Genomic DNA, 72,089 nt, shown 5'->3' with positions numbered 1-72,089 from the left:
TGGCAATATTCTTTCTTGGGCACATGACTATTTTTCTGACTTAGACTAACTAGACATTGATATCTCTATGTGGTAGACATCCAGGGGTGGCTGGCTCTTCCAAGAGGTGGATGCAAAGTCTCTCTGAATTTGTTAGATTCTCTGGAAGGCCTTGTAGGATCCCCTCTGCACACTTCTTTCCATGGGAGGTCCGGCTGTATCTCTCTATCTCTTCTCAGTTCCCACCACTGGATGGCCTCATGCATTAGGCAAGCTTCTTGAGCAAATCAATACTAGCTAGAGTCTCTGGTGCCCATGTCACCCACTAGAAACTTGTGCATCCTTGGGGATACCAGCTGGGGTGGGGGGTGGTACAGGCTGCTTCTCTCACCTCATTGTGACTGTCTGGTAGGCATGGGAGCAGATCAGAAAGCCTGTCTGCTCCCCAGAGTTCCAGGCAGGGAAGTAAATCCAAGTCTGCCTATCTGTTAGCACCTACAGTCTCAACGGGTGATTCTCTATCCAGGTTGAGTAGAATCATGGGATTCATCTGCCCACGGGAGAGAGGGAGTAACCTCTGATGAGTAACACTGTCCCTGACCACTCCCAACTTTGCTTCCCGTTCCTTCCTGCTCCCTTCCTGTCCTCTGCTTATATAAGGGTGATGTGGGGCTGGGGTCTGATTGCTCTTTCACTTGTTAACACCTATGGTTTTTTGCTGGGGGCCTGGTGCTGATTCCAGGGCAAAAGTCGAAGCCTGTCTCCACATCCTGGTATGCTAATTTTTATTTGTACTTCTTTGCTTAGCAGTGAGATTGGACATTGTTCATGTGTTTCTTAATAATCTTATTTCTCTTTTTATGAATTGCCTGTTTGTGGCTTGCTTTTTATTCTCCTGCTTCTTCTCTTTATCTGTCAAAGCTTTCTCCTTGGGAAGTAGTCTGACCTGAGTTCTCTAAGCTGCATCACATTACAGCCCCACTGGTTCTGAATTTAACACAACTGCTTTCCAGTTGTAGTTTCTGCCTTTAGGGTGTCACTATTAATATTCAAGATACAACGAGCTAAGAAACAGGACACACAGATCCACTATTTGATATTCATCAACTGGTTTATAAATTTATGTTAAATATGAACAAACTGCGACATACATATTTGCATGTATGCATGAATACCTATTATATAAAGTTATGACATGATGTTCAAAATCCGTTTTTGCCTCCCATTTAATTTTCCTATAACCTCTCAGTCATTCATTCAACCTAATAACAGCAACCTTAACCAGAGAATCAACTTATAACCCTACCAGGTGGCAAAAGGCTTCTCCAAGTGACCTCTTGGGGATCACTTCTGGCTATCTTCTGGAAAATAGGAGATTAAAAACATGTGTGTTCCCACAACGCTGCATTCTGAAGATGTTTCAAATCCTAGTCCTGCCCCCCGTGTAAGTTATGTAAGACGATTGAAATCAACAAAGAACAATTCATGCCTTGACTGGGATTATTGTTGTTGTTTTTAAGGACGGACCTAAAATTGGAAAAGCAACTGAAATGCAAGCAGTTCCTACATACTGTCAAGCTCAGAGAAAATTCACTTCTGACTTTTCTGCAGGGGATATAAGTGGATAAGAATTCTTGGCATTTTGTGAGTCTATTCACTCTTTAGGATGGAAATAAAATGCACTTAATTTAATATCCTAAAATCTCAAGCCCTCAGAGCTGAAGCCTGGGAAGCTATACCTGAAACGTGGGTCGAGCTAGGAGAATGCCTCCAGAGGGCTGGAAGGATGAGTGTGCCTGGCATCTTGATGTTACTATGGGGATTGCTATAGTAACAATTCTGCTCGCCCTTCATTTATTAAGTTATTTTGTTGTGGAACCAAAAGGTAAACCAAACATTCAAAGAAACAATGCTCTTAAAGAGATTTTTGCTGTTCCTGCAGCCCAGGCCAAATGCTTCAATGAAAGGAAAGGACAACACTGGCAGATAATTTAATACAATGGAAGGAATGAGATTCCTCCAGGTTTCCTCTGAGACTGGAAAAATAACAGCTGATCTGTGTCATAACGCAGCATTGAATTTGTGAATTTACCAGTCCTGATACGAAACCCTCTGAGGAACAATGGCGTTGCCCCTCACAACCCCACACCTAGCCTCTCTCTCTTTTACTTTCACTCCGCCAGAAAATGGCTTGGCTTTTTTTTTTTTTTTTTTTTCCATAAAGAGAATGGGGAAAATGAAGCTGACCAGAAAAAGAGCCTTCATCTTGAAGGGCTTAAAGGTTTTAAATGCAGCATCCCACCCGCGGGGGTCTTAGCAGGTCCACAGTCCTCACTGGAAACAATAAAACAGAACTGGGAGGGGGAGAGGGGGAGGAGGAAGGCTGGGGAGGGATCTGGAAGTAGAATTTTCTGTCCTTTCTCCTCTCCTCAGATCCTTTCTTCTTGGTCCCATGGGGGTCTCTGCCGGGGTGGGAGAATGATCCTGGAAAATGTGCACAGACACTCTTGAAAGCCACAATGGGGGACTGAGAGAAAGCATGTGTTCTGGGGTCTGTCCTACTCTAATGGGAGTTTGTAGTAAAACTCCTCATGGGGTGAGACTATATAAAAGAGAGAAAATGAAAACAGAGGAGTGAGGAAAGGCAACTTCGGAAAAACCAACCCGCATTCATATGAGAGAATGAATCATGAGAAAAAATTCAAGCAAGTAACTGCTTAGCTTGACTCCACTTCCCCTCATCCTAAGGGGAAGGTTCCACTGCGTTTATGCTTGTCATCACTATGATTCAATCAACCAGTTGACTGTTTTGGTGTAATGAAGTCAAGGCTTGGGAATAGAGGCAGTCACCAAAACACAATAAAAATGGAGCCCAAGTTGGTCTAAAAAAGGATTTCAGGAGACAACAGGAGCAAGTGCTGCCCTGAGCCTTTCACCCGTGTTAATTCAGCTAATTCACACACCAGCCCTCGGAGGTAGTTCTTATCAGTATCCTCAATTTTCACGTGGGAAAACTAAGAGAAGATAAGTGATTTGCCTGCAATAAAACACCGTAAAGAGAAGAACCCGGTTTCAAACCTAAGCAGCTGATTCCAGGGTCTGTGTTCTGATCCATGACCCTGTACTCTTCCTCCAAGCCAGCTCGTGAAAAACAGAGGAGACAAATCCCAAGGCTGCCTTCTAATAACTTGAAGGGAGAGCAGCAAGAAAGAGAACAGAGACTTGGATAGTGACTGTGTGGACGGACAGAAGCAGAGAGTCTCCGAGGGGATGGAAAGCTAGAACGCACTTAGCCTCAGATAAGGAAAAGCAGGCACAAGACGGCACCCTTAGGAAGCTCTAAAATACGATGGGGTCCAAGCCTTTCTCCTATCACCAAACTAAATCCTCTGGGTTCCCCTTGTAAACCTTGTGTGTAGGAACAGAACAAGACATTATTCTCTTTCTTTCCTCCTTCACAAACTGGAAAAGTCAAGTTCTATAGAAGGAAAGCATCAAGCATTTGGATTTTAAGTTGCCACCATCGGAACGAGCAGGAACAGTCTAGAAATCTCCTCCTGCAAGTCAGTAATAGAAGCACATTTAAAATCTCGTGTGCAAATTCCTGGCACCTTCAAAGAGAAACAGAAAAACATTTAAGACTCTCAGCCTCTATTATACTTCAGTAGAAGATTGAAACAGTTCCTGGCCTCATGTTTAGCAAGCTCCCTGTTATTTTATTAGGATCATTTGGTTGTATTTGGTCTTTCAAAGTTTCAGGGCTTTCTCCACCAATGACTTAAAAAGTGAAAGCGAGGCCGAAATAGGCTTGTTTGGGAGATGGAAAGGCTAGGCTTTACAGTTACCATGGTTAGGGGTCCTCTAGGTGGCGGGGGTGGGAGGAACTTCCAGAAAGAATTAAAGTAAAGGCGGTGTGTGTGTGTGCACGTGGGTGTACAAGTGTGTGTACGCACGTGGGCAGTGGCAGCTGCTGCCGAGGAAGGAATAGCCTCCCTTGACTATAATTAAGCATCCTCCAGGCTGGGGTGTTTGCTCACAAGGCACGTCTCCCGGGGCTCTCAGAGCTCTAGTAATCATGCACAGTCCTGTGTGCCTCAGGGACCCCAGCTCTCCTTCGCATATGGCCGAAGCCTGGGAAGCCCCACATCATACTAAGTGACTGATCTCCAAGGATGCGTTCACATGGAAAAGAAAATGACAGCACTTGGGAAGTCTCTAGAAGTCACATATCCAAATGCCTGGGGGTGGAGCATCATCAGGAAAAGGGAAAGGCCAGGAGGAGGAGGAGGAAGACAACAGAGAATTAAACTTGCTCCATAGCCTTACGTTTTATAAGGTGCAAACAAGATGCTAGCTATACTTTGCCACCTCATAGTAAATACAAGATGACTAGGCAATTATATTTAAACATTACAGAGCCTCCGAAAAGAATGGCCATGTTCAGGGCAGTTGTTCAATCCCTTGATAACAGTATAGTTTAATGGATAGAAACAACTCTATCATTTATTCCTCTTACATAAAACGCTCCCAACCATGTAAGTACATGATCAATAGCAGGGGTTTCCAGTGGGCAGGCGTGCAGTTGTCCCCAGAACAGCAGCTTCATGAGAAGTAATAAGAGGTAAAATGAGAATCAAAAAAATAATAAGAAGAAAACGAAGTTCTTCAACAGAACGAAGATCTCAAAGGCTTCTCACCATTTATTTTTATGGTGTACAAGCACAATGGCAGAGCTAAATCTGGCACTTTTAAGGGATGTGTAAACCCGCTGTAGAATGTTATCCTGGATTGGATTTTTCCATTCGGATCTGTTGGTAACGGGGATTGGAGCTGCAGGAGGGGTTTGGGTGCGGATGGAGAGATCGAGCACACTGCAGATGAGAACGTTTGTCTTTTGACTTCTCATTTTTCTTGAATCTGAATATTATTGCAGGCAGGTCTGGACCCTTTGCAAGTATTAATTTTACTGAAAAAACTATTCCCAGGGCAGCCATTGTGTACCTTGAGCAGCATATCTCAAATTGATTCAATCATTGATTGCTCTTCTGAAAAAAAAGACTGCAAAGCTACTAAGAGGTGGTATGAAGGTGGGGGGCTTTGGAACTGGCTAAGAAAGCAGAGGGGAGAAAGGTGACCTGCTCCCTGATGTGAATCATTTCTTCCTAGAGAGGCACACAACCCCTTGGGGACCATCAGACTGCACTCGTGCCCTATTTCATGAGCAGATAGCTTTTCCCTCCTTCATAATTGCTAACCGTCATGGAGGGCTTCCTATGTTCCAGGCACGGTGCTAGCCATTTTATTTGTCAAATCTTCCCAACCATCCCATGAAGTATGTAATATCATTATTCCAGATTATGACAGAGAGGGATTTGATGTTTTGTGAAGTTACGTTACGTGGTCAAGGTGACACAATGCTTTAGTGGTAGGGCTGGGATCCGCCCTGTCAATTCACAGCTTTCACTCTTAACCACTACTGCTTCCCCTCCTATCCAATCCAATGATCGATTCCATTTAGGTCAAAGGAGGGCGAGAGGGACCATAACATACATTGATCCACCTGGGACTATCCTAGTGCAGGGTTTGCTATCTTACATTTGTGAGCTTATTTAATCGTTTGAAAGAGCTTAGGTAAAATGCATTTTCCCTACTGTGTAGAAAAGGAAACTAAAGCTCAGAGAGGTTAAGTCTCACATCTAGGAGATGGTTCTAAGCCTGCTCAGCTTGATTTCCAACCTCTCCTATTTCTGCTGTAACAGGCTTCCTCTTACAAGCTAAAGAAGCCAGCTCAGCTAACCATCCAGGACCAATTTGCCTGAGTTCAGATTTGCAAAAAGGAAGATGAGAACCTGACTTTTTGACTTGTATTTTGGGATGTCAGTGAGACACCAGACATTGCAGAATGCTTAATGGAGAAGGTTGATGTGCCTCTCAGCTCTGCGTCTGTCTCTCTGGTTAGGATCATGTCCTCATTGGTACTCATAAAGAGCTTCTTTGCTCGTAATATCCATTCTGTTTTCCCAAAGGTCCAAACTCTATTCATATGTCAAGGCTCAGATCAAGTTTGCCTTGTTCCATGAAGCTATCCAAGATTGCTCTTCCCATGTTCCCCATATAAATCCCATTACTCCCTTGATCTCCTGAGGCACCCAGTACCTTTATGAGCAGCATATTGTCTGTTATAATGACTCCTGACTCCTCAAAGGCTCCAGGAACTATTCCATATACTTAAAAAAATATATCCTGTGTAATTCCTATGATGAAATTGAGTTCACACACGAATACTTGTTGAACTGGGATTGAATTAAGTTGGCCTCGTCAGTGCCCTGAACATAGAGGGTATGGAAAAAAATAAGAAGAAAAACATGAAATTGGGTAATAGAGTAAGTTGAGAAGAGACTAATGGAGTTGCAAAGAACAAGATAGAGGTTTGGTGGAGGAAAGTAAGTCAGAGAGGGGGCCTGGGAGACTTCCTCAACATCTGGACACAGAATCAATCTGTATTTCCCTAGCTCACTAGTTCTCAATCTGAGTGTGCATCAGAATCACCTGCAAGGCTTCTTGAAACATACCACTGCCCTTTCCCCCCCTCCACCAGCGATTCTGATTCAGGAGGTCTGAGAAATTGCATTTCTGAGTTACCAGGAGACGCTGATGCTGCTGATCCAAAGACTACTATTTGAGACCCACAGTGATTCTCCACCCGGAATGCACATTAGCAGTACCTGGGGCGGGGCTTAGATATCAGTGGCCTTCCCCACACCAGACCTGTGAAATCGGAATCTCTGGGGAGCGAGCTGCTCTAGCCAGCCTTTCACAGAAAAAAATCACACTGTTCTGGAACTGTCTCTTTGCTCCACTGCCTCGTCTCTTACAACTGAGATCCTTGAGATATCCATGGTCTTGTTCTTTTTCTAGGAATGCATTTGGCAAATAGAAGGAGTTCAATAACTCTTTATTGAAAAAAATATATTGTGGGTTGGGGTGAGGGGCAGGATAACTCTGCAGAAATATGGCAACCAGGGGCCCATCCCTGCCTGAGATTGAGGCAAGAGATTACCTGAAAGGCAAGGCAGACTTCATAGGTGTTAATTTTGTTTTCTTTGAAAATATCATTGTGGTCTCAACATCTAGGGCTGTGATCATACAGGCAAACCTAATACACATTCTATCCATGCTTCCCAAACCAAGGATCATACAATCAAATCAAATGCATACAGAGCTGTGCAGGTCATATGAATGAGCAGAGTTGGACTGACCCAAGATTCATGGAAGACTGCAACCAAATGGTCACGTCCTGTCTAGAGTTGGACTAAATCATTGTTAAGTGTTGAGTCAGAGTCCCTTAGTGTGTTATTTATACACCTTCCAGGGAAAACAAGAAAGTCAAAGTCATTGATTTCTCAAATATTTATTGAGCACCTTTAAATGCTTTTTTGAGTATTTATTCTTATTGAGCACCTATAAACACATGCACCAAGCATAGCACCAGGCTATGTACCAGGCTAAGTTCTATCGTTCTTTGCAAATCAATATGGTGGCCATCCCTCCGCAGTGCTCACATGACACTAAGTCCACACCTTAACGCATGTCAGTTCTCTTGTTGAAAGGGCATCTCCTAACCTTCCCACCAATCAGGCCGAGGCGGCATCATTTAGAATCTGAATCAAAATGAATCTTCTCCAGAAATCTTTTCTTCCTGATTAGCCTGGTCCTTATCTGATTGCTTTTGTTCAGCATTTCCCTCAGTAATTAGTACTGGGCCCGTGATTACTGCTTTGACTTATTGATGATTAGCCCCAAGATCCCCTCCTATTTATATGTATCCAATTTATCAGACCTTCCATATTTCTCCAGTAGTACCTAGTACAGTACATTGTTGTTGCTCAATAAATGTTTGTTAATGGAGCGAACTGCAAGCTTGTTGGGTGTCCAGTCACTTTTCTTACTTGAATCATCAGGAATGAGTCAGTCAGAGAATACTTTTCTGCTCTGGAAAGTGTTTGGAGTAGCTTTCTCTGGAAGCTCAATGAAGACAGGTCTTTGAAGTCTGGAAATCTTTCTGCTCCATTGGGATATGGTCTCTTCAACCATGACTATTCCTTTTTTCAGGATTACTTCCCCAATGCCTTCCATTTATGAGTGTGTTTGTTTGTTTATTTATTTATTTATTTTTAATGCGTGTGTTCATTTTTCTCAAATCCTTAGGATATTTTTCATAACAATCTGCATCTTCAAAAGTGAACATTGTCTTTGACACAGACAGTGAATAATTTCTACCTAATTGATATTCCTGGTTGGATATTTAACTTAAAATTACTTCCATAAAATCTGCAACGTATTTCTTCTGTTGGGTTCTGTCTATACTGACTGCTTTTGGCTAGATCCACACCCTAAAATTCCAATGGGTGTGAGCCAAAGTTGCATAGTTTTGTGGCTAATAATAACAATAATAATGAGCACATTTCAAAAGTGCTAATTACAAATGCAACTGAATTGTGTTCTCATTATAAACGCTACAGGTTTTCTGCCAGGTTGGTACTTCATGACAGTATGTTTTCAAACACCTGCTTACCTTTACTATCACTAGATATATTAAAAAGGGAAACTTTTCAAAGTTGAGATGCATATTAAATTTCATGTGTCTTTGTAAAATTTGGTATCTTTTACCCAGAGTCCTTTACAGCACAAATGGAAGCACAATGAGTAATTATCTATACCTTATGTAGACAAAGAGCGCGGAAATTTCAAGAATTCTTTGTTTATCCAATAGAATCCAACAAGATTTTTCTTTTTCAGGAGGTGGAGGGATGTGAGGAAGAAAAAATAGAATTATCCTGGTAATTATCTTGCAACAAACCAAATTTTACTAAACGTAAATCTCTGCTCCGTGGGTGGGAAAGTAAGACTACAAAGGTGATAAGACACAACCCCTGCATACAATTTATTGAAGGAGATTTCAGTGGACACAAGTATCATAAGGGGGTAAAGTCCTTGGAGAATGAAGGTGAAACCAAGAAGGAAAGACTGAATGTGGACTTGAAAATACCAAACAGAGGCATTCGGGTTAGGATAGGATGGTATTTTGCTTCTTAATTCAGATCTAGTAATGTGGTAAGTGACAGAATCTTCCTTGGATTAGGAGGCATGAAAACATATTGTTTATGGGCAGCCTTTCAACCTAGCTCCACATGTGGTCAATGTCAGAGATGCTTGCAGAAGGCAGAAGACCAGGGCTTGTTTTTTAAAAACCCCATCTCAGAAGTATGGTGGATCCATTAGACAGTGGTTCTCATTCCTGATTATACATTAGAATCACCTGGGGAGTTTTTAAGGCATACCAATGCCCCACCCCAGGGAAGGGAATCCTCACGTCTGGGGGTGAAGACCAGGCGGAGTGTTTTTTAAAAGCTGCCCAGGTGATTCTGCTGTGAGTAAAGGTTGAGAGTTACTGTGTCAAGGAATGGGAAGATGTTATTAGATTTAGTAAGCATCTTCATAGTTCTTTATTTTTGCCAGTGCTTTGACAATAATTTTTTTGAGTGTCTGTGTGACTCATACAAAGGAGACCAGGATGGAGGTCAGTGTTTCATCACCAGAGTACCTTATCTTTACTCAGTTTCTGGTTATCTGGTTTTTAAAAAGCAGATCAAGCTTATAGGAGCTCCAAGGACTTAAAGATGGGACAATTTGAGGATCATAAGTCATAATGACTACAATGAGTTGAAACTTATCAGACAAATGAAAACTTATGAGTTCATAATGATACTTCAAAAATAAACAACAAAAAAATCATTGATGACCATGGAGGTTGCTAGGGTACCAACTCATTTTTCTGAAAATGTATAAATTAAGCAAAAATCTCGAGCCTCTCTTCTGTCTTTCCCTACTTGAAAGAGAACTTGGGCTAATCAAATAGTTGGTGAGGAAAACAGTTCTTCTCTGTATAAAAAAATCATGTGGACTAAATGGAGGAAAAAATGACAGAATTAGAAAATCACCATTTTCCACTCCATAATGAAATACGGATCTAGGCAACAGTAATCAATGGCAGCTAAAATTATTATTGGAAAGTTGAGGGGGAGCTTTACAATGGATGGATTAAGCAGATTACATGTGTATTAGTTTCCTGTGGCTGCTGTGATAAATTATCACAAACGCAGGGGCTTAAAACAACAGTAACTTATTCTCTCATTGCTATGGTGGCCAGAAGTCCAAAGTCAGTTTCATTGGCTGGAGACAAGGTGTGACAGGGCTGCACTCCCTCTGGAGGCTTTAGGGGGAGAATCTGTTCCTTGCCTCTTCTGTTTTCTGGTGGTTCCCGGTATCCCTTGGTTTGTGGCCGCATCACTCTAACCTCTGCCTCCTTAGTCACACTGCTTCCTCCTCTTCTGTGTATGAAAGCTCACCTCTGCTTCCCTCTTACAAAGGCACATGTGATTGCATTTGTATCTCAGCAAGAAAATCCACGATCCTTATCTAAAGATCCTTAACTGAGTCACATCTACAGAGAACTGCCCCCCTTTTTTTTGGTGCCACATAAGATAACATTCATAGGTTCCAGGGATTGAGACAGAGATATCTTTTAGGGGACTCTTTTTCAGCCTATCACAACACTGAACCATCAATCAATCTTAATATTAAGCAAAATGGGATAAATACATTATTCTTACCCTACTCCTCCCACACCTCCAAATGACTCAACTTAATCAAGAATCTATCTCTAACTATTGATTTATAGGGGATGGGGGAACATATTATATGACACCAAAAGGATATAATCAGTCAAATCCAGCAATTCTTCAAGACAAAAGACTCAATTCTCAATTTCTATAATAAGCATGCCAAACAAAGGAGGGAAATAATTACACATCAAAAGAGATGTAAGAGCATATTAACCATATGTAATCTCCACCGAATCTTGTTTGGATTCTGAATTGAGCAAAACGACAAAAAAAAGGCAGATTTGAGACAATCAGGAAAAACTGAACACAAATTGATGATATGGAGGAATTGTGAGGGTTTTTTTTGGGGGGAATCTGATAATAATATTGTGGTTGTGTTAAAAGAGAAAAGTTAGATACGCCTACTAAAATAAGTGAAGTGATATGTCTAGAATTAGCTTTAAAATACTGCAGGAACAAATAAAGAAACAACAAATTAAAAACAAATAATTTAAAAAAGAAATGGGATATAGAGTGAAGTAAGTCAGAAAGAGAAAAAAAATACCATATGCTAGCACATATATATGGAATCTAAAAACAAAAATGGTCATGAAGAACCTAGGGGCAAGACAGGAATAAAGATGCAGACCTAATAGAGAATGGACTTGAGGACACAGGGAGGGGGAAGGCTAAGCTGGGACGAAGTGAGAGAGTGGCATGGACATACATACACCACCAAATGTGAAATAGATAGCTAGTGGGAAGCAGCCGCATAGCACAGGGAGATCAGCTCAATGCTTTGTGACCTCCTAGAGGGGTGGGATAGGGAGGGTGGGAGGGAGGCTCAAGAGGGAAGAGATATGGGGATATATGTATACATATAGCTGATTCACTTTGTTATAAAGCAGAAACTAACACACCATTGTAAAGCAATTATACTCCAATAAAAATGTTAAAAAAAAAGGAATGGGAGGGGAATAGATAAAATAAGAACAGCAGATGTTAATTGTTGAACCATTAAAGCAGCCTTTCTATTTTTATGCATATTTGAAAATTTCCAGAATAATAAGTTTACATTATATGTGTGTGTGTGTGTGAGAGAGAGAGAGAGAGAGATACATATGACAGTGCAGCATGTCCCCAGTAAGACCAGGTTTAACTGACCATCCTCATGTCTGGCCTCACTGCCTGGAGGAAAGTTCTATGGAGTGGTAACATCCACTTCACCTCTTAGGGCTGTTGTGAAGTAGCAGAGAACTAGATAAGAACAAAGGGCACACAGAAGCCATTCCTGAACCTTCAGTCTGTAGCTTGGCTTTTATAGAAAGATATCTGCCTGGGAACTCATTGATAAGCACTAAAATTTCTGTAAGAGCTTGTGGTCTGTTCACAGATAGCATTCATCACCTCCCCGAATCCTCCAGGATTTGTGTCATTGAGGTAACTCCAAATTAGAATGGGAAAGAGTAGAGTGTGTAAACACAGAAGGCACATAACAGCCAAAAGGAAGAAGCAACCCAAATGTCCATCAAGAAATGAATGGCTAAAACCAAACAACCATGAACTATCACCACCAGCATCACAACAATAAAAGTTAAGGTCAAATATTTAGAAAATATAAAGAGGTTTAGTTATTATAAAAGAGATGAATGGCTAAACAAATTGTGATATATTCACACAATAGACTATTATTCAGTCACATAAGGAATGGAGTGCTGATATATACTATGATATGGACAAACCGTGGAAACATGATGCTAAGTGAAAGAAGCCAGACACAAAGAGTCTCACATTGCATGACTCTATTTGTATAAAATATCCAGAATAGGTAAATCTACAGTGAGAGAGAGCAGATTAGTGATCTTTAGGAGCTGAGTGGAGTGACTGCTTAATGTGTAAGGGGTTTCCTTTTAGGATAATGAAAGTGCTTTGGAGCTGGAAGGAGGTGATGGTCACAAAACAATGTGAGTGTGCTGAATGTCACTGAACTGTTCACTTTGAAATGGTTTGTTTTATGTTAGTCCAATAAGATGTTATTTTCAAATAATTTAAGCAGAAAAATAACATGATTAGGTTTGTTCTTAAAAAGAGTAACCCTAGGAGCTATGTAAGAACAGATTAAAGATGGACAAGATTAAAGCAGAGGGAATACAGAAAAACATGAGTGTTGGGCAAGATGGATTCAACTGCTTCTCTCCCTTAAAACTTACATCCTGAAGCAAGCCCAAAGAAGCCACCCTTAGTGTCTCAACTCTGAAACCCATCTCGTCCCTTTTTGGAATTCTAATGCTTCCGAGAATCACATAGGCTCCCAAGCTTCTAGAAGAGTTCCAGGAGTTGACGTGTTAATATCCAACATATAGCATATTTTCAGCAAGCATGAAAGATATGACCTTAATATCTTCCTGTTTCCCAATCCTTTGAGAGCCTTATCCAGGAAGAAGGAGAGAGTGTCTACAAAGTAGAGAGACAGTGTTTGGGCTTCTGGGTCCCTTGGACCTGAATTTGAATCTGAGCATTGTGTGATGTTCTCCTATAAAACAGGTGGTGTGAGGATTACATGAAAGGACAAGTGCCCAGAATAGAGTGGGCACACATAAATGTTTTTCATTAGCGTACTGAAGTTTTCACTTGAACCTAAACTGGGATTCAGACATGATTGTACATATAGAGTGGAATGTTGAGTAAGATTATCCTCAGGGGAGACGGAAGGTCTCTAGGAAAATCATGTGTTCTAAGGTAAGAATGAGGTCAGAACAATGCATTAGATTCCAGTAAAAATAAATAAATAAAGCAAAAAGTTTCATATTGCAGGAAGAAATGATTTTAAGTCACTCAAATCTATTTTAAAATCAAGCTCATGAGCTCACTCCTTGGTTATGGGTGAGGGGAGGCCATAAACAAAACAGAAATAGCTGCTTTGCTAAAAATCAAAAACAAGCGAACGATAGTACTGTGTTGATACCCTGAAAGCCAGGGGATGACTTTCAAAGCATTTATAATATCAAGCAAGGGTATCACCCAGTCAGAACAGATGCCAGCCATGAACAGCCATGAATTGTGAGGAGCTCAAGGTCATTACCACCAAAAGATACCGCAAGGAGCTCAAGGTCATTACCACCAAAAGATACCGCAAGGAGCTCAAGGTCATTACCACCAAAAGATACCGCGAAAGGTGAAGAAAAGGCATCCCCTCCATTTGCTGACAATCACAGGGACCCAGAGCACAGCAGATGCTCACGTCCGTGTGGTTCCCTGTGCAGCCCCGGTGAGAGGCAGCGTCGGAGTTGTGTTGGGTGGTGCCATGGCATGCCTCCACTGCTGGCTGCCACTCCTCTTGGAGCAACTTGGGAGACACGCCTTACAAACTAGTTCATACCATTTGCTCCAAATGAAGACCAAGATTTGGGGTTTAGGATTAAGGATTTTTAAATTGTTAAATGGCACGGAAGGGTTTTTTCTTCTCTTAAAACTAAATGATTTAAATTGAATGCATGGGATAGTTGCATTCTCAGACGGTGTCATTAGTTAAGATGCATAACTCTGCAACAGTAGAGCTGCTTTTAAAGGTAAACTCAGACATGAATACTGAATTTAAAAATCCAACTGTTTGCTTTCACTTACAATTTTAAATTAGGATAGGATCTTCCATCCTTCAGTCAAAGGCAATCCTAAGAGAAGGCAGACAAAAGACCTTATACTCCGGTATAATCCCTTTTCTAACCCAGCATCCTAAGACACTCATACGGGTTGGCACTGAATTTAAGCTCCAAATCACTCAAATCAAAAAGAGCTATTCTCAGTCTGTCGTCAGGAAGCAAGCTCTCCAAGGTGTATTTTTATCCCAGCCTCATCTAAGTTATGACAACTCACCTGGTTGGTTTCTGCCATTTGAGTAGAGAGAGGCATCAAAGTGACAGGACTTCACTCTCTGTGTTCCGTGTGAGGTGTGAGGGAGAAGAAAAACAAACCTGGGGGAACAGATGTCAAGGTATTTCCAAGACATCTCCAGATTGGAGAGGTACAGGGCACTATTTAGGCTTTTTCTTACCTAGGGCTCTTCTGAAGTTGAAACTCCTGCCTCTTCTATAGGCACTTACTTATTTATTTGCCTGATGGTTTATTTATTAACTTGACCGCTTTGATCCTGCTTCATCTCTCTATCCTTACGGTTCCTGAAACGTGCAGCCCTAAAATGCTGTGCTCCTGGTCATTGTCTCGAACCCTGGATTTCTGCACTGAGCACACTCTTCCCATTGCTGAATCAGATTAATACTGGGCTAACATGCCTTTCTGGAGACCGAGATCCTTAGGCCACACTGATTTTCCACATTGGAAAATGGTGGATTCTAGTGCTTGCTTAATTGAGATAGATTAGATAGATACAGATAGATACAGGTACAGATATGAATATATAATATATAGTCATGAAATATACTAGCTATACCTATATATGTATATGTTATATCTATATAATATCTATATCTCTATGTATATTATATATCGAGAGAGATGTTACAGCTATCAGGGACCTTCTAATCTACACATTCGATGACTGTCAAATCTAGCCATCCACCTAATTTCCAGATGAAGTATATTTTTGCTGTCACTGCTGGGATTATTTTCATGAGTTTAGATTTCCTGTAATTGCACATGCGTTTCAACTTTTTCCATTTTATTTTCTGCTTTCTTACCATACTTTTTCTAGGATCCTTTTTTACTCCTTTTCTAACTTCTTTTGGAGTGGTGGAGTTTCCTTTATTCTCATGTTTTCCTCTACTGGTTTGGAAGATAGATGTTTCTATTATTTTCGTTATTATTCTTAAATTTTTAACATGAGTCCTGACCTAATAGGGTCTAAGGTTAGTCAATGTTTCTGTTCTGCTCTCCTATGGCATGAGCCTTAGAATATTGTACTTTAGCTCTGATCATCCCCTTCCCCTTTCCACTGTACATGCTACTTTGTCCAGTATTCAGTTCTACCTTATTTTCAGATCCTACCAAATTATTCATCTTTATTATCATTGCTGTTTTACATAATCATTTGTTGCTTATATAAACTCACTTATTTACCTGTTTCTTTGCTCAGCATCTTGCATCTCCTTCATCTGGAGTTTAGATCCCTATTTCCTGAGTCACATCTTTATTCTGTGCGTCCAGCATGGGTCTGATAGTGGCAAGCACTCAGTTTTTACCTGATAATCTGTTTCACTCTTATTCATGAGTGATAGTGTAGCTGGATACAAAATCTACAGGTTTGCAGTGATTCCCCTCGGTGCTTTGAAGCCATTGTCTTCCTCATTCTCCTGTTAATGAGAAGGTTACAGTCAGTGTGATTGTCCTGTTAGAGGTGATTTGTCTTTTCTCTCGTTACTCTTAAGATTTTCCGTTGGTTTTTGGCATTTTTATAAGCTGTGTCCAGGTATTGCCTAATCCCACTTGGGCCTCCTAAACCTGAGGTTTCATATCTTTCATCAGATCTGCAAGATTCTAAGCCTCATCTCCTCACATGCTTCCTCTGCCCCATTTTATCCTCTCTTTCTGGCACTCTCCTTAGAGCTCTCTTTCTCTCCTTTTAAAAATATTTTTCTTGTCCTAATCTCTCCAAGCTACAGTTTGGGAACATCTTTACTGAACTGTTAGGATCCCTTGGTTAAACTATCTGCTGTGCTTTTCACATCAATATGTATATGTTTCCATTTTAAGAATTCAATTCCTTTTCAAAGCTTCCCATTCTTTATTCATACTGTTTTATGCTATTCTGATTTATTTCTTTCCTTAATCACTTTAAACATATTTTAGAATCTCCCTCTAACAGTCTATTACTTGAAGTTCTTTGGGTTCTAATCCTTTGATTTGGCATGTGTGCTATCATCCATTGTGGATTATTTCCTCCCGTGTTTCATAACTGTGGGTTGGGCATGCATCTTCGGCTCCCCTGCAACCCACCCCACCCCAGGATAACAGTGATGTCATGCTCAGGTCTTTAGTACTTCTTGTTTGGGCTGAAGATTCTCTCACTCTCCTTACTCTCTAAAACCTCAGCTGTGTATTTAGAAACATGTTTTTCAATTTTTTGTCCACCTTTCTGGGGTATTTTTTCCCATTTCTTTTTGTATTTTATTTTACTTCTTTTAACATCTTTATTGGAGTACAGTTGCTTTACAATGTTGTGTTGGTTTCTGCTGTATAACAAAGTGAATCAGCTATACATGTACATATATCCCCATATCCCCTCCCTCTTACATCTCTTTGTAGTGAGGTGGATGGGGTCTTTTTTTAGCAAGAACTCCTTCAGGTCATCTAATCCAACTGTTGCCAGAAGCAGATGTCACGTTCCCAAGAATTAAAATGACAAGGACAGGAAGACATGATCTAGAATGAAATTAACTAACTAACTAGAATACACACATTGTTGGCCCTTCCCAGAACTCTTTGTCTGGCTTACTTGTATTCATTCTTCAAGCCTCCACCTAAACAGTAAGAAAACCAGTCAGTTCTTGTTTCTATTCCCACTACTCTGTCTACTTCTCCTGTCATAACTCTCACCATGCTTTACCGGAATCATTTGCCTCCTGTCTTTCCAGGGAGGAAGGGAGACCGAAAAGGAACAAACATAAAAATGTTTTTGTGAATAACACACACAAGTGATGATAAACACTATGGGGAAAAATAAAGCCTGGTGAGAAGATGGAGAGTGATGGAATGACACGAGCTCTGGCAACTTGACCAGAGACCTGAGCGAGATGAGGGAGCAAAGCAGGGGGGTATCTGGGCAGGGGTTAGGGGAGCAAAGCCCCCTTCAGTGATGCAGGCACTGTGTTTGGGGAGAAGTCAGTGAGGGGGAGGGGTGGGCAACAGGGACGAGGAGAAGCCAGGAAGGACAACACAGGAAGGACTTGGAGTTCTCTTATGAGTGGGGTTTGATGCCCCGGAAGGTTCTGAATGATCTGGCTTACATTTCAGAAGACTACCACTGATGAATCATGAGTAACAGGGGTGGAAACGGGGAGACCCAGTTAGGAAACTGATGCAATTGTTTAGGCAAATAAAGGATGGTGGCTTGAGTAGAACAATAACTTCAGGAGTGGTGAGAAGTGATTGGATTCTGGATTAACTTTAAGCGCAGAGTCGAGTGGATTTGCTGACTGCATCACTCTAGCTTTGTGTTTGTAGATTGAGTGAATGAAGTTGTGAATAAGTGAATGAATGCATTATGTCCAGGTCCTCTTTGACACCACTTACATTGTGGAAATGGAAATCGTATGTTTTGCTGGTGCAGTTAAAGTGGGCCTAAGTTAAATATTGTTACCCATGCTTTATAAGTACTAGATCTCCTGCTTTCTGGCCCAGTACTTTTATTTGTTTGTTTGTTTGTTTGTTTATTATTTTACAGGTTTTAGATCTATTGTCCATCCTCTGCTAGAATTTGGAATTGCTCTATGTCAGCTCTCTGACTGACACTCAAGTAGGCCATTGGTAAATTTGCCTCAGTCATACATTTGTTCTGAAACCCTTATTTATGTTTTCAAGAAAAATGTATTTGGCCAAATAAACATTTTGGATTCAGAGTGAACACTGCACAGTTCTCATTTTATTGTCAATTTGTTTCGGGACGATGTTCAACAGGGTTGACTGGTAAAGTTCACTGCTCAATAAAAGACAACAAGACACATCTTCCAAATGACTGGCCTTTCAAAACAATACAGTGACTAAATGTTACTGTGGACATACCTACTATAGCTTTTAACAGATTTCAATGAAATTTAAAAGTGACAGAGATAAATGTCTTAAATGAATCTGTAAATTCATTGATAATTTTCTAATCAATCCTACTTGTATTAAATTATCTTTTGAAACCTTAATTAAAATTTTAATTAATGCCATTTATGAACCACAATAATGTCTTCTAATTATGGGATTATACCAAGTGAAGTCTGCTGTTCACAGAACTACTGGTTAAGAGGCCCAAAATCACCAAGGATACATTATCTTTTCTCTATAACGTACATAACATAGAAAAGTGCCCTTGTGATTAGTGCTCTTTATGCTTCATATAGTACATTAGCAGAATCTCAAGTGCTGACACTATAATAAGTGTACGGCTCTATAAGTCATGCCAAGCAAATCAATGCCAAATGTGCCTGGCTTTCATGGTGGCAACTTCACAGAAGACACAAGTTAGTTAAAGGATGCTATTCAGAGGAAAACTTCAGGGCTTCCCTGGTGGTGCAGTGGTTGAGAGTCCGCCTGCCGATGCAGGGGACACGGGTTCGTGCCCCGGTCCGGGAAGATCCCACATGCCGCGGAGCGGCTAGGCCTGTGAGCCATGGTCGCTGAGCCTGCGCGTCCAGAGCCTGTGCTTCACAACAGGAGAGGCCACAACAGTGAGAGGCCCGTGTAAGGCAAAAAAAAAGAAAGAAAGAAAAAAAAAAACAGAGGAAAACTTCAAAAATCACAACATCTTGGGTTGGAAGGAACTTGAAAGACTGTTTCCAGCCCTCCATCCATCTTAGACTTGACTTGATTTGCAACGGCAAGTCCTTTTGCTACCCCAATCTTAATAACACATTGATTCCCACAGTCTGCTGGACTCTGCACTGGGGTGAATCTGGAGACAGTTAAGCAGAATCTACCCGTCTCTAAGTTTTCCACAGGTTGCCTGCACTTGGCCCTTGGCTCCCCCAACAAAGCCAAACAAGACCTCTAAGACTTCATCTCACTTAAGAAGAGCATTAAGGATAGGGTGCAGGTTTTGTGCTGCACTCAGTCTAGGTTGGAGAGGTAGGACAGGGAGGGCGAGACCGTCTCTAGCATACATTAACAGACCCCTTCTTCCAGGATCGCGCCCCGTGAAAGCAAATGAGTCTTCTGGTCTGTCCTCGAGAGAAATGGAGTGGCCTCGGCCACAGCACCTTTTCTTCCCTGTGCAAAACATTCTAGCACTCCGGTACTCTGAACGGAGCTCTGAAGCTTGTTTTCTCCCTCCCTCCTTCTATCCACCCTGCATTACAACGATGCTGCTCACCACTTCACAGCAGTTAACTTTCCATCCCGAGAAAGCCTGCCCTAAACCAGGCTGTCATTCGTAACAATGATCACTGTGTCAGCCTTTGGTGAATGATCCTAGTAGCTAACTTTCATTCCATGCTCATCAGAGCATGATATGACATCACTGAATTTCACGGTACCCCATGAGGTAGGTGGCACTGATATCCCCTTTCTACAGATGAAGGCGTGGAGATTCAGAGAGGCTGAGACTCGTGCAAGTTCCTACCACCAGTCAGCTCTGGAGCCAGAATTCAAATCAGGTGTCTGATTCCTACTCCAGTTATTTAACCCCAAATGAAGCCACGTTTGATTGCCCCGGGACAACGGGGATGGTTACACTGAGAGCACACGCACCTGCCCACACACCTGGCGCAAGTTCTTGGAATTCCAGACGCCCCTTAAAGCACAGGCCTATGTCAACAAGGGTGTTCTAGCGGAGCTGAGGTTATCTGGGAATCTGGCTGCCAGTGTTTGTGCTCTGATCTGCCCCGCTCCGTGCAACAACATAGACCCGACTTTCTTGAAGCCGCCAGCAGCGCAGGGCAGCCAAGACTAACAAGTGTAGGCACTGTGCAGGGTACGGGGGTGCATGAATAGCACCATTCTTTGCTGGCCAACACTGGCCCCATTGTTTCAGGCAATGAATAGAGCTGTGTGGAAAAAAAAAATTCACACACGAAGCAAAAAGCAGCAAAATTTGTCTCTTTGTGATGGTTTCAAGACTGGGTGAAAAAGTCATTCTTCACCTGGTGCTCTTTTACATATTCTTTCACAAACAGAAAGTCCTTTCTGGCAAGGGGAGAGGCTTTCTCTAAAAAAATTAAAAAGTTACAGGTCACAGTGCAGGTGAGAGCATCAGGAATCGACCTCGAAGCTGAACTGCGTTCATTCATTACAACGTGAGGGGGAGGGAGAGGGAGGGAGCCACATCTGGACTCAGTGTAGTTGAGCTGCTTTCCCACAATCATCTTGATCTATTCAAGACGGGCAGGTTTTGCCTGCATTTTCCTCGATTACAGAGGGAAAGTGAAGCACAGGGCATTAACTACTGTATATGATCAGGCTCTCATTTCAAGGTAAATAATTGCCAGACTTCTAGTTTCCTTCCAGGGTTAGGCTCAATGAGTCCCAGAACCATTTCTGGGGTTGCCTTGCTGGGCTGCAGTAATGACAACCAAGGGATCTATTCCTATCTCTGTCCCGTGAGCATGGTTAGATGAAATCAGAGTCCCACAAACCACTACATTAATTTAACTTCTACATGTGGAAAATTGATTCCTCTCTTAAGATCAGGCACTAACATAGCTCTCTACAGGCTGGTGTCTTCTCTGAGAATCGCCTTCTCATCCTCAAACTACCTGTCAAATCACCATTGCAAATAGATATCCTGTGATACAAATAAACCTTAATAGAGTGCTGAATAAATGATTATTTTTTCTACCCTGGCGTCAAACAGTTTGTGAATTCAGTTGCCCCAAAATTGATATCCCTATTTTTGTAAAACTTTCAGAAGCAGCCTAGTACAGTGACAAAAGCATGCCTGGGCTTCAGATGCCAACTGATTGAAATCCTGGCCTATGGAGTATCTTTGGAGGGTGACTATGTGCTGGGTTGTCCTGGAAAGACCCCATTTATACTTGATATCCTGGTATAACTGTGACTGTTACCTTCTTTCACTTGAAAGTGTGTCTTGTTTAGCTGATAGATGCTAAGGTCACCCTCTGGTTATGCCACTTTAGGCAAGCAACTTAACATCAGTCAGCCTTGCTTTCCTCATGTATTAAATTAAAACAATACCGTCTACCTCCTAGGATTAGTGTTAGTGTTAGCGAGAATATATGTGTATATCCCCGATCATTGTCAAGGCATAGCAGGGACTCAGTAAAGGGTGGTTATAGTTACTATTTCCTCTGGAGAAAGTGCTGTAGTAAAGTTAAAAAAAAAAAAAAAAGGTAAAAAAGTAAAAGTAAAAAAAAAAAAAGTTGAGGGAATGACATTGAGTCATCAAGGTTTTATTTTGCCAAGTAAGACATAAGAGGAAACTATATGTCACCAATTACACACATCTTTTCATGAAAGACAGGTTATTTTAAAAGCTGAAAATGGAGGAAAGAAAATCTTAGAATAAAAGACAGTCCATTTAATTTAAGGTACTTAAGATTATTTTTAAAAACACGATATTATCTTTTGAAGGGGATGAGAATACATTGCTCCAAAATATGCTACTTTGGCATAGGATTATTTTGAGCTGAAGGCAATTGAGAATCAACAGACCCAGGAAAAATTCTCTGCTTTACCTTATCTGCCTTAAAAGAAGGAATAAATTTTCTTGTGAGGAAGATCCCCCCCACCCCAACCAAGGAGAGAAGAAAGATTCATCATTGAAGATGGAGAGTCAACAGCAAGATGAGTTTGCATCAACAGACCTTACTTTAAAGTTAAACAGACTTTAACTTCCATTAAGGTTCCCCCAGATATTTCCTAGCCACTTCCACACAGCTTATTGTCCCTAGAAGCCCAAACTTTCTTTATTTTTGTTAAGAAGGTATATAAGCCCTTGGGTCCAATTGCTTCTTTAGTTTCACTTCTTTTCTGTGAACTCTCATGCACATAAATATTAATATAAATTATGTGCCTGTTCTCCTGTGAAACTGTCTTTTGTAGTTTAATTCACGGGTCCCTGCTTACTAAATCTAAGAGGGTAGAGGAAGTTTTTCCTCCTGACACTTCCTTATCTCTGTAGGCAGCAGCCCTGTGAATGCTCAAACACTCATAATGGTCCAAAGTCAGAAAGCTGGGGAAACAGGTAAAGCTGGGCAATCTGTCCTGTTCTGCATCCTGACCACTGTCCTCTTTTCCTTCCTGTCATCTCACTCCCATACTTCCCAAACATTATTTCCAACATCTGGCAGCTTCATGATATTAAGCATTCTTCACTCTTTCAGCCCAGTGCTCAGCAGGCTATGGGTGCATTAAAAATATGTGGCTGACTTCCAACCTCATGTCTTCTTAGGTAAAAAATTTTATTTTACCAGCTTACTTACACATGGTTGTTACTCCAATTCACCTGTGTGTTTTTCTGTAGGCTTTGGATGTTATTGGATATCCCAATCATTATAGGAAAAATTTAGGTGATTCAATACAGAAATAAGAAGAGGCTTTGCATCATGCCTATAAAGAAAGTAGCTGCCATGCTTCACGTATTCATCTTTAGCAGTTTTGGCATCATATGGCTTAGTTTGGCTTTCAATCTGTACATAATTCAGAAGCAAAAACTTTTTTTTTTCCTTTAGCTTTCTAAAACATTCACCTTTGATAAAAAGTTGGGGAAAATTGACCCAAGTATTGTACATGGCTTCAAGAAAGGAATGAGAACATCTCCAAGAGGTCTCCCCACCTCCATTCCATTTTTTTCTCTGAATCCCAGTTAATACCTATGACGACTTTCCCAGCATTTAACCTAACAATGCTTTTAAAGATTTAATATTACCTTCTTTTCCCTCAAATTATATTTGCATAAGCTATAATTAAGTTTTTGGAGTCTTATTAAAAAAAAAACCTATTGAAAGAAATAAAGCAGTGAGGCAAACACTGTAAATTGGAGTAGCTAATCACACAAAAATGATAATAGCTTCCAAACTGTAAAGTCAAAGTTTACTTATATTTCCTGAATATTATGACTATTAATATTTTAAGATCTATTTATACTAAGATATATCTTTGCTTTCTAATTCCCTCTTTCATTCAAAATGTTCTTTAACAAGGAAAATCTTGTAACCCAATATCATAATCAAGCTACTGAACTTTTAAATTGAAGCCAGGTTCTTTTTAAGCACCTCATTTTCAAACATCAGGAGATGAAAAAGCACTTATTCTAAGATGCAAATTTTTAATTGTTTAGGAAAGTCGAAGCTTCTTTGGACCTGAAATACCAATATGAAATGTCCTTTAACAAATATGAATCTTTTGAAAAGATGCAAATTCATCATTATGACTTTAACTCTACCATTAATTTTCTATTTAATACAAAATATTACATTTCATTATGTTACCATTTTACATCTTGCTTTATCGAGGTCCTCAGCAACTTAACAAATTCTTTAAGGAATGGAAATGTGTAATTTGAGCTGTGCCTTAAACAGAACTCACCCAAGTTTGTAACCACACAATTCCTGTCACATGAGGTTGATAAGCAAATGACAAGAAAACTGTACATTTCAGCAATATCTATTTTGATCAGTCCTCTGTGACTGGAATGTGTTCTGCAGGGCTTCACAATGTTCATTAGATTAAATCAGAAGGGTAGGAGGGGTGGGCAAGTGACCAGGATACATGTAAAACACGTAAATAATGAAGGAAAACCATAGCAGTTGAGGCAAGATGACTGCCCTTGGACTTGGTCCCATTAAAGTCTTCCTAAAACAATATTTTCTCAGAAATTTGGAGAAAAACTTGCAATAGTGGCTTCTTTTTGAAGGTGACAGTTGTTTTCAATATTTTATACAACCAAAGGATAAAATGACAGAAACTTTAAATTAAACCTTAGCATGCTACCAAACTAAAGCTTTTTGTGCAGAGCTAGTCTGGGAATAGCCAGACATTTCTTTCCTTGCCCCCCACCCTTATTTTTTTTTCTCAACTTAACAAATGTTTGCTTTCAATTTGTTTTTGACAATAGAATTTAATAAACTCTTTTACCTAGTTAAGATTTATGAGAAGTGTTTCTCCCCCCACTTATCTCATTTAGAGAATGTATAATTTGCACAATGGTAAGACAGGGGCATTTTCATTCCTGCCTTTCAAGCACTTCCATTCTAATTTTCATGGTAATAGTAAGTGCACTTGACAACAATGGTCCATTGATCCAGCGTGTCTCCTACCTGCCCTGGAGCAACTGGGAAATTGTTAGCCATAGAAGCTACAAAACAGATAACGGAATGGACCATTAGTGTAAAAGTGCTGCCTATAATGGTTTCAATAATAATTAATATGCAGGATAGCTAGTCCTGTCACACACCATTTCAGACTAGAATTGCATCTGTCAGTCCAAATCCTGACTCCATTCGGGGCATCTAGCACTGAATCTAGTTAGACAGCTAACTGAATTAAAACAAAAATCTACAGATGCATGATAAATGCACAGGATGCTATGTCACACATGAATGACTCCTGTACAGGCCAAATGACAGATGTATTTCCGCGACTCCAGGCCAGGCTCCAGCTCAAACCACTCTTCATTTATCAATAATTGGGCCTTAATTTCATTTGGCAGTGGTGGAGCAGCGTGCTCAGCTTCCTCTCCAATAGACGAACACTAATTAGACTTTTTTTGGGGGGGATTGGGGGGGCAGGAGCCAATCTTTTGATTTTATTTTAAATAGTTAACGATAAGCAAACTTCGAGCTTGTCCTTTGGAAAGGAAGGGTCTGTTGCACCCGCAGCTCATTATGAGTGATAATATATTGCAACGGGAACTCTTCAATTATTAGTGTTCCAATTTGATAAAGATGAGAAACATAGAGGAAGCCAAGTGGAAAAAGAAATATGAGGATGGACTGAGCTTATGCGTCAAGTGTCTTAAAGCACTTGCTAACTCTTCTTATTCTTTGCTGAGTTTTACTTCGATTTTTAGGTCTGCGTTTGTGTTTGTGTTGTGTGTGTGTGTGTGTGTGTGTGAGAGAGAGAGAGACAGAGATTCACAAACATCTTACATGGAATGGCGATATAAGAGGGAAATTATAGAACAATTCTTGCAGTTGTAAACAGAAAATTATTAGGATTATTTTTTCAGGTTATCATGTGAATTTTCAGACTAATTTTTAATGTGCTTGCTTTTCTTTTAGGTGAATTCATTGTAATTATTAGTAAAATGCCCAAGAGTTCCTAAAAGGGTTAGTGCTCCCCACTACCAGCCAAGTAGGAAAAACCTCTCCCCCAAAGGGTTTCCAATCATGTGTATAAGAAAACACACCAAGTCCTTACTGTCTCATAGAAACCAGCCCCAGAAGGACTAAAGATACATGGAAATATCTGTATACTGGCCACTTCCCCCCCGCCCCCGCCCCCTTATAGCTACATCATGGGGATTAACGTTCCTCTTGCAACGCCCACAGAGTCCAAGTGTTCATCATTCCCTTTTTTAAGCAAAGGGCAAACTGGTATGGCATGGCAGATTATGGGCTCTGGCGTTCCCCCTGGGTGGACCTTTCTCTATTGGAGGAGTTGTTGCTGGTTGCTCACTGGGATTGAAAATTGGCTGTGCTTTTCAGATTCTCTTGAGCTTCTTGCCTCTCCTTCCAAATGCCACCCCACAATGAGTGACAAATGGGTGCCCTGCTTCTCCCTCAACTTCCAAGCACGAGCTTCTTGTCAGCAGGGAACCCTACTGATCCACTCTTGAGATTTTGTTCTTCCCTGCCACTCAGACACTCTTCAGTATCATGTTTATTATTCTTCACTGGCATAGGTGACGGCAGCGATGCTGTCCTGAGGACTGATTGCTACGCCCAGATGATCTGTTGAAGTTGGCTGCCTGATCCAACATACAGCATAATTGAAGAGGACGAGGAACAGAATCCACTCCCGTTTCACCCCAGTAACTATGCCAAATTCAACAGAGAGCTCTCCATATGGTCTAACACAAGTGAGGTAATGTGGATATTATGCCATAATAAATGAAGTCTCATAGGTTTCAATGGCTCATAGTAGCTATCAGGAATCTTTCCTAGCAACTCATGGGAAACTGAGCAGCATGCCATAAACGGGAAAGCCATAAATAACTTTGCAACTCAGCCACCAGGGGTGTGGTGAAATGCTGTGCTTGCATTATCCACTGTAAACACTGACAGACATGGTAGCACGTCTGCCATTTTGTGAGCAGGCTCCCCTGCAGAACGTAGGGGCACTGAAGGATTGGCATCGAACTTGGGAAAGATCCGAAAGCTTAAGGAATTGCGAGGACTAATCTCTAGAAGATGTGCTATTTGTAATTCCAGAGTAACAATATTCTTAAAGACTGTTGGTACTTGTACTTCTAGGAGATATTCAGTGAGAAAGAGAAAATAGAGTATTCATGTGGTATATTGTATTATTACCTGAAACATTCACTGACCCTCCCTGGGGGAGGATTCTACCCCATTGACATTAAGCTTGGCCACATGATCTGACCAGTGAAATGCAACTGAATGTGTCACATGTCCATTCTCAGCATGAGCTTTAAGAGCCATCATGTGATTCTGCCATGAGGCCAATAATATCCCAGAGAGGGGCTGCTCCATCAGCCTGGGTCTTGGAGTGAAGACACGTGGAGCAGCATCCTGGTCAACCTATGATAAGCATGTAATGTGAGCAGAATTAAACTGTTGCTGTTGCCAGCCACAAAGATTGGAGGATAATTTATGACTGCAGAATAATTTACCTTAAGATGGCTGATATAGATCACTGCACAAGTTTAAGATAATATGGACTATTTCATTCTAATTACTTTAACATGCATATTTAACACTGGCAACCCATGAACCTGAACAAACGATGATAAGAGGATTGGTTTTCTGTGAGATATATATATATATATATATACACACATACATACACATACACATATATATACATATATATATATGCATACACACACACATACACACTAGTCTCCACTACCATTGACCCTTCTCTTTTATTTGCACATGATTCTTTGGGCTGACCTACAGCAGTTTGCAACCAGCATGTGTCTACCATTACTCCTGCATGTATGGCTGCTGGTGTGTCCTTTTCTCCTCCCTGTGTGATCTCCTATTTATGTCTCTAGTACTTGGTTAGCAGTCTCTCTCTCTCCTGGCCCCCTTAAGGAAAGAATTCAGAGGCCTTAGGGAGTATTTCAAGGTTTGCTGATCTAGACTAGAGTACATCAGTGCCTGGTACGTGGTGGTAATGTAGTCACATTGAGCTTGCAACCTGTCATGCCCAAAAGGGATTGAATTTGTTGTCCCAAATCCCTCCTGGAAAATGCACGCCTGGGGATACTGTACTTGGAAAGATGTTCCTGGAACTTAGCTTGAGGTCAAGGGTGGGGCAGACTTGGCTAGAGGTCTACAGTGGGTAGGGCCATTGTCTCTGGGGATGCAGCCAAGGAGCTGGCACCTAAGTGAACACACTGAGCAGAGAGGTGGAGTTCAGGCATAAAGGAGAAACTGGAGACCAGAGTTCAGAGGAGGCTGGGAAAGGGAGGGAACCCCATGTGAGGTTCCCAGGGGCTCTCTAGCTGGGCCCCAGGCATCGTGTAATGTGCTCTTGGTTGCCTTGGGGATGGAGGTTTCTGTTAAGAACCCAAACCTGCTATGCTCCGAATCAGCCCACTGTGTTTACATGTTGACATGAACAGAACTGTTCTCAGCCCTTGCACCATGGAGTATGGCTGTGGTCAGCCTCCAGAAAGGTGAGCCTGGAAAGCAGTAAACCAGACCTATGTATATCCTTTACTCTCCATGAAGTGACTGACCTCTGCCATCAGGGTGCTCTTCAGAGGCCTGGAACTCTTCACCATTCCTTGGACCAGGGCCTGACTTTCACACAACAACCTGAGGAAAATGAAGACAATTAAACTAGGTTTTTCCTAAAACTCACATAACTGATTTTGTGTGTGTGTGTATAAATTTATGCACTGATGGCTTTGGTCTTTAAATTTACCTTTCTTTTATGTAACATTGATGATAATAGTTGGTCATTTTTTCTACTTTAATATCTTTATTTGGTAAAACAAAAAAGTAGCAACCCAAGTCAGTCTGAATTTTTTTTAAACTTTACTGGTGAGTGAAATCAAAAGTCTGGGAACCACTGATCCACACTGTCGCAAGGCTTTAGCTGGATCATTCCCCTGGTCACAGGAGACCTAAGAGAACTTCTGAGATTCACTGCAGACACAAATCCGATGACATTGGGAGGACCTGGGACATGGGGAAGATTAAGTCTGCTCTCTCCTGCCTCTAGACACCCACAGTTGGGAAGATTCTGAACAAGGACAGAACCTCATTTTTAAATTTATTTTATTTTATTTTTTTGCGGTACACGGGCCTCCCACTGTTGTGGCCTCTCCCGTTGTGGAGCACAGGCTCCGGACATGCAGGCTCAGCAGCCATGGCTCACGGGCCCAGCTGCTCCGTGGCATGTGGGATCTTCTTGGACCGGGGCACGAACCTGCGTCCCCTGCATCGGCAGGCGGACTCTCAACCACCGCGCCGCCAGGGAAGCCCAGAACCTCATTTTATCTGGGGCGTTCGAGGACTCTGAGAGAGCCTATATGCACATATTTTCCCCTGGAGACTTTGCAAATGGTCTCATAGCTTTTCCGTGAGAAGATAGATTTATAGAGGGCACTGAATTCTGTAGAAAGCAGAAGTCTAGGTTTTCAGGGTCACTTTACTTTTATTAAAAGTAGACCAGTCTGCTTTGTGACCGCCTGGAGGTGTGGGATAGGGAGGGTGGGAGGGAGACGCAAGAGGGAAGGGATATGGGAACATATGTATATGTATAACTGATTCACTTTGTTATAAAGCAGAAGCTAACACACCATTGTGAAGCAATTATACTCCAATAAAGTTGTAAAAAACAACAAACAAACAAACAAACAAAAGTAGACCAATCTGTGCAAGGTTGAAGGTTGTATTTGGCTGTCTTCAGGCTCCTCCCTGTGCAGCCCATGCCCTTGTGAACAACAACAAAAAAAACCCAAAGAGCATCACTCATCATCCAGCTACACAAGGGTTAGGTGGAAACCCACCGCCGTCATCCACCAGCAGTGCACCCTGAGCAGAATTCAGGTTGCAAACCAGGATGAGGCACTCTGTGCTTTGGATAAATGGGTCCCTAGAAAATTAGATGCATGTCTCAGGAAGAATTTCAATGATCCCAGATTCTTACATTTTCCTATACATAGAACAGCACTAAAATCAACTTGAGATATCTGTTTTTTGTGATTAGTAGTAATCTTTTCTCAAAATGTATGCTTGACTGCACGCATTTCCTAGCCAAAAATTCATATATATACTGGCTCTTCCCCTACCTCTCTGGAGCAGTTCCTCAGAACTGTCTCCTGTGCCCTGGTCCTCAGTAAGACCGTAAACAATACTCAAACTCATAACTCTTATGATGTGTGTTTTTCTTTAACTTGACACCCCTTTCTGGGTAGAGCTTATTCCTAGGTTCCCAATGACACACATTGTCTACATCTCCTTAAGAATATCTGTGCTGGAAAAAATAAAAAGAATATCTGTGCTGGTTAGGATTCTTTGTCGCTGGTGTGGAAGGAGGAAAAATAATTTTCCCTCTACACTTCTGAATTTTTAGCTGAGACCCCTGTGACCAAAGACAGATCAACAAGAGAAAATAATAAACAAAATTTTATTAACATGTATACCATGTGGGAGAAACCCAGGGAGAAAGGAGTAACGTTCACAGGTGGCTTAGAATTCAGACTTAAATACCATCTTAACCAGGAAAAGGGAGAGAGGATGTAGGCCTCTTAAGGGAGAGTAAATGATTTTTAGAAAAGATGAAAGGGCCCTCAGAAGAACAGGTGGGAGATGTGATGATTTGTGACCAAGTTTGTCTGGGTGTGGTGCCTCCTTCTTATCTCCTCTCCAGGATAAGAGTCCTTCTTCCTTAGCTGAATATACTCCCAGGGAGGGGATTATGACAATAGAGTTCCTTCTGGAGGATCTGTCTTCAGGAAGATAAAGGGGATTCACAGAAAGCCTCCCTGCATTTACTGTGTTTCAAGTGCCGACAGCTCAAAATAATCACTATACCAAAGCAGCATATTTTGGGGTGTTGTCCTTCACTAGCAGCAAAAGAACAACTGTGACTACCTTCAATGAAAGAAATTTATTGAAAGGATAAGGTATCCTTCCAATAACTACCATTAGGATAGTTCCTAAAAATCAAAAGCTATCTAGAGAAAATAGACCTTGAAAGATAAGAGTTGTTCTAAGGACCTAAGTGGTGGGAAATAAGCGACAGTCTTTTCAGCATGCCAGCACTGGGATGAATCAACCCCAATCTTTTTTTTCTTAATTCTTGTCATGCTCTCCATATTTAAATTCCTAATATCCTGGCTAGTGTCATGCACCCATCCTTGTCCTAAGGAGGGCAGGACAGCCTATTGGACGGTTTTATCAGGATTGTAGGCAATGAGAGAGGGGAAGTCCCCAAAAAGGAGGCTGAGGGGCTGTGACCAGGAGGCAAAGGATGGATTCTGCTTGGGCAGAACAATGGCTGCCCACTTTCGTCTCCAAAGAGAACTTTCTGCTCTGCATTCCAGACTTAGACCTCCAACGGCCCCCCAGATCAAACTGGTCCTTAGCAAGATGGTATGTTGTCTAGAAACAAAAACACTTCAAAAACCAATGGCCTGGGCTGCCCTGGTGGCACAGTGGTTGAGAATCTGCCTGCTAATGCAGGGGACACGGGTTCGAGCCCTGGTCTGGGAAGACCCCACATGCTGCGGGGCAACTAGGCCTGTGAGCCACAGCTACTGAGCCTGCGCGTCTGGAGCCTGTGCTCCGCAACAAGAGAGGCCATGACTGTGAGAGGCCCGTGCACTGCGATGACGAGTGGACCCCGCTTGCCACAACTAGAGAAAGCTCTTGCACAGAAACAAAGACCCAACACAGCCAAAAATTTTTTAAATAAATTAATTAATTTATTAAAAGGCTCAACATTAAAAAAAAAAAAAAAAAAGAAAAACCAATGGCCTGAGGGGCACTTACTATTTCAGCAAGAATAACAACTTAAAAATCATCTCATAGTAGTAAAAATTAACACTGCCTAAGGAGACGATGGAACTGCCTGGGGGTCCATGAGGGAATTTAATAAATCTGATCAGTGACCTTAGTGCAAACCTTTGAATGGTAATAGGAAACAAAATTCTGCCTTCTAATCATATTACCTCTCCCAAATCATTCACCAAGCTGAACATTTTAACTAGCCAAATAATTGTGGCTGAGGCTCATTAGGCCTCCCACCATTTGAGTCGGAGACACCGAAGGAAAAATAAATGTCATTTTGAAAACTCTCTAGTGATACTTAACTGTCTAGACAATACTCTGAATGTTGTAAGTCTTACATGAAAGCTAACATAGCTTTTTATTTCTTAAGACCAAACACTCCACAGAGTACCTTATATATCCTAGATCAACATATGCCAGCAAACCTGCTTCTAAATATAACATTTACAGATGATTTCTGAAAGAAACATCATCCTGGTACTGAAAGAGTTTATCCCATCTCATTTAGTTTTTGATTATTTAAGAATACTTGGATTTCACATTATTTTATAGCATTTTGTGCACTGCCACCAAAAAAAAAAAATCTTAATGGGTTTTTAGGGCCATGGGCCTTGTCTTTTATTTTTGTACACAAAGCCAATTTAATTTTCAGCATAGTAGAAAATAGGTTTTTTTTTTCACATTGCAAAAGGGGGAAAACAGTTTGTTAGAATTGGATGCATGAGTTTTACAAAAGGGAGTAGGTGCCTTGTTTAAATGTATTTTAATGGAATATGGTAATAGATTAATTAGTTCTGATTTTTCTATCAAGTTATTTCATACTCACCATTCCTCGTCTGGGTCCCATGAAAGTTAAACAGAAGTTAAAACACATAGTGATAACCTTTGCCTTTGTGCCCTTGACAATCATCTGCTCTCCTTCCTATTGATTGTCTTGCCACCCTGTCAGCTCTTAGATTGCTTTACACAAAAAGACGAACATACTGACAGCCAGAAAGTAAGCAGGGAAATGGAGGACAGGGGGTGTTAGCAGGAATACGACTCTTGTCTCCTACTAATCAATTGAATTCCTCTCAGAGTGCGTGGTTTGAGCTTGGAATGAATCGTTTACAGTCTGCTCAGAAATAATGGAGTCCTATGGAAAAGCCAACACACGTTGGATGAACACAAAGATTTCCAAAGCATTCTGTCTTAAAATTACAAAGGAACAGGAGAGAAAAGGTTTTGACTCTTTGCAACGTTGAAGGTCCACAGGCTTTCCCTCTCTTCCTTCCCACCCCACCCCCTTAGCCATTATGGTGTTTCAAAAAGTAGTACATTTACCCAAGATTTGAGAGTCAGGTCAACAGATTTCAGTTCTACTTCTGTTATGACCTTACCCCATGGGAGGTGCTGGGCAAATGACCCAAATTCTCTCAGTCTGAGTTTCCTTGCAGTGGAACTATGAGGATTAAGTGAAATAATACATCAGAGTTTTTGGTCCATAGAAAGTGTTCCTTTTAGTAGCTTTAAAATTAGGTGCCATTGGGCTTCCCTGGTGGCGCAGTGGTTGAGAGTCTGCCTGCCAATGCAGGGGACACGGGTTCGTGCCCCGGTCCGGGAGGATCCCACATGCCGCAGAGTGGCTGGGCCCGTGAGCCATGGCCGCTGAGCCTGCGCATCCGGAGCCTGTGCTCCGCAACGGGAGAGGCCATGGCAGTGAGAGGCCTGGGTACCACAAAAAATAAAATTAAAAAAAAAATTAGCTGCCATTTAATGAGAGGCTATATGTCTCAGACACTGTACATGTACTGATTCCAGATATAATCTAAAGAAACTATCATTATCACCACTTAGCGTTGGGGATACCACAGTTCAAAGAGGTTGAATAATTTAGAAATGAGCTCAAATTTTTGTACATGTACTGATTCCAGATATAATCTAAAGAAACTATCATTATCACCACTTAGCGTTGGGGATACCACAGTTCAAAGAGGTTGAATAATTTAGAAATGAGCTCAAATTTTTGGACCCCAAAACCTATACTCTTTCTACTGGGTTATTGGTCATGTGTGATCATAAAGATTTAGAGTTAGTCTGTTTGTTCAAGTATTATGAACCCATAACAAAATTGGGAATGCCTGCAAAAAGGTGTTCAAATCCAATATTCTATGATGAGAAGAAAATTATGAAGGAGGTACGCATAGTACCGTGATGTATTATGAATTAACATTAGAAGATTCTGCATTCAAAGGGGGCCCTGCCATGCAGCTATTGGAAGGATCATGCTGCCCTTTTAGCATCTAACACCTTTACCGGGTTCAATCATGAGACTAGATACCATTTACTATTTAGTTAAGTATACGATACTTTACTAATAAAATTTGAGACTCCAAAATGTAAATCATGAAAGCAAATTGGAATCTCAGAAAATCAGATCAACCATCATTAAACTATTCAGAAATATTCTCTATTTACTACTTCGACCATGGGTACTAATGTTACTTTATTATCTGGTATATATGATGCTTCTTAGTACCCTGGGAAAATATTCAATAAGAGAGGCAGGGTGGTATACTGGGAAGTTTACTGGACTTGAAGTCAGGAGATCCCAGGTCCAGTCCCTACCCTCCATGACTTCTCAGGACCTTCATGTCCTTATTTGGAAAGTGGATCCACTCATCTCTAAGGTCTATCCAGCTCTGAGACTGTAGGATCTGCAACAGCACAGAGGCATGGTAAGGTAGATCATGTACTTGTTTTTCTAATTGGACAGGCAACAGTGTGCCTAACTCTTAACCATCAAAGGCAAATATAGAGGGATGGGAAGCATTCTCTTCCCTGCCCATTCACAAGCACTTGATCGTCATCGCCTCTACAGCCTTTCACAGGGCCCAGCACCCAGCAGGTGCTCCATCAATGGTCACTGAGACCTGCTGCTGTTGCTACTGATGATAAAGATCATGATGATCGTGATGGTGATGATTATGATGGTGATGGACTGGAGCAGTGAGACAAGACCCCAGTAAGCCTGAGAATGTTTCTGCACGTCACACTTTTCCCCTCTACTTCCTCTAAGTTCATTTTTTGCTGGCTAACTGGGGTCCAAGGCTATAATAAAGCAATGAAAGTCATCAAGTGATTCTGTCTAGACTCCAGAAAGGCAGGTATAAACTTGAAAGGTTTTACCTTTCTTCTATGGCTCTACAATTTGGCTCCTTGGCTGGAAGAGAAGAATGCCATGGGTTAAACAGTGCCATTCTGAATTCTCTCAGTAAAAGATAGCTTTTGTTTGTTTGTTTGTTTGTTCTGTGGGTAGAAGTGTATCTGTATAAATCATAATCCTTTGTGAAAAGTTTCTTTTTAAAAAATTATTCTTGGGAGACTTGTATGTCTTCTTTTCCAAACATTCAGTGTCCAATAGGTACAGAAAGGCCACAGGTTGGACATGGAAGCATATCTTTACCACTTTATGTTATAGTGGAGGTACTATCCATGCCAGGATGCCTGGACGCCAGCCTTACTGTATTGCTGAAGTCCTTGCATAAACAGTGTTTCGAAACCCTGAATAACCTAGATTTGGGGTTATGTATTGATGCATGTATTATTGTATTCCAATGGATTGTGCTAAAGGGAAATGCACTAGGCCAAAATCAATTAATTAGTTTAATTAGTTAGTTAATTTAAAAAAACCAAAACAGCAATAAACAGAACATTGAGCACAGGGAACTATATTCAATATCCTATAATAAACCATAATGCAAAAGAATATGAAAAGGGCTACACACACACACAAACACACACACACACACACACACACACATAACTGAATCACTTTGCTGTATACCAAAAACTAATACAACACTATAAATCAACTATACTTCAATGAAAAAAAAAACAGAAAAAAAAGAACATTGAAAGCATTCCCTGGGGATACACAGAAACACATGGATCAGGGATCATGGGCATCATTTAGAGAAGTACTCTGGAAGTTCAGTCTAATATAATTTGGGCATTAAAGGAAGTTTGACCTCACAAGACATCTGAGGCAGGTAAGTAATACTTGGAATCAGTTATTTTCTAACAATTTCATGTTAGGAAATATTATATTAGTTCGTATTCTTTGGAGAATTGTATTTAAACTATTCCAGTATATTTCTGGCTCCAAAAAATTGGGTCTCTTCACCCTAGAGATGATATCTTCCCTTTCTTTTGTGTCCCTCAGACAATGAGTAGTTAATGACTACCTTTTGAACATATAATTGAAAGAAGAAATCTCACCAGTTTAAAATTGAGATGCCAAGTCCCTTTTCATATTCCAAATAAATCAGTGTAAGAACTAGAAAAACATCTCTCAACTCACTTAAATCCCATTCTATTTGTTTTTTGCTTCCATTTATCAATTCCAGAAAATATCTGTCATGAGTTCATGAGTCTTGTCTATTTGCTGCTAAATTGCTTTGCCTAGTTACCTGTAGCAATGATTATGAGCAGTCTCTGTGGTTCTGAAGTAAACTATATTTACAGTAAGAATATCATGCTTTTTTGCATAACTGTCTCATCATTTATTGTTGGGCTAATTTTCAAAATTCTTATAGCTATTAAGACAGCATAATTTTTCAGACTGCACTGTATTTTATTAGCAAGCCTCAGCTCTCTCAGACCTTTCAAAAATAATAAGACAATAACCAATCAACCAAATATTTAGTGAACAGGCTAAGTCTGAAAACCAAGTTTCCTGAATTTCCAGTCCTGGGGCAAACTACTACTTATGTAGTATATTCAGAAGCTTTCTCATAATAAATACATTAAAGACATACATTAGAAAACGCTCATTAGAATTAGTGGTGGCAACAACATTGCTTGGGATACAAACTGTCTAACCTATTGCCCTATAATCCCTAGCCCTCTATTCTGGTTAGGAAAAAAGTCCTCACTTGTGTTTTTATTGATTTATAAGTGCTTATTAATGCTGAGAGAATGTTCACTCCTTACATAACCATTAAGTAACAAGCTCAGTGAAATTATATTTCCAAATTTTCCTTTATTCACAGGTTTTCCTCCCCGTACCTAGTTTTCCAAAGTGACTACAAATGAAAATCATTTCAATACCTTCTTTCCATGCTTTACAAGTGTTCAAAGAAGAGTCAACATTTATTGAGGGCCACTGATGTACCAGGCACTGTGATTTACAAATACAGTCTGAATTAATTGTAATCCTTGAATGAAAGAAAAATGGTGGCAAACAGCAAATGTGATGTGCCATGATTTAAATGTTCTTTTTCTCAGTGGTTTCTTCTTTGCAGTACCTCAGGATAGCAACTAGATTTGAGATTCTTTTCAACTTACATTCTGTTGATGGTAAATGAAAAGGAAAACTTCAACTTACAAACTAAAGGTTTTAGTCCTAAGCGCAAAGATGTTATAACAAATGTTCCTTCAAGAAAGAGTCTCTAAAAAAGGATTTTCTCCTCGAAGTGGGAAAAATAGGTATCCAGACACATTCAAAGCTGATGGCTCTTATACTGAAGTAGAAAGATTTCAACTGAGAACCTGGAGTTGTTTACTTATTTTGATGTTTTTTTTGTTGTTGTTGTTGTTTTTTTCGGTATGTGGGCCTCTCACTGTTGTGGCCGCTCCCGTTGCGGAGCACAGGCTCCGGATGCACAGGCCCAGCGGCCATGGCTCACGGGCCCAGCCGCTCCACGGCATGTGGGATCTTCCCAGACTGGGGCACGAACCCGTTTCCCCTGTATCGGCAGGCGGACTCTCAACCACTGCGCCACCAGGGAAGCCCCTTGATGTGTTTTTAAGAGAGATTTAGAAGAAACTCATAGAGTTTCTTTGATACACAATGTGGTTTAGACAGAGTTTTGAAGACTTCCGTGTAAATTAACCAAACCCATATAGAATAAATCTTCAAAAAAATATAAACAAGGTTAAATAATTGGTTTGAACCAAATTAAAAATGTTTGGGACAACATCCGTGACAATTTTCTCCAAGTTCTCCATCCAGCTTTGAGAATTTAAAATCACACTTGAAATTTTATAAAAGTTCTTAAAATTGGTTCATAGTCCTGCCAAAAATCCTATATACTTTCTTTAGCACAATTTTGGCCTTCCACCATCTTGAACAGAATTCCACTCAATAAATAATCAATCAATCAAGTTGGCCATAGAAGTTGCTTTTTATAATGTGGGCTTCCAGGAAACCTACAGACTTCCATGTTCACATTTTAAACTGATATACATGAGGGGAGAGTGCTTAACAAGATCCTCTCAACCCTACCGCACACAATATATTGTACAAAAATTAACCAAAAATGAATCTTCTACGTAAATATGAGTGAAAACTATAAAACTCTCAGAAGAGAATATAGAAGCAGTCCTTTCTGACCTTACATTAAGTAATGATTTCTTAGACATGACACCAAAAGCATAGGTAACAAAAGAAAAAAATAGGTAAACTGAACTTTGTCAAAATTTTAAAAATTTGTGCTTCAAAAGATGCCATCAATAAAGTGAAAAAACAGCCCACAGAATGGGGGAAAACATTTGCAGATCATATGATTTCTAAGGGACTTGTGTCCAGAATATATAAAGAACTCTTACCAATCAACAATAAAAAGAAAATCTAATTTAAAAAAGGGGCCAAGAATTTGAATAGACATTTCTCCAAAGAAGATATATGAATGGCCAATAAGCACATGAAAAGATGATCAACATCATTAGTCATGTGATTAGGGGAATGTACATCAAAACCACAAGAGATACCACTTCAAACCTACTAGAATATCTAAAACTAAAAAGACAGATAATAAGTTTTAGTGACGATGTAGAGAAATGGGCACTTTTATCCACTGCTGGTGGAAATGTAAAATAATACAGCTACTTTGGAAAATAACCTGGCAGTTTCTTAAAATGTTAAACATAGAGTTACCATATGACCCAGAAATTTCATTCCTCAGTATATACCCAAGAGAATTGGAAACCTGTCTACACAAAAATCTGTACATAAATGTTCACAGTAGCATTATGGATAATAGCCCAAAATGAGAAACACCCCAATGTTCATCAATTGATAAGTGGATAAACAAAATACTGTACATCCCTACATGCTACAACATGAATGAACCTTGGAAACATTATGCTAAGTGAAAGAAGCCTATCATAAAAGACTACATATTGAATGATTCAATTCCATTCATATGAAATACCCAGACTAGACAAATCACAGAAATAAAAAGGACATTAATAAATTTCCAGGAACTGGTGTTAGGGGAGAATGGAGAGTGACTGCCAATGAGCATGGGGTGCTGAAGATGTTCTGAAATTAGGTGGTGATGACAGTTGTACAACATAGTAAATACACTAAAATCCACCAAGTTATATACTTTAAAAAGGTTAATTTTATGGTATGTGAATATTTCAATAAGCTATTTTTTTAAAGACCCTCTTCTAACAATAGTTCTTTCTATATTGTACATAGAATGAGGGTGAGGGCGAGGGTGGTGGGTTCACAGATTTATACAGACAGCAGTTTTTACAACACTGCCTCTTAGGACAATAAACTGGTTAATTCAGGGCAGAGGGAAGGTGTTTAATCAGTCAAGCGTGATACATGGCATTAATACCATCAACTCGTGGACCAAATGTTCATCTTATAATTGGTTGCCATTGCACTCCAGAGACACAATCTTTATTTGAAAGTCAATGGAAAGCCTCTATTCTTAACATCTGCTGGGACAGTAGTGAAAGCCTCTGGTACTGCTATTTCCAAGTAGCCCCAAGAGAAGCCGAATCAGATAAATATCAACTTCAATTAGACTACCCTGGATATAGTTCACCCTCTTTCCCCCTCTCAGCTTTAGCTTTCTTTGCATCATTTCCCCATGCAGAATTACACATGCAACTCTTGAATTTAAAAGGGAGACATCCAGTAAGTCAGAACAATAATTTAAATCGTTTGGGGAAAAACTTTTAGTAATTATAATCATTTTTAAATGAAAATGGTATTTTTATTTTAGATATTATTTTAGACATTTGGTAAAATACTTATGTGAAACTTTGAGGAAAACATAAAGGAACTGAGTTTTCATCAACCTCATCATTCTAAGATTTTATAATTTTATATATATATATATATATACATATATATATACAGTGTCAAGAAGCTGCTACATACTCAACTATATGGAATACACAGAAGTATCTGACTATGTGGCCTCTTTAATCAAGGAACTAAATGTATAGTTCCAGAAGCAAGACTACAGCATGTGAAACCATAGCATACTATGTAACTAGGTGCTGAAATGACCAATTTAATCCAACTTTCCTTGCAAATGTTAGCCACTAAGAGGTAATGGAATAAATCAAGTCCTTCATTATCTACGAAGACATCATCCTTTGGATAAGTCCCCCAAATGTGGAGTTAGTGTGTGTGAATTTTAACTCATCAAAGCAAGGATGTGAGTGTTCAAGAAAGCCATAGGCACTGTTAGGTCATCTGTATGAGTCAGGAACGCAGCTGTATAGTAAAATCGGTTGGTCTGTTAACGCAATGCACCTGTCTTTCAGTTTAAGAACATGTTGTTTGATCTAACGATAATCTATAGAACAAGTCCCAAAAGAACCAAAGATATTTTCCAAGGCTCAGCTACACCTCCCAAATGGGAAGCACAGCTCAAACACAAATGCCATAATGAGGGATCCTACATTTTTCCCAAGAGCAACATGTTAAATTCTCCCACTCCCTACTGACGATCGCTGCTCAAATGTTTCCTTCTGAGGTAATTCCCTGGAAGTGTGTATGCACGGCCAGTCTCCATGGCTAACACATACACACACTCAGAACTGGGAAGCATACAGAACAGATCTGAGGTCATTAGAAGCTAAAAATACGGAACCCTCACACTTGCCCCGGAGCAAGTGTTCTCTAGCAGAAGTGTCAAAGGGATTATAATAACATGAACCAAACAGCCAGTCTACTCCTTAGTATCTTTTGCTTTATGGATACCAAAATAACAGATGATTACCTCATGCACCATACTTTCAGAAAGGAAGGGGTTTCATTTTATTTGGTCTTTTGTTTATTCCAGAAGCATTTATCGAGTTCTTTCTGTGTGCCAGGCAGTGGGATGTAAAGATGAATAAGACAATCCTGGCCTCAGGAAGTTCACAGCTGAGGGAGGAAGACAGACATGGAAATAATAATTATAGTGCATTGTCATAAGGGTTTAATAAAGATATGTGTAAGTAGTTATGAGAACAGTGTCTCACATCACTGTGGGTTAGGGACTTCTTCCCAGAAGGGATAATGCTCTAATGCAGTTTTGAAGGAAGGTCTGGAGATTGCCAGGCAGAACAATGAGCAGAGTACACCCCAGGAAGAGAAAACTGCAGGTACAGGTACATTAGTATGTAGGCAAGAAAGGGCACAAACAGAAACCAAAGGTTGCATGGGGGGGTGGGGTGGGTAATAATGCAGATGAGATTGGGAATGCAAATGAGGGTCAGATTGAAAAGTGCCTTGACTTTGCCCAAAGAATTGACACTTTGCTTTGAAATGACTGGCGTACCGTTCAAGGATTTTTAACAGGAGAATGACATAATTAAGGGATTTTTACCCTTTAGTTTAGTGTCACTTTGTTTTTAAAGTCTACCTTGATGACATGCAGGCTGGGTGAGGATTACATCAGAGGTGGGTGAAAATGAAGGCAAGAGACATTAGGGACAGGGTTCTAGACATTCAGGGAAAACGTAGTGAGAACAGAAATGAGGCCACAGAATGGAAATAATTGGGTATGTTCAAGAGATAGTTAGGAGTAGAATCAACCAGGCCACAGACGTGAAAGAGAGAGAGGAAGGGATTAATTCCAAGAGTTTCCCTGATGAAGGGGATGAATAAAGGAAAATGTTTTGGGGAGAAAATAAATTCTGTTGTTGACCCGTTGCATTTGAGGTACACAAAAAGCCATTGGAAACATGATTCTGGACTTCAGAAAGATGTGTCATTTAAAATGTGCATTTGAGGCTTGATAGCATATTCCAGACATTGGAATAAATGAAGATGTCCAGGGAATGCTAAGAATAGACAAGCCTAGGGAATATCAATGTGTAAGGAGAAGACAGAGGGAGGAACCAGTGGAGGAGCCTGAAAAGGTACGGTCAGAGAGTCTGAACAGAGGCAGGAGATAGCATTGGACAGAAGCAAGGGAAAGGGGTGGTCTTAAAGCCACAGGAATAGAGAGTGCCAAATAGTGCCAGTGAGTGTTACCTACTCTTGTAGGAAGTGGGAAACTCAGCCAGACAAGGAGGCAATTAAAGTAGATGGAAAGGTAAGGGAATGCTTTTGTTTGGTTTGTTATCTGAAGAGATGGGAAAGGCCAAAGGAGATGGGAGAAGTTGCAGACAGTATGCAGTTGAGAAGAAAAGGTACACAAATCACACAGCCTTAAATATAAAATAAATATATTTTATAAAATATAAAATAAGTCAATATAATGGGTAACATATGAATTATACAGATGAAGCAAAAGGCTATGATGGCTTGCTATGGTCAGACAAGGTTTCAGAAAGACATGAAGTATACGCAACCCTCCTTAGGAAGGACTCTGTTCCCTCTTCACTTCTATCTCCAAATTAAGTGCCTTTGGAGGTAATCGTGCTGTATCTTCCTTGGATTGACCTTCCCTTCTTATTTATAATCATATTTACATGATAATACTGTTACCTATAATGAAGGTTTACAGTAAGGAAGAAATGATTGAAGGCAAGTAGCAGAGTGCCAGTTAGTATTGAAAGCCTCTTGTTTTTATTGCCAGGCATCCAATGAATGTCTCTTTTGTAAACCAGTCAAGTTTGCAGCAAGACCATCATCTACCCTACATTCTCCATGATGGATTGTATGTGCTGGGAAAATGTAGAGATGCTCTCCTCAAGGCTATTTTAAGAACTGTTCTTATAACATGGTTCATCAGGTATTAAACTAGGTAGAATAAATATAAGGAATTTTTCTCGCCTGGAGTTTTTTCTCCACTGCTGTCAGCTTGGTGAAGAACATCATAAATCACTGTGACAGCTCTAGTGGCTGCTCTAGAGTTGTTCTGACAAAACGGAGAGTTAGAAATTTGTTTGTAACTCACAAAATATTGTCTCATTTCTACTCCTTGTGGTAATTGTACTCAGATTTGCTAATACATATATCCAAGATGTGGGGAAGGAAGAGGGAGGTTGTGTTAGCAAGGATACATATCCTTTGCTGAATGTTGACAGGGCTAGGTAAGTTAATAGCATAGGAGGTGCCGATGTGATCGAAAACAATTCCTACTAAATAGTATTGATACTACTATTATTAATAGTAATTGATAATACATTACATTTTGGATACTATATTATAGAACATTTTTTATACATCACAACTCTTAGAATTCTCATATCAAATCTTTTTTACACATTTGGACCACATCATACTTATTGCTTCCTTGATCTGTGTGCAAAAAGAATACTGTTCTCTGATGGGAGCTGCCAGTGTGCATGTTGTAGCCCTTACTGTATTCAAATACTAATAATAGCTCACTTTGAGAACTTAAGATGTACCAGGCTCTGCTCTAAGCTCTTTATATTAAATCTATGTGGGAAAAAATATTATAATCTCCATATTAGGGATGATAAATCTGAGGCATTGAGAGGTTGAGGAACTTTCCCAAGGTCAGGTACCTTATAAGTGGCGGGGGTAATGGCCCCGTACATGGATTATTTCATTTAATTTTCACCATAATCCATATTAGTACCCTATTAGCTATTAACATCCTCCCATTTTTTATAGATGCAAAAGATGGAGTTTAGAGTTATATAACAGAGACAGAATCAAGTCAGTTTAAAGTGACATTCTGTACATATGGAACTATTACTGATAAACAGGTAGCTTATATAGTATAATTAAGACATTGAAGGCATTTCCACATAATGAATACTTTAGATGACTGACTCTTACACAGTTAATTTCTCAACCATTTATTTGAAATTTAAGTTTTTTTGGAAGTGATCTTTCTGTGAAGTATATGTAATTCCTTGATAGTTAACATACTATATAGATTACTTTGGATGTATAAGAGAGTTTTATAAACTTCAGTTCTGTTGCTAAAATACAAGGCCCTTAAAGATTCTAGTCCTGCATAGACTAGACTACTCGAGCATACTCTTCTCTTTACTTTCTGCTTCTCATATGCAGACTGCTAGTTATTGTTCATAGTCTGCTATGGACTTGAAAATCAAACATTTCAGAATTGTGATTACAGTATAAATAGATGCCCAGTAAAGCTTGGGAACATATATATATACACATAAATAAATATTTCTAAAAGCTCAACAATTCACTACTAGTAAAATTATAAACAAGATGTTGACAAAAGAGCAAATTTTAAAATATTTATACTGAAAGGAGAGAAACTAAGGAAACCTGAATATCAGAAATTGTTCATCCATTTAACACATATTTGTTGACTGCCTCCAATGAGACAGCCATTCTTATTTTGGCCAGTATAAAGTCAACACTTGAAAATGGTTTGAATTTCCTTAGGAAAGACATAATATTCATATGGTAATAAAAGTAAAATTCAATGATATTTTCTCTGCCAAAGACACGTACAAAGGAAAATACCTTGGCAACTTTGAAAATTAAAGGAAGGTTGAGATATTTCAAGCAAAGGCTAAGAAAAAGGAAGTCAGGGAGAAATGGCAAAATCAGACAAAGCAGAAAAGTCACTGAATAGGATTAATAGGGTAACTTTATATTGACGACAATTATAATATATATAGCAGTAATAAGAGTTATAAACCATATATATCATATGATACTGTATCAGGAAACATAAGTGAAACACTACTGTCTTCTACTACCTTACCCCTTAGCACCACTTGGACACAGCAACAAGAGGGAAATCTGCCCCGCGGCGAGGCCAGTGAGTGTGGCCTGTGCCCCACATGACTGGCAAAGCCCAGGAAGACCTGCAACGTCCATCCTCCCTTAAGTCAGGCTTCCTGACTATCCTGATCCCACTTTAAACAGTCAGTAGTACAAAGAGCCCTAGCCTGTTCCCAAATAAGCCACATAAAAGAACAGTCTTCAAGAAATCAAACTACAGAGGTGTATGCTCTCATACATCTAAGAATCACCAAACATTTCAGAAAGGTAACACAAAGAAAGATGCACTAAACACAACGCATAGAAGAACTTACAATGGAGGAAACAAAGTTAATAAAACAATCAGTGCAGGATTTTAATAAAATAAATATATGTATTTTCCTCAGAAGGACATTAAAGAGTATTACATCTATAAGAAAAATCATCTATTAGATATCATGGGAGTTAAAAACCTGATTGTTAAAATTTAAACTTAATCCATGGACAAAATAAAATAAGGTGTGTTGCTGGAGAATTATTTAGAGAGCAAATTGAAATAAAGACTTCTCTAAACATAGTACCAAAGAAAAAAATAAAGGAGAGAAAGAATAATTAAGAGACATGCATGATATATCCAGAAACTTTAACATTGATCTAATAAATCTAGATAGAGAGAATAGCAAGAATGAAAAAGAACATTACTAAGCAAATAAAAATAGATATTTTCCCAAAATTTAAGAAAGACATGAGTTCTTACATTGAAAGTCTCTACCAAATGTTTAGCAGAATGAATTAAAAGCAAAGAAAACTTCCAAACCTAGTCACAATGTAGTGAACTTGGAAAAATGAAGAAAAAGTCCAAAAAGCTTCCCAAGAGAAAAAAAAATACAGATTATCCACAGCACAACAAAAATCTGATTTTCATTTGTAATACCAGATGCCAAAAGGAAGTGGGGGAAAGCTCTTCCAGAATGCAGAGTAAGGGCATCTGAAAATCCACTCCACTATAAAGGCAATGAGAACACTGGGGAAAAAAGGCATCAAAATCAACATTTTTAGCAATCTGGTTATTAACCAAATGCTTGCAACATTGAGGAACATTAATTTTTTTAAACAGTTGAATCTCAGTAATAACAGTGTATTAGTTTTGCTATTGCTGATGTAACAAATTACAATAAACTTAGTGGCTTAAACAACAAAAATTTACTATTTTATTTTTGTAGGTTACAAGTCCGACACAGGTCTCACTGATCTAAAACCCAGGTGTCGATGGGGCTGCATTCCTTTTTGGAGGCTCTGAGGGAGAATCTGTTTCTTTGCCTTTTCCAGCCCACATTCCTCGGCTCATGGCCCCTACTCCATCTTCAAATCCAGCCACACTGCATCTCTCTGACCCTTCTTCCATTGTCACATCTCCCTTTGACACAGGTGAGAAAAGTTCTCTGCTTTTCAGGACTCATCTGATTAGGCTGGGCCCAAGCTAGATAACCTAGGATAATTTCCCCATCTCAAGGTCCGTAATCTTAATGACATTTGCAAGGTCCTTTTTGCCATATAAGATAACATATTCAGAGAATCTAGAGATTAGAGCATGGACATTCTGCTTAGCACAAACTGAGTTTTGTCATGTTTTAACTTGCTCTGCCCCCACCTCCTTCTCCCCAGCTCCCCAGACCATGGTAGTCTTGAAAATGACCAGCCTCACACTACCACAGATGTAAAAGCCAGCAGCTTAACAGTCACTGAAGAGGGGCAAAACAGATTTGGAACTTCCCCAAAGCTCATCCCCAAATAATTGTCCCTGCTTGGCCTGTCTGGCAGCTCCCTGGAAAAACCCCATTCTCAGGGTTTTTCTTTATTTAAACTAATTCTGATCTCCCTCAGTGAGAACAACTCTATCCCCAGAGCATTGTCAAAAACAAGCCAATACTTGAGGCAGCATAACAGCTGGGACAAACAAGAGGCTGACTAAAAAGTGTGAAAAGAAAATATGGGGAAGAAGATGTTTTTACTGGACTTTGAAAAGTTCCAATGTATTCTTGAGACTCTAGAAAGCCACACCCATTTGCAGGGCTGTGTGCATGACCAAGAAAGACCTGAGAGGACTCTAATCTCTCCCTTTGGGCTGTCCTTGAGGCTCTGCACAAGCAGGAAGTGAAGGCTAAGGCAGAGTTCTAAGCTGCCAGAGCCCTGAAGGTGTGCCCCAACACAGATTAAGGTTGGGAGAGTTCTTGGTTGAAGATACTTAAGAAAATTTCTGTCCAGTCATTAGCTGACCACTAAACTATCCAAGCAGAGAATTCACTGGCCATACAAAACAAAGAATGTAGACTTTACAGAATTAGTCCAAGAAAGTCACTAAAAAACACAGAGTAGTGGCAACAACAACAATAGACCCTGGGGCAAGGAAAGAGTGTGTGTGTGTGTGTGATTTTCAGAATGTCCACTTTAAATTATTTAAAGTGTCCATTTTCCAATCAAAAAATTTGCAAGACACACAAAAAAATAGGAAAGTGTGGCTCTTACTCAGGGAAAATTACATTCAATAGAAACTGTCCCTAAGGAAGCCCAGATGTTGAACTTATTAGACAAAGAGCTTAAATCAGGTATTATAAATATGTTCAAAGAAGTAGAGGAAATCATGTCTAAAGAAAAGAAGGAAAGTATAAGAATGATGTTTCACCAAATAGAGAATGTGAACAATGAGATAGAAACTGTTAAAAAGAACCAAATAGAAATTGTGGAACTGAAAAGCACAATAATTGAAGCCAAAAATTCACTAAATGAACTTGACAGTAGAATTGACCTGGCAGAAGAAAGAATCACCAAACTTAAACACAAGTCAACATACACATAGTGGGAGTCCTAGAAGGACAAGAAAGAAAAAAAAGGGACAAAAATAATATTTGAAGAAATAATGGCCAAAAATTCCTAGTTTGAAGAAACACATTAATCTACATATTCAAGAAACTAAACAAACTTAAAGCAGGGTACATCCAAGGAGATTCACATCTAGACAACTCACAATCAAAAGACAAAGACAGAGAATATCTTGAAAGGAGCAAAAGAAAAGCAAATCATCAGAAACCAGGGATCCCTAAAAGGATTCACACTTGGGTCCTTAGCAAAGTTTTGTATACTACTGAAATAACATATTAATCCAAACTATATTGTTTTAAGATGTTTTGTAATCCCTACTAAGAAAATAAGTAAAAAATATATAGCACAAGAAACAATAAGGTAATTAACATGGTACACGAGAATATAGCTATTTAACCCAGAAGAAAGCAGTAATGAAGCGATAGACTAACAAGATATAAACAAGTAGAAAACAAATAGAAAAATGATAGATGTAAAATCTACCTTATTAATGATTTTATTACATGTAGTTCATTTAAATTCCCATAATAATGCATAGAAAGATGATCACATGACTAAAAGTAAAGGTTAAGTAGTCAAGTCTTTTGGAAAGAATTCTAATCAGCCTAATAAGGCCTATGAATTGGACTGAAAAATAATTGATACTTTTCAAACATACTTTTCCTCTTGAATCAGAAAGACTTATTCAGGAAAGAAGAGATTCTGGCCTATGAGGTCCCCTCCCAAGCAGAGACACCCAAGGTTTGTTCAAAACAGAACCTAGGCTGCCATTCACTTTTCAACGGACATTGTTCTTTGAGGTCACCAAAAGTTCTTCATCAATATCTTTATGCTATATCCATGTAAAGGTTGCAGCTTTGAGTAAACAGTATAGCGGGAAGTAAAGGAGGACTAATACATTGGCATGTGACCTCTTGGGAGGTCTGGCTCTGCCGTGTGAAGAATTGTAGCTTGAGCTGAAGATGGGGGTCAATGAAAGAAAAGGGCATCCTGGGACTGTAACATGGTAGATAACTGTTGTTTTTGGCGATTGTACCCTGTTTCTTTTTGGAGAATTACATTTCTCCTATCATGTGGAGTCCTGGACAGTCAAGACAAGTTCCCTGCCCTCCCCCAGTCAAAGATGACAATCACTGTCTTTCTCGAAGTGTACCCATCCCATTGTAAAGCATCATTGGGAGCTCCCACTGAGGTATCCACATGTGCCTGGTTCCTGGACTTTTCAGAGCCTCATTCTCCAAACTGAACTATCTTTATTTAAATTTTTGGTACTTTGTTCATCATACATATTTAAAATTTTTCAATTGCATTAAAATATTATGTATCTTGATTACTGAGATTTTTGACACCTTAAATTTGGCATCTGAGAAAACGACCTCACTTACCTCGTCCTAGTCTTGGCCTTATCTCCAGGTTTCCCTTTGACCCTGTGAGGAAATTTTTCTTTTTAAAATAACAGAATCTGGAAACCAAAAAACCTTGGCTTATTCAGGAAATAAAAGGATAAAAAACTAATATGATATGTCAAAAAAATTGCTGCTGCATACCTGGACATTTCAGGATGAATACTATAAAAACTAATAAGATCTCTTAGTAAGGTAGCTGGTCACAAAATATACAAAAATCAATAGTTTTAATACAAGAAATACCAAATATCTGGAATAAGTATAATGAAAAAAGTATTCCATTTACTTTAAATATATATATATATATTTAAATTTTAGGAGATACATATATATATCTCCTAAAATTAACAAAAATATGCAGGTCCTGTATAAGGAAAATTACAAAACTTTATTGAGGGATATAACATAGGCCAAAATAGGAAGATTATTCTTGGAGAATTCAATATATAAACATTTATACAGCATTTCTACAAATTAATGTTTAATTTCATACAGTTCTAATCAAGAACCTTGAAATGTTTTAACTGAACAGCTTATCCTAAAATTCATCTAGGAAAATAAACCTGTTATTATAGCCAGGAAGGGTTTTTTTTTTTTTTTTTTTTTTTTTTTTTTTGTGGTACGCAGACCTCTCACTGTTGTGGCCTCTCCCGTTGCGGACGCGCAGGCTCAGTGGCCATGGCTCACGGGCCTAGCCACTCCGCGGCACGTGGGATCTCCCTGGACCAGGGCACGAACCCGTGTCCCCTGCATCGGCAGGCGGACTCTCAACCACTGCGCCACCAGGGAAGCCCAGCCAGGAAGTTTTTAAAGAATAAAACACCTGCCCTGTCAGATTATAAAGTGAATTATAAAACTATAAAATGTAATAGTGTTTAATAGTATAGACTTAGTCCTAGAAGAGACAGATCAATGAAACAGATTAGATAGTCTGTAAATAAGCTAATGAGTAGATACAAGAAATTCATGTAAATTAAAAGAGGAATTTCAATTGAGACTGATGGATTAATCAATAAATATTATTGGAACAACTAGGTAGCCATTCAGAAGAAAGTTAAAATTAGAATTCGGGTCACCCATGCACCAAAACATATCCTAGATGGGTTAAAAGGTTAAATGTAAAATGTTCAAACACATGTTCAATGTATGGTGACTATTTAATCTAAGCAAGGGTATTATCTAAATAAGATAATAAAATAAGATAATTTTGGAAAATATTAGTATACTTAACTACATGATAATATAAAGTATCAATTATCTAATTAACTAAAATGATATGGAAATGCTAAATAATCCATTAAACAGAGGGAGAAAAAATGGAAAAGGTTGAATTCTTTCCTTGAAAATAAGCAGTTTTAGGGTTTTATTCTGCCAAATTTTAAATAACTGATAATAAATGGATACTAATTCCTATTTAAATAGATGCCTAGATAGAAAAAGGACACTAGAAAAGAAAAGAAAGAAAGAAAGAATGAATCTCAAATTCAGCATGTCTTTAAAATAAGAATATATGACATAATCTCCCAATAAGTGTCATATCCAAAAATACAAAGGATATTCAAATTACAATTTCTCCTCCTATAACTCAATATTGACAGGGTTTGAGGGGGGAAGTTATGTTAATCTCAGTAGATGCTAAAAAATGGATAAGTTTTAAACACTCTTTTCCAGCAATAACTCTCACTGAGCTAAGAATAGAAGAAAAATTCCTTAAAATGAATAAATACAGTGTGATAACAGCTGTGAGTTTCCCCAATCTCTATTCTCTCCTTCTCCCATGGTGGCACGAGGTAAAAATCACATTTGTTGTTCAGCAGAAAAGCACAGTTCTTAGCCTCCTTTGCACAAAGGTGTTAGAATTCGGTCAGTGGGATGTGAGTGTAAGTCATGAGGGCCACTTCTGGCCCGTGACCTCAAAAAGGACAGTGCTCCCCACTACTTCTGCTTTTCTCCCTTCCTGGTAACTGAAATACAGACGTGATGGTGGTAGCTGGAATAGCCATGTGAGGGCATGAAACACAAGCTGTGCGTTTCACAGGGCACAGCAGCAATCTAGAATGATACTGAGACCCTGTTGATGGCAGAGATAAGCCACAATACCACTCTGTACTGCTTACATCCAGACTTAATATGAACCATTATTACTTTGGGTCTTTCTATTACAGCAGCTAAACCTACACCCTAAATAATACAATTACCAGAAATCTAAAGCAAACATCATTATATTGTTTTTCAATAATCCTCATTAAAGCATCCTCATTAAAGCTAGATGCCTGCTATTACTGCTACAAATTACTACAATACTAGGAAACTAGCCAATGCAATAGGAAGATGAAAAGAATGAGTAAGGAATGAAAGAAACTAAATTGTCATTATATTCAAGTGTATGATGGTCTATCAACAATGTAGAAAGAATCAACAGTAAAACTATTAAAAATCCCTCCCCAAATTCAATGAAAGGCCCAGTTGTAAGTGTCTATACACAAGCAATAAGGAATTTTAAAACGCAGTGGGAAAACAAGATATAATTCATTATCACAACAGAACTTTAAAATACCTTGAAATAAGTCTAACAAAAATTATGCAAGAGGTATATGAAGATAAATATAAAACTTTACTGAGGGAACTTGGAGATGACCTGAGTGAATGAACAGACACACTATATTCCTTGACTGGAAGACACAATATTATAAAGAGACCAATTTTCCCCAAATAAATGTAAAAGTACACAACGATCCCAATCAAAATTCCCTAAAAATGGCTTTAAAGGAGCTCTACAGTCTGATTTGGGAGAGAAAATACAAAAGGTTGCTGCAAAATCTTTAAAAAATAAGTTAAAAGAGACACTCTCTATAAGTTATCAAAATATTATATACAGTAATTACAGATAAGTAATTATTTTAATTATAAATACAGTAATTGATACAACGGCACACTAACATAGGAATGGACAAATAGATTCTGGACAAAGTAAAGTCCAAGAATATGTGTGTGTTATACACACACGCACACGCACACACACACACATACACTCTTACAATTTTTAGCATATGGTAATGGAGACACTTCCTGAAGGAGACAGACTATTCATTTATTGGAACTGGGACAACTAGATACTCAGAAAGAAAAAACAAACTTAGATTTTTCTCTCACACCACATATAAAAGTCAGATTCTACATAGCTTGAAAGTTTAAACATTTTTAATCTATAAAATGATGAAATAGAAAATTGGAGGAAAATCAGAAGACAAAAATAAAAATTATGACAGATTTTACCACATGAAAATGAATAACTTCTTTACAAGGAAAGATGGTAAAACAATATTAAAAGACAAGGGACAGATTAAGAGAAAATATCTTCAAAATATGTAACAGATGAAGGCTTAATATATGCAATGTATAAAGAGATAAATAAGCCTAATTTAAAATTCAGAAATGAATTTGAAGAGATAATTCAAAGAAAAAGAAGTGCAAATGGTCACATACATCAGAAAATATGTTCCACTTCACTAGTAATTAGGAAAATACAAATTAAAACAACATTGAGATTGTATTTTTCACCAGATTGGCAAATATTTTAAATTTCCATAACATCCAGTGTGAGAAAACAGAATTTCTTATTCACTGTTAATAAGAGTGTAAATTAGTGCACCTTATTCAAGGACAATTTGGCAGGAACTATCGAAATTATGAATACCCTTTCACCCACATCCTAGGAGCTTATCCCAGAGAAATACTTGCAAATAAGCACAAAGATATCTTCACAGATTTATTTTTGCATCATTTTTAAATCATAGTAAAAATTTTAAATTGACCCAAATAAACTTCCAGAGAGGAATTTACTGGCATGTAAAGTTTTTCCCCTTCATCTCATTTTTTTTTAAATGAAAACATAGTCATGTACCTATGCTTTTAAAAACAATATGCAATACAAGGTGGTAATATTAATGAAAAAATGAATATGTGCTGTGACCCACCATGTTCTTTGATGATGAGATTAGTCCCCATGAAATTCTTAAGTTGCATATAGTCAGAATTAAAATGGCATAAGGAATTTTCGGACCTTAGTAAAATTGTAAAGTTTACTTGGAACATAAACAGCAATAGCAGTTAAGAAATTTGGGGGAGGTGGGGCAAGAAATAGCAACTTTATTTGGAAAGCCAGTACACCAAGAAGATGGTGGACTGGTGTCCCAAAGAACCGTCTTGCCAGGGTTTGATGCTAGTTTCTTTTGTAGAACCAAGAAATTTTTGACAAAGATGAGAACTTAACCCACTAGAGGCTGAAATATATTATAAAATTATATAAGTAAAGTACATAGTATTTAAAAGAAAAATTTACAAGCACACTAATGAAACAAAGTAGAAATTGAATTAAAAAACTTTGATAGAGCACCAGCTTCATAAGGACAATGGAAGGATCCAGTGGAGAAGGGACATATTAACCTGAAAACTAATGTGGAATTTGGTTAGATATTTGCTGGATGGGTTATGTGAAATCTGGTGTATTCATATTTCCCACCATTCATTAAAATAAATTCCAAGTATATTAGAGATATGAAAAATGTCAAACCATAGAAAATCTAAAAGGAAGTTTTTAAGCATATGATCAGGAGAGAAAATTACCAAGGAAAAGATCAATAATGTGACTACTAAAAATCATATTTCTGTATCTCAAGACATAATTAAAATGGACAGAAAGCAATAAAGTTGAAAAATTACTTACAGCAAACATGTTGAGCAAAAGGTGGATGTCTTTTATGTAAATAAGAAGAGCTCATATAAATTGATAACAGATCCACAAATAAAAATAGGCAAAGAACTAAAAGAGATCGTTTACAAAGTTAGATTACAACAGGTAAAAAAAGAAAAACAAATCCAAGGAATGCAAAGTAAGTCAACATTTGATTCTATTTTTGCCTATCCCATTAGATAAAAATCAATGTTATTTATTAATTAAAGTACTACCCCATTCCAGATCTCAGAGTGAAAATTTTAGAAATCAATTTGGTATTCTGCATCAGAAGTCTGTATGAGTTCCTACAATGGAGTTTACTTCTGGGAATCTTTCTTAAAGAAATAATTCTTAACACACATATCAAAGCTGTACGCACAATGAATCCATGACAGCATTATTATAATAGCAAAACTTTGAGATCATTTTGGAAAATTTGGAATAATTCAACAACAATGGAGCAATTAAGTAAAGTACAGTACCTCTACTCAGTGCAATATGCAGATATTAACAGTGATTTTAGTTTGCACTAAAATGATAAAATACCTAACATAAAATATTAAATGAAAAAAAGCCAGAAAGACACTTCTACAGATAAAACAGTCTCAAATCTCTACAAAATGCAAATTTAAAACATAAAGACTGAAAAGAAATATACGAAAGATTCAGTGATTTTCTAGGAATGATAAGTTTTGGATAATTCACCCCTTTTAAAATGTTTTCTATATTTTCCAAACTTTCTAAAATAAATGTTTATAAAAACAAAACTTTATTTCATAAAACTGTTTAGAACAACTTGATGGACATTCTGCCACATAAGCTGCCCAGGCACAGGGCTCTGGGGATGCTAATTAGAAAATGATGAGTTAATTAAAGTTGTGTGTTTAGTCTCTATGGCAAGGATTTCCTTTAATCCAACAGTGGTTTTCTCTCCATTTGAAGAACGTGGTTTCTGGAAGAAAAACTGAGAACAGACTGACCCTCTGGCCACAGTTATTCACGTCAGAGATGTACAGTTGCAGGTGCGTGCTGTTTGGTTTGGTTTGCCAAGTCAAAATAGCTGTGCTTCCCGCTGTGGTGAGAGTTTCCAACTTCAGACAGAGCAGAAGAAACTCTAAACTGTTTGCCTTTTGCAGATGTATTGAAATATTACTGAAATGTACCGATTTTCCCTGATGTTTTTTTCCGTGACTTTTTCACTACCCTGAAAATAAACACGGAGGAGAAGGCTAGCATACCAAATGTGCTCTCAATAACCTGGCAAAAGGATGTTTTTCTGAGCTGTTCTGGTGCTCCAGTGCTCCTGGCTTGACTTGAGAGCAAAGACAGAGAAATAAAAACGCCATGTTTTTCCCCTCCAGAACTTTACTACAGACTTGAATGAGATAGTAGGACTTGTACCAAAGCCGCCACACAGGGAGTAGGGACACTTTCGCAGGGGGAACAGGAAGCCGGGAAAAACCTGGGACGTATTCCCATCCCAACTTGTCCAGGGTCAAGGACTTTAGACAACCACCTTGTTCTCTAGCTCTGCCTGCTCCCTCTCCATCATGGTGTTGGAGCACTAGTTAGTTATTGCCCATTAGGGCCACAAAGCTGAAGAGCACCGTTGTCTTTGGTAGTGGAGAGAGAAATCCCTTCATGATCTCTTACTGAGTTTACCACAGGGGGGTCACAGAACACATCTGGGGACTACCTCCTGGCTGCCACAGCTTTGTGAGACTCAGTACTTCCCACATCCCCACAATCATGCACGCCTCAGCCATTCCCCCTGCACCAGGGTTATTTTCACCCACAGAGAATCCAAAGAGTCTTGGACACAGAGCTAAGTACGAGTATCTCCAAGGCATGCCAGAATAATCTGAGGAAAAGAATCCTCAATGAGTATATCCTGTGGTCTTGGGTTTTAGTCCTTTCTCAACAGCTTTCTGCTCTTGGACTGGGGACAGGTTGGGCCATTTTAGGAGTAGGAAGGGGTCAAGGGAAGACTCCACTAACAATCAGTATTAAGGACTCACCAAGGTGTTGAAGAGCTATCACCAGATACCTGGTCATGGTATTTCCCAAGCACATCAGACCCCATGTATTACACTAAACAGGAGAGAGTGGCTGAAGTGACTTTGATAATAGAAAGCACAAGGAAAGGAAGATCAACAAGAACAATACCCTAAAGAAGAAAACGGAGTTGAGGATACCACCGAAGTTTCTCGAAATGCAATTTAAATCCCTGAGTTTGTCACTGAGCAGCACTCACCATTCCTTTAACGTCTTTCTTGGGCTTTAAAGCCTGTCTTGGTCAGGAAACAAAGCAGAGGGAGCTGTTATGCCATTTACCCTCTGGGATCACAACCAATTAGGCATTTCTGTCTGTACATGTGCACTTGGCGTTTCTCGGTCTCCCGATGGGACCTTCTGACAGATTTTTCTCTGATAGAGCGGTTGTGATTCTCCAGATCACGTGGTTGTACCCAGCTCTGGGCCTTGGTGACAGTGAAGGACCCTAAACCCCCCCAAAATAACTAATCTAGCCAGCTTCATGAACCACAGTCCTAGGCACCATCAAGTAGCTTTTTGAACCCAGAACAATATTTAAACTTCAGCTTTAGCGCTTTGAGGTCAGAATTTAAAGTGTACTCACAAGATGCGGCTCCAAGGATAGTATAAATTCCTGTAATTCATTCCACAGTCAGACTGGCAGTCTTTCCATGGTCTGTGGTGGGAGTACACATCATACCATAATAGTAGCCTTGGGACAAACTAACCAGTAACCCAGACCCTGGGCAAACAGTAAGCCAGTGCATACGAGGTGCTGAGGATGAGCGGTGCTGGGCTGGATACTGGGGAATATAGAACAAGTGGAAAGGATGAAGGATGGATGTAGGCACTTGCTTTCAAATAATTTGTAACCACATTCATGAATAAAATTAAATCAATCATTTATTTAATTATTGTTTAGTTATTTGATTTATTTATTATGTGGTTCATAAAATTGAGTATATATCATCAGTGGTGTGTGATTAAGAAATAAATGCTAATCGTATAGTTGTACAGGAAATAGGTCACCACCACATTGTTTCCACTGTGACACTGGAGATGATGGTGATGATGGTGATGTTGATGATGATGATGGTGATGATGGTGATGATGATGATGGTGATGATGATGATGATGATGGTGATGATGGTGATGATGATATATCCAAATCTCTATGATGTGATTTTTTTTTCCAAACTATTTTGAGATATTATTAACATACCTTAAAACTTACCCTTTTGAACCTCAATTCAGTGGTTTTTAATATATTCACAAGTTGTGCAGACCCATTAGGGTCACAAAGCTGAAGAGCACCATTTTCTTTGGTAGTGGTACACACCACTACCAAAACGCACACCACTAATTCCAAATTAGTGCACACCACTAATTCCAGAACCTATTTATCACCTTGAAAAGAAACCCTGGACCCGTCATCAGTCACTCCCCATCTCCTCCAGCCCTAGGCAACCACTAATCTACTTTCTATCTCTAGAGATTTGCCAATTCTGAATATTTCATATAAATGAAATCATACAATATCTGTCCTTTTGTGTCAGGCTTGTTTCACTTGGCATGTTTCCAAGGTTCATTCATATTGTAGTATGTATCAGTACTTTAATTTTTAAATTACTGAATAAAAGTATATTGTGTGGACACATCTACTTTATCTGTTCATCTGTTATGGATATCTGGGTCGTTTCCACTTTGGGGCTATGGTGAATAATGCTGCTATGACTATTTGACTATTCGTGTACAAATTTTTGTGTAAACATGTTTCCACTTCTCTTGGGTATGAACCTCAGAGTGGAACTGCTGGGTCATATGGTAACTCAGTTAAACTTTTTCCGAGAGAGTGATATTTTAACAGGTAACTTTCAATATGTTGAGGTTTACTTTTTGAAAGTAAGTTATGCACAAACTTTAATACTTTAGAATTATTTTCAAAATGACTTGCTAAACACTTGTGTGTTCTAATTTCATTCTTTTACATGTAGCTGTCCAGTTTTCCCAGCACCACTTATTGAAGAGGCTGTCTTTTCTCCACTGTATATTCTTGCCCCCTTTATCAAAGATAACGTGACCATATGTGTCGGTTTATCTCTGGGCTTTCTACCCTGTTCCATTGATCTATACTTCTGTTTTTGTGTCAGTACCATACTGTCTTGATTACTGTAGCTTTCTAGTATAGTCTGAAGTCAGGGAGCATGATTCCTCCAGCTCCGTTTTTCTTTCTCAAGATTGCTTTGGCTATTCGGGGTCTTTTTTGTTTCCATACAAATTGTGAAATTTTTTCTTCTAGTTCTGTGAAAAATGCCAGTGGTAGTTTGATAGGGATTTCATTGAATCTGTAGATTGCTTTGGGTAGTAGAGTCATTTTCACAATGTTGATTCTTCCAATCGAAGAACATGCTACATCTCTCCATCTGTTTTTATCATCTTTAATTTCTTTCATCACTGTCTTATAATTTTCTGCATACAGGTCTTTTGTCTCCTTAGGTAGGTTTATTCCTAGATATTTTATTCTTTTTGTTGCAATGGTAAGTGGGAGTGTTTTCTGAATTTCACTTTCACTTAAGTGTATAGGAATGCAAGAATTTCTTTGCATTAATTTTGTATCCTGCTACTTTACCAAATTCATTGATTAGAGCTACTAGTTTTCTGGTAGCATCTTCAGGATTCTCTATGTACAGTATCATGTCATCTGCAAACAGTGACAGCTTTACTTCTTTTCTGATTTGGATTCCTTTTATTTCTTTTTCTTCTCTGATTGCTGTGGCTAAAACTTCCAAAACTATGTTGAATAATAGTGGTGAGAGTGGGCAACCTTGTCTTGTTCCTGAATTTAGTGGAAATGTTTTCACCATTGAGGACGATGTTGGCTGTGGGTTTTTGTCGTATATGGCCTTTATTATGTTGAGGTAAGTTCCCTCTATGCCTACTTTCTGGAGGGTTTTTTATCATAATTGGGAGTTGAATTTTGTCAAAAGCTTTCTCTGCATCTATTGAGATGATATGGTTTTTCTCCTTCAATTTGTTAATATGGTGTATCACATTGATTGATTTGCATATATTGAAGAATCCTTGCATCCCTGGGATAAATCCCACTTGATCATGGTGTGTGATCCTTTTAATGTGCTGTTGGATTCTGTTTGCTAGTATTTTGTTGAGGATTGTTGCATCTCTGTTCATCAGTGATACTGGCCTGTAGTTTTCTTTCTTTGTGACATCTTTGTCTGCTTTTGGTATCAGGGTGATGGTGGCCTCGTAGAATGAGTTTGGGGATGTTCCTCCCTCTGCTATATTTTGGAAGAGTTTGAGAAGGTTAGATGTTAGCTCTCCTCTAAATGTTTGATAAGAATTTGCCTGTGAAGCCATCTGGTCCTGGGCTTTTGTTTGTTGGAAGATTTTTAATCACAGTTTCAATTTCAGTGCTTGTGATTGGTCTGTTCGTATTTTCTATTTCTTCCTGGTTCAGTCTCAGAAGGTTGTGCATTTCTAAGAATTTGTCCGTTTTATTTGCATATAGCTGCTTGTAGTAATCTCTCATGAACCTTTGTATTTCAGCAGTATCAGTTGTTACTTCTTCTTTTTCATTTCTATTGATTGGAGTCTTCTCCCTTTTTTTCTTGATGAGACTGGCTAATGGTTTATCCATTTTGTTTAGCTTCTCAAAGAATCAGCTTTTAGTTTTATTGATCTTTGCTATTGTTTCCTTCATTTCTTTTTCATTTATTTCTGATCTGATCTTTATGATTTCTTTCCTTCTGCTAACTTTGGGGTTTTTTTGTTCTCCTTTCTCTAATTGCTTTAGGTGTAAGGTTAGGTTGTTTATTTGAGATGTTTCTTGTTTCTTAAGGTAGGACTGTATCGCTATAAACTTCCCTCTTAGAACTGCTTTTGCTACATCCCATAGGTTTTGGGTTGTCGTGTTTTCATTGTTTGTTTCTAGGTATTTTTTGATTTCCTCTTTGATTTTTTCAGTGATCTCTTGGTTATTAAGTAGTGTCTTGTTTAGCCTCCATGTGTTTATATTTTTTACAGATTTTTTTCTCTAATTGATATCTAATCTCATAGCATTGTGGTCAGAAAAGATACTTGATATGATTTCAATTTTCTTAAATATACCAAGGCTCGATTTGTGAGCCAAGATATGATCTTTCCTGGAGAATGTTCCATTAGCACTTGAGGAGAAAGTGTATTCTGTTGTTTTTGGATGGAATGTCTATAAATATGAATTAAGTCCATCTTGTCTAATGTATCATTTAAATCTTGTGTTTCCTTATTTATTTTCATTTTGGATTATCTGTCCATTGTTGAAAGTGGGGTGTTAAAGTTCCCTACTATGATTGTGCTACTGTCGATTTCACCTTTTATGTCTGTGAGTATTTGCCTTATGTATTGAGGTGCTCCTATGTTGGGTGCATAAAGATTTACAATTGTTATATCTTCTTCTTGGATTGATCCCTTGAGCATTATGTAGTGTCCTTCTTTGTCTCTTGTAATAGTCTTTGTTTTAAAGTCTATTTTGTCTGATATGAGAATTGCTACTCCAGCTTTCTTTTGATTTCCATTTGCATGGAATATTTTTTCCATCCCTTCACTTTCAGTCTGTATGTGTCCCTAGGTCTGAAGTGGATCTCTTGTAGACAGCATATATATGGGTCTTGTTTTTGTATCCATTCAGCCAGTCTATGTCTTTTGGTTGGAGCATTTAATCCATTTACATTTAGGGTAAGTATCGATATGTATGTTCTTATTACCATTTTCTTAATTGTTTTGGATTTGTTATTGTAGGTCTTTTCCTTCTCTTCTGTTTCCTGCCTAGAGAAGTTACTTTAGCATTTGTTGTAAAGCTGGTTTGGTGGTGCTGATTTCTCTCAGCTTTTGCTTGTCTGTAAAGGTTTTAATTTCTCTGTCAAATCTGAATGAGATCCTTGCTGGGTAGAGTAATCTTGGTTGTAGGTTTTTCCCTTTCATCACTTTAAATATGTCCTGCCACTCCCTTCTGGCTTGCAGAGTTTCTGCTGAAAGATCAGCTGTTAACCTTATGGGGATTCCCTTGTGTGTTATTTGTTGTTTTTCCCTTGCTGCTTTTAATATGTTTTCTTTGTATTTATTTTTTGATAGTTTGATTAATATGTGTCTTGGTGTGTTTCTCCTTGGATTTATCCTGTATGGGACTCTCTGTGCTTCCTGGACTTGATTAACTATTTCCTTTCCCATATTCAGGAAATTTTCAACTATAATCTCTTCAAATATTTTCTCAGTCCCTTTCTTTTTCTCTTCTTCTTCTGGGACCCTTATAATTCGAATGTTGGTGCATTTAACATTGTCCCAGAGGTCTCTGAGACTGTCCTCAATTCTTTTCATTCTTTTTTCTTTATTCTGCTCTGCAGTAGTTATTTACACTATTTTATCTTCCAGGTCAGTTATCCATTCTTCTGCCTTAGTTATTCTGCTATTGATTCCTTCTAGAGAATTTTAAATTTCATTTATTGTGTTGTTCATCACTGTCTGTTTGCTCTTTAATTCTTCTAGGTCCTTGTTAACTGTTTCTTGCATTTTGTCTATTCTATTTCCAAGGGTTTGGATCATCTTTACTATCATTATTCTGAATTCTTTTTCAGGTAGACTGCCTATTTCCTCTTCATTTGTTTGCTCTGGTGGGTTTTTACCTTGCTCCTTCATCTGCTGTGTATTTCTCTGTCTTCTCATTTTGCTTAACTTACTGTGTTTGGGGTTTCTTTTTTGCAGGCTGCAGGTTTGTAGTTCCTGTTGTTTTTGGTGTCTGCCCCCAGTGGCTAAGGTTGGTTCAGTGGGTTGTGTAGGCTTCGTGGTGGAGGAAACTAGTGCCTGTGTTCTGGTGGATGAGGCTGGATCTTGTCTTTCTGGTGGGCAGGTCCACGTCTGGTAGTGTGTTTTGGGGTGTCTGTGGCCTTATTATGATTTTAGGCAACCTCTCTGCTAATGGGTGGGGTTTTGTTCCTGTCTTGCTAGTTGTTTAGCATAGGGTGTGCAGCACTATAGCTTGCTGGTCATTGACTGGAGCTGGGTCTTGGCATTGAGATGGAGATCTCTGGGAGATTTTCACCGTTTGATATTACATGGAGCTGGGAGGTCTCTTGTGGACCAATGTCCTGAACTTGGCTCTCCCACCTCAGAGGCACAGTGCTGACACCTGGCGGGAGCACCAAGACCCTATCATCCACACGGCTCAGAATAAAGGAGAGAAAAAATGAAAGACAGAAAAATAAAATAAAATAAAGTTATTAAAATAAAAAATAATTATTCCAAAGAAAAAAAATTAAAATAAAAAAAAGAAGAGAGCAACCAAACCAGAAACAAATCCACCAATGATAACACGCACTAAAAAGTATACTAAATAACAAAAACAAACAAACAAACAAAATGGACAGACAAGACCCTAGGACAAATGGTAAAAGCAAAGCTATACATACAAAATCTCACACAGAAGCATACACATACATACTCAGAAAAAGAGAAAAAGGGAAAAATATATATATATTGTTGCTCCCAAAGTCCACCTCCTCAATTTGGGATGATTTGTTGTCTATTCAGGCATTCCACAGATGCAGTGTACATCAAGTTGATTGTGGAGATTTAATCCACTGCTCCTGAGGCTGCTGGGAGAGATTTCCCTTTCTCTTCTTTGGTAGCACAGCTCCTGGGGTTCAGCTTTGGATTTGGCCCCGCCTCTGCGTGTAGGTCGCCTGAGGCCTTCTGTTCTTCGCTCAGACAGGACAGGGTTAAAGGAGCCGCTGATTTGGGGGCTCTGGCTTGCTCAGGCCGGGGGGGAGGGAGGGGTACAGATGCGGGGTGAGCCTGCGGCGGCAGAGGCCGGCGTGACGTTGCACCAGCTTGAGGCACGCCGTGCGTTCTCCTGGGGAAGTTGTTCCTGGATCACGGGACCCTGGCAGTGGCGGGCTGCACAGGCTCCCGGGAGGGGAGGTGTGGATAGTGACCTGTGCTTGCACACAGGCTTCTTGGTGGCGGCGGCAGCAGCCTTAGTGTCTCATGCCCGTCTCTGGGGTCCGCACTGATAGCCGCGGCTCGCGCCCGTCTCTGGAGCTCCTTTAAGCGGCGCTCTGAATCCCCTCTCCTCGCGCACCAGGAAACAAAGAGGGAAGAAAAAGTCTCTTGTCTCTTCGGCAGGTCCAGACTTTTTCCCGGACTCACTCCCGGCTAGCTGTGGCGCACTAGGCCCTTCAGGCTGTGTTCACGCCGCCAACCCCAGTCCTCTCCCTGCGCTCCGACCAAAACCCGAGCCTCAGCTCCCAGCCCCGCCCACCCAGGTGGGTGAGCAGACAAGCCTCTCGGGCTGGTGAGTACCAGTCGGCAGCGATCCTCTGTGCGGCAATCTCTCTGCTCTGCCCTCTGCACCCGTTTCTGTGCTCTCCTCCACGACTCGGAAGCTTTCCGCCTCCACCACCCGCAGTCTCCGCCCGCGAAGGGGCTTCCTCGTGTGCGGAAACCTTTCCTCCTTCACAGCTCCCTCCCACTGGTGCAGGTCCCGTCCCTATCCTTTTGTCTCTGTTTATTCTATTTTCTTTTGCTCTACCCAGGTATGTGGGGAGTTTCTTGCCTTTTGGGAGGTCTGAGGTCTTCTGCCAGCGTTCAGTGGGTGTTCTATAGGAGCTGTTCCACATGTATATGTATTTCTGATGTATTTGTGGGGAGAAAGGTGATCTCCACATATTACTCTTCTGCCATCTTGAAGCTCCTCAGTATCTGCTTTTAAAATAAAATAATTTTGCGGCCTAATGGCTTTGACATCAGGGAGAATGGGATTTGAAACTTGAGTGGCATTCAATAGTTACTGTATGTACACACACACACACATACACACACTTATATATCTTTGGGAAAGACACAACCTTTTTGAGTCTGGATGAAGTGAAATGATGCATATCAAATTCCCGTAACAGTGCTTGCACATAGTAACAGCTCAATAAACAACAGAGATTCTTTTTATTACGTTATCACTATGGGATAAAGGCTATCAAAATAGTACGGACAAGTTGCTGAGGTACCAGAGGAGGGATCAACCAACCAGCTTCCTTCATTCTCTCATGGCTTTTTTTGCTTTCTTTTTATTTCTTCTCCCAATATAATGGTTTTGTGTCTATTCAACTGCAGACACTGGTCTAAGTATCTCCTTTAACATATCTGGTCTGATTTTAACAGCTCTCCAGCTCCACAATTAGCACCCCCAACTCGCCCGACGATGATGAACTTGGAAACACAGCTGTTGAAGGGTGCGTTCACTCTGGAGCCCCTTTTGTCTCTCCCTCCTGGCACTAGGCATTCACCGTGTCATCTCTCCCCATCTCCCACTGCCGGCTCCGGTGCCCATGGTGCTGGCTTGCAGGGGTAGAGCCCACACTAGCTCACGGTCTGTAGCAGAGCCGCAGTCGCAGTTCATCTGATTTGCTTCTGAGCACTAGAGAGCTCGACCAGCTCTGCAGCTCTTTATGACATTTGGCACAGACAGCAAATTCCTTCCAGCTCGTCTCGTGGAGCTGGGCTCTCTCCTACCTTAAAACCAGCCCCAGCTCCTCAATTACCTTCTGCCCTTATTCATGCCCTGCCAATACCTCTTTGCTGGAAACTGGATGAGGCTGCTGCACAAGCTAAGCCTGAGAATCATTTGTGAGGACTTACGGGCCTCCTCCGTATCAAGATGGCGCTTGGAACTTGGCCGATGGAAGTCTGATTCAGATGTGGTTCATTATAGGTAAGAGGAAGATGATAATCTTTGGAAGAAACCTTCCTGTAAGTCTGATATGTCTGGAAAAAAGGGACAGAAGCTGTCCACTCTCTGACTTAGGTTGGACTGGTGCCCAGATCCAAAGATCACAGGGTACAGCTCTGAAGAAAGGTTATTCTCAACATACCCAATGAGAAAGTACACGCACCCTCAAGTGACTGAGGCCACTGCTTTCTTGCCGTTGAGATCATCTCCCTCAGGAAGGGGCACTTTCTCTCTTTCAGTCCTGAACTCAGAGAGTTTTGCTACTTGGAGAAGCCACTCTTATAAGACAACTTGCTTTTCCTTCTCTGTAGTAGAAGGACCTGCCACAAGGAGAAAACAGGGGAAAGTAAACTGTGCCATTGAAGAGGGAGGAGCGTAGGTGGAGATGTTTACCTCAAGCTTGAGAGAAGTTCTGCAGAAGGCGTTTTTGAGTTTGCCCAACTTTATTTCTTTCATCCCTTGTTTCTCTGTGGTTTTGCTGCGTGCTTGCCTAGACATGTCACACACAACAGCCTTATAACTAGAAAAGTCTCTGGCCTCACAGGAAGAGGGAGATCTCCCTGAACATAATCCCCAAAGCGTTGGCTGGGAGCAGGAAATGGGAGTCAAAGGGCACATCTGTAGGAGTAATTCCTCTTGCTGACAGTTAGACCGTCTTCTTTCTCTCCTCTTCTCTTTGATGATAGGAAGTGCACACTCCAAGCTCCATTTCCTCACACTCTGAGGTGAAAATATCCAGATGAGTAGTATCCCCATAGAAAAGGATAAATTTAATCATTAAAATATGCATGTTTGTTTTGACATTCCAAACAATATTCAGCCCAAGCTAGTCTCTGGACACCTGGGCCATAATAGACCATGAGATGAGGAAGGGAATGGGAAAGACTAATACCCAAGGAATCACTGATCACCACAAATTCTATAAGCTTGGACATCTCTCAATAATATATCTCCATTGAATTCTCCATTCAAAGCCATTCCACTGAAAATCAAGCCACAGTTCACCTCCCTGTCCAAGTTCTGCTTTAGAAATTAAAACGTCGTGTATGATGTCATAGAGATTTTGGCCGGATCATCAGCAGAACTCCTCCTATATTCATTAGCATTAGATGAAGGATGGCCTTTTTATTATTAATGGATGGGATAAAGATTGAGCATCATGACTAGAAATGTTTTGTTGGTCTCCCGTCTAAGATCAATGGGTCCCTAGAGTGTTACCCCACCGATTTTACTCAAGTGATTGTAGATTCAAGCAGATGTCACGGATGGCTTTCAGGATGAAAGGAAACTACACATGGGAAACTCAAGAGAAAGATGGGGGTAGTTGTGGAAATTTAGTACAACAGGTGCTCTAGGGAGGGGGGACCCAAAGACAACTGTGACCCAGTTCCTGTTCTTGAGACATTAACAATCTAGTAGATGGTGTAGATAGATTAACAAACAATTACAATGGAGTGTGGCAGACACAGTCTGAACAAGATAGCTAAGCACTAAAATGAAGGGGAGGTTAATTCTCTGCCAAGATGATGGGGTCAGAGAAGACATTCCAGAGGAGGTGACTTTGTGAGGCAGAAGTAATTGTCACTCTCACTTAAAAGATGTGGAACCTGTGGCTCAGTAAGATTAAATGATTTCCCGAAGGTAACACAGCTATTAAAGGATGACCAAGGTCTTCCAGCTCCTAGACTGTTTCCCTTTCCATTGCATCACAGCTGCCCTGGGTGTGGGATGAGGGTGGTGGTGGGAAGGAGAGTTAAGTAGAGGTTTTCAGCGGTGGTGGGCTGGGGTTAGTCAGAGAAAGACCAAATCAGTCTTTATGTCCTGGTTATAGCAGGAGAAATCTTAAAATCCTAAACAGGGCAGCTTGCAAGCAAGCAGCGGGGAGTAGCCACCTATACGACATGAATGCATGCACTAAGATTTCTTGTTTAAAACTTCTTGACAAAAGGATGGAGTCTTTATTCTATTACCAATGGTAAAGTTTTTTAAAATATTTAATAAATGTTAAGAATCATCATCATCACCATTATTATTATTATGCTTTTAACGATAGTAGATTATTTCCCGAGAAAGGAAACACTGAGCATTCAAAGGATTCGTGAGTAGAGGAAGATAACACACCACCTTGTGGAATCAAAGGGCTCATGAGAAGAAAGCTGTAAGTGGGAAGGAGACCCTACACCAGCCTAACCATCCTGCCTCTTTTAAGAGGTACACATGGGCTGGAAGTGTCAGAAGCATCTTCCCAAACTCCCCATCCCACCCCAACTTCCATGAACTAGACATTTATCAAGCAACCCGAGAAGCCATCCATCAACATGGACAAAAACATGGTCTCTGGAGTCAGACTGCCTGAGCTCAGATCCTTGCCCTGTCTCTCAGTGACTGTGTAACTTGGGAAAATTCCCTCATCCTGCTGTACTTCCATTTCCCATATATAAAATGAGTATAATTATCATAGTAGTAGCTTACCTGATAAGGTAGATATGAGAGCTAAATAACTTAATCATTTAAATTAAATATATAAGAAGCAGCTATGCAATCATTACTTTCATGTTGTAAGTGCTGACATTGCTATAATTAGTGTGATTATTAGTACGTGCTAGGCAATAAAGCATAATCCCTGCTCACAATCTAGTAAATGAAAAGACAGTTATGGAGATAAGTGCAGTGGTGGCACAGAGGAAGGTGAGGGGCAAAATGCATTCTGGAAAAGTAATATCCAAGTTGACTTTTTAAGCAATTAGCAAATGGAGTAAAGGTGAGGGCATTCTAGAAAGAGAAAACTGCTCAAAAGGAGACCTGACATGATATGGTGCTTTGGCAGCTGTTCGTAATTAAAGATGGTGGGAGAACAGAATAGGAGGGAAATGAACTGAAGGGGTGGGTACATGGTGCCTTAAATGCCAAGTGAGAATCCAGATCACATTCTCAGTTATGGATTTCAAGAAGGGAGTGACATGATAAGACCTGCATCCATCCAAGATGATTTGAAAGAAGTGTTGAAGGTGGGTTGGAAGGGGGGTTGAGATGACTAGCAGGGGAGACCTGTTAGGAGACTCTTTTAGGAATTCAGAAGAAAGGATGAGTGAATAAGATGAGGTGTTAGGGATGGGGTAAAAAAAAATCAAAACATCAAATGAAAGTGTGATGATTTGGAAACTGATTAAATCAAGGAGGTAAAGGGAAAGGAATAGTTAGGGAAGATGCCCAAGTTTCAGGTTCGGGCACCAAAGTGGGTAGAGATGCATTCACAGAGATGGGATAAGAAGATCTGGAGTGGGGGGGGGGATTTAATTTAGTATAAGTTAAATATATATACTCCATCAGTATGCATGTGTGCACACACACACAAACACACACACATAGGGATACTGCTGAGGTTGCACACAACTTCAATTAAGATTACAGTGAAACTGAGATATCAACATATTGCTGATAGGGTAAGAATTGGTACAACCATTTGGAAATTAATTGCACCATATTACTGAACAATTTTGGAAGGTTTTAGTTACTCTTAGAAGAAAGCCCAACTCAACCGACTTAAACAAAGACAAACAAATATAAAAAAACTTTGCACAACAAAGGAAACCATCAACAAAACAAAAAGGCAACCTACTGAACAGGAGAAGGTATTTCAAATGATATGTCCGATAAAGGTTTAATACTCAAAAATATATAAAGAACTTATACAACTCAATATCATAAAACATCAGACAACCCTTTTAAAAATGGGCAGAGTACGTGAATAGATAATTTTCCAAGGAAGACATAGTGACGGCCAACAGGCACATGAAAAGATGATCAACATCAATAGTCATCAGGGAAATGCCCTGATCGAATCACAAGTATAATGAGGTACCACCTCACACCTGTCAGAACAGCTATCATCAAAAAGACAAGAAATAACAAGTGTTGGTGAGGATGTGGACAAAACAGAACCCCTGTGCACTGCTGGTGGGAATATCAATTGGTGCAGCCACTGTTGAAAACAATATGGAGGTTTCTCAAAAAACTAAAAATAGAACTACCATACTATCCAGCAATACCACTCCTGGGTATATACCTGAAGAAAATAAAAACGCTAATTCAAAAAGATATACGCACCCCAATATTCAAAGCAGCATTATTCTCAATAGTCTAGATATGGAAGCAACCTAAGTGTCCATCAACAGATGAATGTATAAAGAAGATGTGGTATTACTCAGCTATAAAAAAAAGAATGAAATTTTGTATTTTGAGATAAGGTGAATGGACCTGGAGGGTATTATGCTTAGTGAAATAAGTCAGACAGAGAAAGACAAACACTGTATGTTTTCACTTACATGTAGAATTTAAAAAATAAAACAAACCAACAAATATAATGAAACAGAAACAGACTCACAGATACAGAGAACTAGTAGTTATCTGAGGGGAGGTGGTGGGGGAGAGGCAAAATAGGTGAAGGGGATTAAGAGGTAGAAACTACTAGGAGTGAAATAAGTAAGTTATAAGGATATAATATACAACACAAAGAATATAGTCAATATCTTATAATAACTTTGTATGGAGTATAATCGATAAACTATGTTGTACACCTGAAACTAATATAATATTGTAAGTCAACTATACTTCAATAAAAAAAGTTGGAAAATGCTTTTTTCAAGTCTGCATAAATTTGATCTTATGCCAAACAAATAAACATATTTTTTAAAGCCCTGTAATTTCACTTGACAAGAATTGCAGAAAGAGAAAAGTTTAAGGGTTGGTTTATTCAGTCATTTAAAGTGTAATAAAGATTGAGGTTCTTTCTGTCTTTCTGCTCTGCCATCTGTATGTTTGTTAGTTCTCCTCATCATCACATGATGACTGCTATAGCTCCATGCATCACATCTTTACCCACCAATAACTAGAAATGCTGGCGGGATGGGGGAGACTATCTCTTCCTTGAAGCTTTTTTTTTTTTTTTTTTTTTTTTGCGGTACGCAGGCCTCTCACTGTGTGGCCTCTCCCGTTGCGCAGCACAGGCTCTGGATGCGCAGGCTCAGCGGCCATGGCTCACGGGCCTAGATGCTCCACAGCACATGGGATCTTCCCGGACCGGGGCACGAACCCGTGTCCCCTGCATCGGCAGGCGGACTCTCAACCACTGAGCCACCAGGGAAGCCCTGAAGTTATTTTTAAGGTATAAGAAATTGTTCCCTGAAATCACCCCTGCAGACTTCCCCTCACCTGTACTGAAAAAGCTGTATAATATTCCCACATTTGTTGGGTTAAAAAGTACCCTTATACTGGCGATATTTTAGATTGGGTTTCTACATGACCCTACCAAAGAAAGCGTTTTTTGTTTTTTGTTTATTTTTTTCCTGACTTCTACTAAGCCTTATAGATATCTTCAGCACGTTTGTTTTCTTTGATCTCTTTGTGGAAAAGAGTCAGCTAATCCAGCTTTTTATGCTTGCGATCCAGAAGATGTACACCTGCAGAAGGCAACTGAACTTGAATTAGTCTTTCCTGTTTCTGAGTCTCCTTGCACAACAGTCTTCCTCCTGTGCATGACCCTGAGGTCAACTGTCATCCTGAAATGTTTATAAATACAACGTGAAAAAAAGCATGAGGTCACAGCCCAGGATAAACCTCACGCCATGTCTTTAGGACTGTTGCCATAGCAGAAATGTAGGCAGGATTGAAAAACACTCTTGAGTCAAAGGACTCTTATATGGTCCAGAAGCTGCGGAGCATACACATCACAGAGCATGGGGACCAGGCTCAGTCAGAAGCCCCTGAAAAGAGGCGAAGCTTCTTTTTTGAGTGATGTATGCTCCTTCATCCTCTGTCACCCACCTTGTCTTCAGGAAAGAACCGGGGAGTAGAGGGGAGATAGATTTGGTAAACGGCCAATGAGACAGCAAAATTGCAAAGACCTTTTACTCACAATATTCATTCTTAAAAATGGTGGGACGTTAATGCTTCAGTGCAGGACAGATGGGGCTGTTGATATTCTTTCAACAGTTATGTAAACAGTTATGTAAAGACATCTAGAAGAGTTAGGCTGGCTATTGAGGGGTGGTGGGGTTCAGGGAAGAGGGACTGGCCCTTGGGCTTTGTGCCTTTCTGTGCCCTCCCTTGTCCTCTTGTCTGGGTTGAGTGGGTTCTGTGTGAAAAGTTCCGTTGGCTCCAGAGCAGCGGTCCTTACTTGCTTTTGCGTGACAGAGAATTAGGATAATCTGGGGAGAGGATGGAGCGTCTCCCCACATAAATGCCCATATTCATATGAACACACACTCTTGTACCTGCTTTTGAGGTCATTGGGGGCCTCCTGAAACTCATAAATTAGGGTGTCCATGTAACCCCAGGTTGAGACTCCTTCCCCTAGAAAGGGCTTGCAGGTGAGAACTTTAGTGGAGGAAGCAGTGAATGAGCTGGTTGGGGTTTGCTCTTGGCTCAAAGGTAGTTAAAGGAAACCCAAGGTTCCTTTCTGTGGTGTCCCTATCTACTCCCTCCCCACCAAAAAACTTACACTCAACCCTAGACATCTTGGCATCTTCCCATTCCAGCCACTGCACAGAATGTACTCAAATTCTTTTATTATTCTATCGGGTTTAAAGTCTACACGCTATTCAGATGTCCAGATGGGTAGTATTTTCCCATACTTCATTGATTCCAAGTCCCATACATTTTTCACCTTTTTCATATCCCTGCAATTGGAATGAATCTTAAAATAGAAATAAACGAATCAAGAGATTTTAGCGTATCTTTCTCAGGAACACAAAACAAGCAGACAAGATAATGAGTAAGTACATCGAAGATGTAAACCATAAGGTTAATGCATTCGATCTATTAGGCATATATAGAACAATAAAACAAATGACTGCAGAATATATGTTCTTTTCGAGTATACATGTAGTACTCACTAAAATTTACCAAATGCTGGGTGATAAAAACAAATATCAACAAATTTCATAATACTGACAAAAGTAAGTTGTTTGACCACAGTGGAATTATTTAAAAAACACTAGAAAATTTCCAAAATTCTAGAAATTAATCAATACAATGATGAATATTCCATGAGTCAAAGAAGAATTTATACCCAAACAAAACATTTCTGTCTGGCCTTCAAAGGTTCCCCACCATCTGAATCCTCCCTACGCATCCAATTCTATTCCCACCTCACTCCAACTCTATGTTCAGAATTTTTTATTCACTAGCAACAAAATATACAGAATACTCTACTGCTCCTATAGTCTATTACAATACTAACCTTTATTAGAAAAATACAATACTAATATTTATTAGAAAATAAATGCTAACTCTGTGTTTCAGGAGAATAGCAGAATTCCACTTTAGGATACATGCCTCTGGGAAAACACTTTAAAGAACTGTTAGACAAAGCTGGGACACAGGGTTTTGTCTGGCGTGAAAGCAGTTGAGACAGGCTTTATTATGCAGACAATTGTTCTGTCTGATGAAATAATAATAATTTTTCTGCCTCCCCCCACTCCCCAGTCATGTTCTGAGAGATGAAAATTTGGGGAATACTTAAAGAGAGACCTTCAAAAGAAGAGGTGGGAGAGGAGCTGAATACAGAGGGAGGATGATCTACGAAATCATGGCCACGGGTCAGGATCTAAATGGCAACCTCTTCTGGGATGGAGACACAGATAACAGGGAAATGAGTTCCAACTCAGTAGAGGGAGGAGATGTGGGTTTCCCTGGCTGCAGAGAGGATGTGCAGAGAATGACATTAGCACAGAGAAGGAAGGGGAGAGTGGGAGAGACAGACAGAGTAAGAGAGTAGGAGAGACCTGAAGACCAGTGTCATTTGATACCCTGGGAATGACTCATGGGCTTTGAGGTTGGGTGGAGGTGGGTAAAGAGAAGACAGCAGACAAAGGAAGGATAAAGACCAGGGATAAGGAATTCAGGAA

This window comes from Mesoplodon bidens (assembly GCF_964165515.1).
Source record: "Mesoplodon bidens genome assembly, chromosome: 13".
Lineage (NCBI taxonomy): Eukaryota > Metazoa > Chordata > Mammalia > Artiodactyla > Ziphiidae > Mesoplodon > Mesoplodon bidens.
This window is presented reverse-complemented; position numbering follows the sequence as displayed.